The sequence below is a fragment of the Mobula hypostoma genome, chromosome 4 (genome assembly GCF_963921235.1).
Source record: "Mobula hypostoma chromosome 4, sMobHyp1.1, whole genome shotgun sequence".
NCBI classification, from domain to species: domain Eukaryota; kingdom Metazoa; phylum Chordata; class Chondrichthyes; order Myliobatiformes; family Myliobatidae; genus Mobula; species Mobula hypostoma.
The window spans coordinates 23,019,374-23,091,462 of NC_086100.1; the positions used below are offsets into that span (position 1 = coordinate 23,019,374).

At 41.4% G+C, this 72,089-nt stretch overlaps 1 protein-coding gene across 1 annotated transcript; it reads left to right on the forward strand.

Moving 5' to 3' along the window:
- Nucleotides 1-20,146: 20,146 nt before the first annotated feature.
- On the forward strand, nt 20,147-50,018 carry LOC134345076 (phospholipid scramblase 2-like). Its single transcript, XM_063045209.1, has 5 exons — nt 20,147-20,264; nt 21,159-21,379; nt 40,167-40,328; nt 47,407-47,568; nt 49,986-50,018. The coding sequence occupies exons 1-5, from the start codon at nt 20,147-20,149 to the stop codon at nt 50,016-50,018; spliced, it is 696 nt and encodes a 231-aa protein (XP_062901279.1).
- Nucleotides 50,019-72,089: the final 22,071 nt, after the last annotated feature.

Below are 72,089 nucleotides of genomic sequence, written 5' to 3' on the forward strand. Positions count from 1 at the left end.
ACAGGCTTAGCAGGTTCTGTAAAATTGTCCTTCACAACACAATATTATAATCACACACCCACACTGAGCATCCATTTGAGGTTTCAAAATCCATCTGATGCCTGTAGAAAAATAGACCACTTGTAATCTATCAAGAAGACATTTGCATTGAGTTTGTGCAACAGAGATAAACAAAATTGACTACCCCTTTAACATGTGACATGGATGAAGCAAGCCAAAGATTCTGTGCTGTGTGACTCTGACTCCATTTCTAGTGGAAGAGGTGGAATTGATGTCCTAGCACTCGTTATGGCTGGTAGTCTGTATTTAGTATATCAGTAATTTTTGAGTAATACTGTAAATGTCTTGTTTGATTGAGCATTCTTTGTTATTTTCATAAATCAATACAGGTTATATGTTAAAGTACATGAATGGCATACGCGCTTGCCTCACTAAAAGTAAAAACGTACATGAGTTATCCCTGGGCTCCAAGTGTTTTTCTTTTGATTAATTTTGGAGTAACAAAACATAACAGTGATGAAGAGGAAGTTTGAAATGAACGCAAAATGACTACCTGCCTGTTGAAGAGCAGTGAGACATTTGATTTTTTAAAAATGGTGCACCACATGCTTCTTTGGGAAGGGACAGAGAGTCGTTAAAAAAAAAACAAGGCAGACACTGAACAAAATTCACAGGTTCATAAAGAGTGAGTACGAGGTGATATTAATCAATAAAAAAAGTAGAACTGGTTGGCTACGTTTTTGACATGTTTGATTGCTCAGGAGATAACTGGATATTGTACACAGAACAAATTGAACAGTATTTTGAACCAAATTAAATAGCTAGTGAAAAGCAAATGCCAGTTTTGCTGAGTGCAATGGGTGGAAAGGCCTTCAGTTTGCTTAGAAGTTTAACTGCTCCAACCAAACCAGCTGAAATTAGCTTTGCTTATATCATGAAAGTGTTTCAAGGATATTTATAACCAAAACCATTGTTGATTGCAGAATGATTTAGGTTTCATAAACAGAGTCAAAAGGAGGGGCAACCACTTCAACTTGTGTGGCTGATTTGAAGAGATTGTTTGAGTATTGTCAGTTCGGTGATAGGCTTAATGATGCACTCAGAGATCATTTACTTTGTGGAATCTTACAAGAAAGCATTCAAAAGCGGCTCCAAACTGAAGCACAACTCACATTTAAAAGAGCAATTGAAATAGCTGTACCAATAGAAAAAGCAGTCAGAGATGCAATTAAGTTGCAGTCAGGAATGAAAGTGAGCTTAAACAAAATTGCAATGTCTAAACAGACACCTGCCTGGCCAAACAAATTATGTTACTGTTTAGTCATGGGCTCAAATACATCAGACCAATGAAGGTTTAAAATGGAAACTTGCAAAAAATACAACAAAGCAGCACACATACAAAAAGCATGTCAGGCAGACAAAAATAAACGGACTGCACAGGGATGAGCAAAAAATAAAAAGTCAAGTCACAGTTTCAAGAATAGCACTAATCAGCATGCTGCTGATGAAAAATTTGGTAATGATAGGAGTGACACAGGACTGATTAGCCTTGTGATTTATTATGTGAAAATTAACATGAGACAAGCAATGTGGCTTACACTAGAAATGAATGACAAATTAATTAGCAGCACACACAGAAAATACTGGAGGAACTCAGCAAGTCAGGCAGCATGTATAGAAATGAATAACCAGTCAACGTTTTGGGCTGAGACCCTTCTTCAGGACTGAAGGTGAAGACACCAGAATAAAAAGGTAGGGAGAGGGGAAGGAAGGTAATTAGAAGGTGATAGATGAAGCCAGGTAGGTGGGAAAGATAAAGGACTGGAGAGGAAGGAATCTGTTAGGAGAGGACAGTGGACCACAGGAGAAAGAGAAGGAGGAGTGGACCCAAGGGGAGCTGATAGGCAGGTGAGAAGAGGTAAGAGGTCAGAGAAGAGGAAAGAGGGAGGAGTCCTTTTTTTAGCAGAATGAGAAATTGATATTTATGCCATCAAGTTGGACGTTAGTGAGACGGAATATAAGGTGCTGCTCCTCCACCCTGAGGGTGGCCTCACCTTGGCACAAGAGGAGGCGATGGAATGTGAATCTGAATTAAGATGTTTTGCCACCAGGAAGTTCAACTTTTGGTGAATGGAGCAGTACCCTGACTTACAACGGGTCTCACCAACGTAGGGGTGGCCAAATTACGGCGCAGCGAACACATTAGCCAACCCCAGCAGATTCACAGGTGAAGCATTGCCTCACATGGAAGGATTATTGGGGCCCTAAACGGAGGTGATGGAGGAAGTGAGTGGGCAGGTGTAGCAGTTAGGCCGCTTTCAGGGAGAAGTGCCAGGAGGGAGATTAGTGGAAAGGGACAAATGGACAAGGGAATCATGGAGGGAGCGATCCCCATGTAAAGTGGAGAGAGGGGGGAGGTATAAAGATACGTTTAGTGGTAGGATCCCTTTGGAGATGGAGGAAGTTGCAAAGGATAATGCATCATTTGGGGTGGTAGGTAAGGACGAGAGGAACTCCATCACTGTTAAGGCAGCGGGAAGATGAGGTGAGTGTGGATGTTTGGGAAATGGAGGAGATGCGGGTGAGGGCAGGGAGATCCTGTTCTTTGAAGGAGGACAGCTTTGATGTTCTGGAAAGGAAAGGTGCAAACTGGGAACAGATGCTGCAGAGTGAAGGAACTGAGAAAAGGGAATGACATTTTTTATAGGTGTGACAAAACAGGTTTGCAATGCTAATTCTCCCACTAACCTTGCCCCTTTGCCTGGTTAGTCTCCTCCTTGTTCTGTCCCTGGTCTAATTTCCCCAGTAGTTCGCACACTTTTCCCTGGCGTTCTGCAGTTCTTGGGAGCTCACCATTTACCCACCCCAACAATTGCTAGCTTGGTTAATCAAAACAATCCCTCCAGTTAACATGCTCTCCTGGTTTATAACTCATAAAAATAAGAATTCTAAACACAAGCTTTCCAAACAGTTTCCATTTATTTTCACTCACACTGTTACATAGGATTGTCATCAGCAGAACAGTCCCAAAAGACCCAAGGGACAGTTTGGAGCATCCTAAGATAATGCCTGGGTTAGTGGGAGCAGGTGTACCACACCTTACGTAGGTAGATTTAAACCCTCAGATTAGCTTAGCTGAGATGTGTAAAGGTTGGTGATAGTTATATTGGAAAGTTAACAACAAAGTGTGTTGTAGAAAAGGCTTCTATATATTTATAAATTTTGTAAATGTTTGTTTTCATTTGTCTGTTTGTAAATACATTTTTTCTTCAACTTTTGGCAGCTTTTGCTCTTTTTTTCACCTGGCGCTAAATAAAGCCACTTGCACTAATGTGTTGTTGCAGCTTGCCATGAGTTTTTTTTTCCAACTGGTGGCCCTCGTTGGGCAGGCTTACCTACACGTGATAGCAAGGTATGGCAATAGGATATAGGGTGGGTAAAGGTATAGTCAAGACAACCGTGGGAGTCGGTAGGCAAATTAATCAAAATGGAATTCGACACAGGCTTGGCTGTTTCAGTCATTCCCCAAAATGGGTTTGAATGGCTTTTCAAAGATACTGAACTGAAGCCTGCAGATATCCAACTAAGGACTTAAAGTGGAGAAAAGATCATTCCTGTGGGAAAGGCATTTGTAACAGAGAAATACAGTAATCAACAAGCCACACAGAGCTTGCGTGTATTAAAATCAGGAAGGACGTGATTGGCTAGACAACTACAACTTGATTGGAGATTCATTTGCATGCCACATGCCCTGTAATAGAGTCAACTGAAAGTGAATTAAGGAAGATAATGGATAATGCTGCAGCAGTACTCAAGGATGGCATTGTAAAACTCAAACATATCAAGGGTAAAATAATGTTAAATGGAAATGCCGTACCCAAGTTTTACAAAGCTCGCCCAGTTCCTTATACCATTCATGATAATGTAGCCAGTGAGCTAGATCACATGAAGGTTAAATATATTCTTTCCCATTGGAGCCCATGGGCATACCAGTGGTGTCAGTAACCAAGAAGACAGGGTCAAGCACGATCTGTGGTGACTTTAAGGTCACCATCAACTCAGTACTGACAGTAGATCAATATATTTTGCCCAGGTTAGAAGATATCTTTGCAAACGTTTCTGCAGGGAGACACTTCAGCAAAGTAAATGTAGCAGTGGTGGATGCCCCAAGGCCAAAGGACTTGTCATAGTTGTAGTCATTTTTAGGATTTTTTCAATTACTATGACAGGTTCCTGCCAATCCTGGCTACTTTGCTCCACACCTTGAACTCATAACTACAGATTGGAAAGAAATGACAGTCGACAAAGCAGTGTGAGGTGACTTTCCAAAAGGTAAAGGAAATAGTGATGACAGACTGTCAGAAGGTTCAGTTTTCCCAAGTGTGGAGTGAGAGACACTGAAGTGGGTCGACATTTAACAGGGTTTATTGCAAATAGTGTTAAAGGGAAAAGACTCCTGATTTTTCACATCTTTTGAATTCGTGTTAAGTTTCAACTTTGGATTAAGTACCAACTATGGCTAAGTCCACAGTAGACCAGATAAATCCGTAACCAAAACGTTTTCTCTTCGTTTTGACCCTCCATCCACACTGAAACGGCATTCTCCTCCCCCAAAAACAGAGATTTTTCAAAACGCACTTCGGAGTGTGTAAATTTGAAAACGCTGATTGTGCAGAGCAGTGTGGACGGGGTAAACGGATATTTTTAAAAACGCTGTCATGACGCGCCAGAACAGATGGCGGCAGTGTGGCATTACATTGTTTTCTTGAACGCAACCCCCCCACACAACCTAACAATTTCAGAACAGATAGCAACGAGACCGGTGCCAGAAGAGTTAAAAACGTACTCACCGAATACTTTGACCCATAGCTTACTGGATAAATAAGTATACTCACTTTGCCCTGTTTTCTGTCCTTGCTTTTATGTAGGTGGTTCACCTATTTATGCAAGTACTTCTCTGACAATAGATGCGTAACAGCCTAATGTAACATTGTATGGAAATACAAGATAACACTGATGCAGACGTGTTTTATACATTTAACAAGGCGCTTTATTTGTCATGGACCCTTCTGGCAATCCCACACCTTACTATTTACCTCAGGAATTGGGCTTCAATCCCCTCATTTAATTTCCAATCATTCCCAGGTTTCACTAACTACACACACCTGCTTTCCATCAGAAAATGCCGGATAAAAGACCCTGTGATCACAACAAGGAGCTGCCAGTTTGTTGGCTGACTCTGGTGTGAGTAACCTCATTTCATGATTCTTAGGGCTGTTAGTTCTAAGTCCAGCATCGCTCCTGGATTCTCTCCAAACCCAAGACTTCAGGTAAAAACCCTCCTGGAAACTGATTCTACGCTTGCTACGGTGATAACGCCTCCCAACTTTGCCCCCATGCATGTGTTCTGCACTTGGGTTCATCCACTGCCGCGCTCGTGTAACATTATTAATGTATTGCTTGTGCAAATATTCAATAGATGCAATTGTTGCTTTTGCCCAGTAACTTGTTCTATTGCACATGTTAAATATGGCAAAATAATATACAAAGACATGGCAAAAGTAAAGGCAAACAAATGAGGTAACAGCAAAATTTTACATTTGCCCAGTAACAAGCCTTACTGTATTTAGTTGTAGCTGTTGTTCCTTTCATCGGTGAAGAGACTATGGCTGTAAGAAATATTTCTGGACAACCGCGCACCAAGTCTTTTGTTTGGCAATTTCCTTTTAAGTTTTTCTAGTCTAGATAAACGCACACCAAGTATACTGTTTCCTCTTCGCTTGTTTTCTGTGTGTGCTGTGCATGTCCAGTAGGAGGAGATTTGCCCAAATATCCATTCTAATGTGGACAGAGCTATTTTGAAAAATGCCTAGTGTAGACGCCTATCGTTTTTACGCAAAGCTGGCGTTTTCAAAATTATCCGGTCTAGTGTGGACATAGCCTATGTCTGTAACTGCAGTATGTTTGAATAATGTCTCACAACTGCTTCTTTGAGTGAAAATGAGGATTATAAACTTGCAAAACCCACAAGAAAACATCTCCTAGTTTTCACACATTTAGGTTTTGACAAAAGGTGGAGATAAAGCAGGGCATTCCTTAAATTGCTTTCTTAATTTTGGTTGAGTCTCTTATCTAAATTAAGTTCTGCTCTATTTGAGTAGCCAGAATGTCTGTTGATCTGACTGTTCTTTTGTATTGAGATATCAAAGGATCAATCTGTCCTGCAATCATGTACGTGCTGAGGGTCCAGGCAAGGACGCGCAGGATGTGAAAAATAATTATACTCTGTTCTCTGTTTACCTCTGCCTGATGTGATTAAGTATTCTTTGTCAAGTACGCTTACCGCTGTTTTAGGCAATTAAGTGGCCTTTGTCTCGGACTATCACTGTTGCTAGGCTTTCGGGACAAGGATGATATATAAAAAAAACTGTATCTCTGTGTTTCGACAGAGAGACTTCTGTGGCCGACTCTTGTGAGTGTAGACGGAATGTTCTCTCTCGTAGCTTGCTACTAATAAAGGTGGAAAAGAATCAACTGTGGTACTTGCTTCATTACATAGGGTTGATCACTGTTGACATTGCAACTAGATAGCTGACTCTTCATTCACAGACCACAATCAGTGAGGAGGAGTAAAATCTCCTCACTGATCTTCAACACAGGTCCATCTCAAGGTTGAATGAATGCTTGGGCTCTGTTCTTCGCTCCATACACACATGAATCTGTAGCTAAGCACTGCTGCAATGCCATCTTCAAATTTATACGTTGATGACACCACTGCTGTTGAACAGATCACAGGTGGCAATGAGTCAGCATTTTGGAATGAAATAGGTCACCTGCTTGAGTGGTTCTGCAACAACAAACTTGTGCTCAACATCAACAGAACTAAATAGTTGATTGTTGCTTATGTGCGAATGCTGTTCTTGGACTATAGTTCAGCATTCAACACCATAATTCCCTCCAGGCTCGACAAGAAGCTCAGAGACCTCAGCCTTCACCCAGCCTTGTGTAGCAGGATCCTGGACTTCCTGTCAGATTTCCAGCAGGTAGTAAGAGTGGGTTCCCTCACCTCTGTCCCTCTGACCCTCAACACAGGTGCCCCTCAGGGCTGTGTACTAAGTCCCATCCTTTACTCTGTGTACACTCATGACTGTGTCACCACCCACAGCTCCAATCTGCTAATTAAAGTTGCTGATGATACTACACTGATTGTCCTTGTCTCAAATAATAATGAGGCAGTCTACAGAGAAGTTATCACCCTGACACAGTAGTGTCAAGAAAACAACCTCTCCCTCAATGTCACAAAAATAAAGGAGCTGGTTGTGGACTACAGGAGGAATGGAGGCAGGCTAGCCCCTATAGACATCAATGGAGCTGGGGTTGAGAGGGTGAACAGCTTTAAGTTCCTTGGCATTAACATCACTGAGGATCTCACATGGTCTGTATATATTGGCTGTGTGATGAAAAAGGCACAACAGTGCCTCTTTCAGCTCAGACAGTTGAAGAAGTTTGGTATGGGTCCCCAAATCCTAAGAATTTCCTATAGGGGCAAAAGTGGGAGCATCCTGACTAGCTGCATCACTGTCTGGTATAGAAACTGTATTTCCCTCAATCGCAGGACCCTGCAAAGAGTGGTGCGGACAGCCCAGCGCATCTGTAGATGTGAACTTCCAACTATTCAGGACATTTACAAAGACAGGTGTGTAAAAAGGGCCTGAAGGGTCACTGGGGACCCGAGTCACCCCAAGCACAAACTACTCCAGCTGCTACCATCCGGGAAATGGTACCACAGCATAAAAGTCAGGACCAACAGGCACCAGGACAGTTTCTTCCACCAGGCCATCAGACTGATTAGTTCATGTTGACACAACTGTAGTTCTATGTTATATAGTTGTACATACAATTTATTATAAATTACTATAAATTGCACATTTAGACAGAGAAGTAACGTAAAGATTTTTTCTCCTCCTGTATATGAAGGACGTAAGCAATAAAGTCAAGTCAATTCAATTCAGTTGACTTCAGGAAGGAATGAGTGAGAACTGGTGCTAGACTACACTGGGGGATCAGTAGTGGAGAGAGTTAGCAGCTTTTGAATTCCTGAATGTTAATATATTGGATTCAGCACACTGGTGCAATCATAGGGAAAGCACGTCAGCATTTCACTTTCTTAGGAGTTTAGGGAGGTTTGGCTTGTCAATGAACACTCAATTGATGTACTGTTGGAAGAACCCTGACTGGTTTCATCATGATCTGGAGAAGGATGTGACTATGCTGTATTGGACTCAGTCCAATACTTCCTACGACTTGACTATGCAGGAATGTAAAAAGCTGCAGAAAGTATTGGACTTAGTCCAATACATCATGGTCATATCTATCCACACCATTGGTTGTATCTACAGGAAATGCTGCTCAAAAAGGCAGCATCTATCATCAATAATCCCCACCATCTGGGCCATGCTAGCTTTACACATCTATCAGCAGGCAAGAGGCACAGAACAACACACTCAAAATGCTGGAGGAACTTAACAGGCCAGGAAGCGTCTATGGAAAAGAGTAAATGATCAAGGTTTCAGGCCAAAACAGTTCATCAGGACTGGCAGATTTTCTCATATTTAAGAGATACCAAAGTCTGAAGTGTCGCACCACCAAGTTCAAGAACAGTTAGCTCCCTGCAATCATCTGGTTCTTGAAACAACCAGTAAAACCATAACCACCATGGTTTAGCAATACGATGACCACTTTGACCAGCTTGCACTAAAATGAATGTTTCTTTTGTTTGTGCTTCCTTGCAAATATTGTCTATAATTTATAATTAATTTATGTTTATTTTCTGGTGAATGTTGCTTATATCATGCGATGTGCCTGTGATGCTGTTGTAAGTAGGTTTCTCATCACACCTGTGCATATATGTACAACAGTGGAAAGGGTGAGTAGTTTCAAGTTCCTGGGTATCAACATCTCTGAGGACTTATTCTGGGCCCAACATATTGATGCAATTACAATGAATGTATAACAGCAGCTATATTTCATTAGGAGTTTGAGGAGATTTGGAACATCATCAAAGACTGTAAGAAATGTCTCCAGGTGTACCATGAAGCGCATTCTAACAGCTTGCATCACCGTCTGGTACAGAGGGGCCACAACGCAGAATCAGAAATCAGTTGCAAACTCAGCCAACTCCATTATGGTTACTAGCTTTCCTAGCATCGAAGACATCTTCAAAAGGTGATATCTCAAAAAGGTATCATCCATCATTAAGGACCCCTATCTCCCAGGACATGCCCTCTTCTCATTGCTACCATCAAGGAGGAGGTACAGGAGCCTGAAGACACACACTCAATATTTTAACAGCAACTTCCTCCCCTCCCCACCATCAGATTTCTGAACATACAGTGACGCGATGTACAATGCATCAGTATTTTTTTTTCTCTTTTTTGCACTACTTATTAATTTAAATAAATATATATTTAACCCGGATCTGGGCCGTATCATCCAAATATCCGGACCTGCCTCTCAGTTCTTTTGCACTACCTTACTTTCCATTTTTCTATTTTCTACTTATGATTTATTATTTAAATTTTTAATATTTACTAATTTTTACTATTTTTAATGTTTAATATTTGTAATCCAGAGAGCGGGAAGTGCAGAATCAAATATCGCTGTGATGATTGTACGTTCTAGTATCAATTGTTTGGCGACCATAAAGTATAAGTATATACACATGTATATTTATAGTTTATATATAATTTATAATTTATATATAATCTATATATATATATATATATATATATATATATATATATATATATATAATAGTTTTATAGTTGTATTGCAATCTACCTCTGCCGCAAAACAACAAATTTCACGACGTGTACCAGTGATACTGAACCCGATTCTGATTCTGACGTGTGTATGACAATAAACTTAACTTCAAATTTGACTTTGGAACTCAATCAATTGTTAAAGATGAAAAGAGAGTAGGAAGGAAGTAAAGAGAGAAAGCTACAGTGCTTGAAGCTGATACGCTCTACAGAAGACATACAGTTAATCTCACCCCGTAAATAAAGTTATTTTTTGTGATGTCTAGCTCCTAGTGCAGAACCACTTTCACAATAAGCATTGCTGAAAAAATCATGGCCAAGGGGCATTCCACTTTGGCAGGGTTTTCCCAGTGGGAGTGTGGATTTCCTACTCAATCACATGAGAGCCATTCTTCTCTTACAAGAGAGAAGAAAACGAGGTCAAGCAAAGAATGGAGGTACAGGTATATAACGTGACCCCCACTGTTACAGAACCCAGGCAAGATGCTGGTATTTTATCATATTGTCATAGCTTTGGTAACTCAGGAGCATTAGTGTATTTAACTGCCTTTGTTCCTGAACATGTCATTTTCAGTCCAGCTTATGTCCTGTGATAGTTTCTCTGGATTTGGAGACTTTTCTGATGACTGTCTGTGGTAACATTTAATCTCTGTAATAATTAATTGTAAATTTTGTCATTCAGGAATTCCGATTAAAAACAAGTTCATCTGGTTTCCTGATCTTCCATCTGAGGATGACTGATTTCTCACTGGGTACAGGAAACTTCCCACCAGGCCTAAAGGATCTTCTGCAGGTTGTATAGGCACTTAAATGATTACTCATTTCAATTTTGCCATTGGCACCAAGAGGCAATATCTGATTAGCCTTCCATAGCACAATGCTCCTGAATTTTCTTCAATAGAAAATAAATTGAGGCAAGTAAAAGCTGATTAACCTGAAATAATAATTCAGTTTTGCCTTTCATTACTGGTGCCTCTTTTGGTTTTTTTTGCAGCTTTTGCTGATGTTACTTTTGAATCCCACCACTTACATGTTGATTAGGTTGATAGAGGAATTGACTGCTGTAAATTGGCAGTACCATGCTGGTGTGTGTTAGGATCTGGGGGGCTTTTATAGGAAGATGAGAATACAGGCAAATTTGGTGGAGGGGCTGGATTGGTCTGTGAACTGGCATAGATTCAAAGGGCAGAAAGGCCTCCTTCCATACTGTTAGAAATATCTTTAAAAAACTTACAATACACAAAGTGTTACCATCCAAGTCAAATGCACAAACTCAGTGGTTTACTATTAAATAGCTCAATTGTTCAGAAGAATGTTGCACAAACACAGCCCTTTGTTGAATTCTATAAATCTAGTGTACAGAACACAAATCCCAGATGGAATTGGGACACATCAAAAGGACATAGGCTTAATGAAGATCCTATTTTGAGCAAGAAATTAAATCCTCAATGGGCAGAAGCTTAGAGAGACCAAATGTACATGGATCAGTAGAAGGCATAAATGGTGTGAATTCTGACAGGTCCATAAAGGTACAAATTTAACACCGAGAAGATGAAGTCAGATGTATCAGTATTACAATGGAATAAAGGGAATTGCAGAGGCATAAGAACTATGTGGGCCAAAGTTGATTGGGGGCACTAGCAGGCATGAGGTCAGCAAATTAATGGCTGGAGTTTCTAGGGGCAATTTGGAAGGCACAGGATAAATGAAGAAGTATTCGAAAGGGAGGATAAGGTGACTGTGGTTGACAAGGGAAGTCAAGGACAGCATAAATGGAACAGAGAGGTTATATAATAGAGCAAAAATTAGTGGGAAATAGAGGATTGGGAAGCTTTAAAATACCAACAGAAGGCAAATAAAGAAGTCATAGGAAGAAAAAAGATGAAATATGAAGGGAAGCTAGCTAATAATATAAAAGGCGATGCCAGAAGTTTTTTTCAGAAATATAAAGAGTAAAACAGGTAAGAATGGATATTGGACTGCTGGAAAATAACACTGGAGAGGTAATAGTGGGGGACAAAGTAACAGTGGAGGAACTTAATAAGTATTTTGATTCAGTTTTTACTGTGGAAGACTCTAGCAGAATGCCAGAAATTCGAGAGTGTAAAGAGGCAGAATGAGTGTAGTTGCTATTACTAAAGAGAAGGTGCTTGGGAAGCTGAAGGTATGAAGGTAATCAGTCACCTGGACTACATCAGAGTTTTGAAATCTTGGTACATATTGACACCGATGACTTTGGTAGAAAAGGTGAGGTGGTCCTAAAGAAAGATTTTAGGGAACTAGGTAGAAAGCTGAAAAACAGGACCTCCAGGGTGGTAATTTTCTGGATTGCTGCCTGTACCACATGCCAGTGGGGGAAAGAGTCGGATGATTTTGGCAAGTGAATGTATAGCAAAGGAATTGGTGCATGGGACATGGGTTCAGATTTATGGATCATTAGAATCTCTTCTGAGGAAGCTACAACCTGTACAAGAGGGATAGGTTATACCTGAATCCAAGGGAGAGCAATAACCTTGCAGACAGGTTTGCTAGAGTTGTTGAGGAAGGAGAGAGCAAGAAAAGGCTCATAATCAGACAAAATTACAATCTACACAATGAACTTCAATGTAAAAGGTGGACTAAATCGAAAATGGTGAATACAGGACTGAAGGTGTTATATTTGAATGCACTCAGTATATGGAATAAGGTAGATGTACTTGTAATATAGTTACAGATTGGAATATATGATGTTGTAGGCATCACTGAATCATGGCTGAAAGAAGATAATACTGGGAGCTTAATGTCCAGGAACAGGAAAGCGTACAGAGGAGATTTACCAGGATGCTGCCTGGTTTAGAGTGTATGGATTATGATCAGAGATTAAGGGAGCTAGGGCTTTACTCTTTGGAGAGAAGGAGGATGAGAGGAGACATGATAGAGGTATACATGATATTAAGAGGAATAGATAGAGTGGATAGCCAGCGCCCCTTCCCCAGGGCACCACTGCTCAATACAAGAGGACATGGCTTTGAGGTAAGGGGTGGGAAGTTCAAGGGGGATATTAGAGGAAGGTTTTTTACTCAGAGTGGTTGGTGCATGGAATGCATTGCCTGAGTCAGTGGTGGAGGCAGATACACCAGAGAAGTTTAAGAGACTACTAGACAGGTATATGGAGGAATTTAAGGTGGGGGCTTATATGGGAGGAAGGGTCTGAGGGTCAGCACAACATTGTGGGCCGAAGGGCCTGTACTGTGCTGTACTATTCTATGTTCTATGTTATGTTCTGTGTATCAAAAGGACAGGCAGGAAAGCAGAGGGTGTGGCACGGCTCTGTTGGTAAAAAATGAAATCAAATCATTAGAAAGAGATGACAGAGAGTCAGAAGGGTTGAATCTTTCTCAGTAGAGTTAAATAACTGTAAGGGTAAAAAGACCCTGATGGGAGCTACATATAAACTCCCAAACAGTAGGAAGGATGTGTTCTACAAATTAAAACAGGAGATAGAAAATGCATGCCTAAAGGGCAATGTTACAAAAGTCATGGGGGATTTCAATTTGTAGGTAGATTGGGAAAATCAGGTTAGTGCCGGATCCCAAGAGGGGAAGTTTCTAGAATGTTTATGAGATGTCTTTTTACAGAAGCTCATGGTTGAGCCCACTAGGGGGATCAACTATTCTGGATTGAATGTCATGCAATGAATTGGAATTGATTAGAGAGCTTATGGTAAAAGAATGCTGAAAGGTAAGTGATCATAATATTATCGAATTCACCCTGAAATTTGAGGAGGAGCAGCTAAAGTCAGATGTATCAATATACAGTAGAGTAAAGAGAATTACAGAAGCATGAGAAAGTATCTGGCCAAAATTGGTTGAAAAAGGACACCAGCAGGGATGATGACACAGCAATTTCTGGAAGCAATTCAAAAGGCACAGGATATCTATATCCCAAAGTAGAAGAAGTATTCTAAAGGCAAGATGACATGACGGTGGCTAACAAGAGAACTGAAAGCCAACATAAAAGCTAAAGAGTGGGAAGTTAGAGGAGTGGGAAGTTAGAGGAGTGGGAAGCTTTTAAAAACCAACAAAAGGCAACTAAAAAAGTCATTAAGAAAGAAAAGATTTAATAACACAGTAAGCCAGCCAATAATATTAAAGAGGGTACAAAATGGCCTTAATTCTGCTTCTATTTCAGACAAGACTGAAATAGATTGGACAAGTATTTCTGAAAGTCATTGCAGGTTATTTCACTAAAACTCATAGGCAGATGGATTATAACCTTGAATGCATTGAATTTTGCAAATTTGTAAATATGTGATAAATCTGTGTGAGTAGTGGGAGGTTGTCCTCAATGGATTGAAAGCCAGAGGCTGTACAGCTGCTGCACTTGAACCAGCAGTCTCTCCAGAGCTGCCCCACAAGGGAGGCAGCAGATCAGAACCTGAACCAGGATAGGAGGAAAATGGAAAGGAAAGGACTTGAGTATGATTACTGGTGAATTGCTGGCAGCTTTCAAGCTTATTGGGAGTATCTTTGATTCAAGATGAAGTAGATGATACCTACACCTTTTACCAGTAGGGACCATTTGGTTGATCAGCTGGAACACCATGAAATCACATTTTTGTATGGACCAGTGCTCAATAGAAACATTAGCCAAGAACTAAATGTTGTACTTTGTGATTGGATGACATTTAAAACATTATATGTAGAACAGTAGAGGACAGGAATAGAGTTTTCAACACACACTCTCTATACTTAATTCAAACTAACCCCATGTCCTCCAAGTCTCCATCCCTCCATTCCTTTCTGCTCAAGTGCCTGTCTAACTGCCCCTAAATATTGTAATACTTACTTCCAGTACTTTCCCCGGCATCATAAACCAGGTACCTACCAATCTTTATGTTAAAACTTTGCCTCAGAAATCTGTAAGACCATAAGAGATAGGAGAAGAATTAGGCCATTTGGTCCAGTAAGTCTGCTCCACCATTTCATCATTGCTGATCTATTTTCCAGTCTCCTGCCTTCTCCCCATATCCCCTCATATCCTGACTAATCAAGAAGTTATCAACCTCTCCCGTAAATATGTCCAATGGCTTGACCTCCACAACTGCCTCTGACAAAGAATTCCACAGTTTCACCACTCTCTGGCTAAACTTATTCCTTCTCATCTCCATTCTAAAAGGACATCCCTCTATTCTGAGGCTGTGTTCCCCGGACTTAGACTCCCCCACTGTAGGAAACATCCTCTTCACATCCACTCTATCAAAGTCTTTCAACATTCAATAGGTTTCAATTAGATCACCCCCTCATTCTTCTGAATTCTAATGAGTAGAGGCCCAGAGCCATCCAACGCTCCTTACATGACAAACTTTTCAACATTGGAATCATTTTCCTGAACCTCTTTTGAACCATCTCCAATGTTAGCATATCCTTTTTCAGATCTTCTTTAAACTCCCCCCCACCCGCCCCCCAGGCCCCACCATCACCACATATTAGACTGAACTTGTGTGTAGATAGACTTTTAATGATGAGAATTTGTCTTAAGAAAATCATTTGATAACTTGGCCAAACAGTATGCTCTTTGCCACAAAATATTGCTTGGAGTCAATATGATGCAGCCAGCTAGGTTATTCATCAACTATTGAGGCTTTGTGAAAGAGAACTCCAGATGCAGAAATGAGAGACATAGAACACTATGAACTGGCAAAGTTTCAAATTGTTAAGATGCTATCCCACAAAAGTAATAATCAGGTTAATTTTGTGTACCATATGAAAACAAATGAAAGCTAATGACTTTGTTGTTTTACAGGTAGATAAGCTAATGATATTTCAGAAGTTTGAAGCAATAGAAAGTAAGTGACTCTGGGGCAGAAGTTTGTTTCATAGACTTGTAATCATGACCCATGGAGAGAGGAATTACTGGTGTAAACCATTCTCTTTCTCAGATCCTTTCAGTGCTCTTTATGGCAGCATTTCTGATCACATTCCATCTGTACAATAGGATGGATTTGCATGTTTAGTTATTGTTATCAACTTTTCTTCTGCTGTAAAAAAAAAAGTAGCACTATCACACCAAATCCTTGTCCTCCCCCACACCTGGGCCAATGATAGAGTCCATGAACATAAATACTGAGAGCATTTCAAGAAATTGCCTTGGTCTGAAAAACAATGATGACCCAAATGATTAATGAGCTAACCACTGCTCTTCAAATGTTGAGCAGCGATTGGCATTTATGAACTATAATAGGACAAAAATGCCACAGAGTTTAATCATGCACCAACTCCTCAATCATCTGACTCTGGTGTCTCTGTGATAGATTTCCACAGCTTCCATTTGGAAGTGGTTAAGGTAATAACTGACTGGGAACTCGGGAAGCCACAGCGTTACCTTTTCATGCATGGAATCTTAGATATTTCCAACAATGTCGGAAGAAGTCGTACTCAAGGAGCAAGCTGGGCATTTGAGGAGAGCTGACAAGGTCATGGTGGTGCATTGATGGAAGAACGGGAATGAATATTTTGAGTCTCATTCGGGGAATAGATGACCAGGGTTTCCACTAAAACACTTACCTTCAAGGTTTACCCTGTTGGATGGGGGAGGGGGTTGAATTTCTGAATCCAGGGCTAGCAGCCTACTAAAAAGGGTCAAGGATCAAGGGATCAAATTTATTTGCAATTTACGTTTACATGTATTAAGAAATGAATGTAGTGAATTGTTGCCACATGAAACAAAAATAAGACAACATTCAAAAATTATACAGAATAAAGAATTATATAAAAATAAAGCTGGAAGTACGGATATGGAATAACATGTGCATAAATACATAAATACCAGAATGTATTTGCAATGTACAAAGAGTGGATTAAAGTATTCACAATGCAGTTGTAGTTTTATGCAAATAAAACGAAGTGAGGCATTTTAAGTTTAACTAAACCTGTAATACATTTTGTTGGACTCCAAAACCTACACCACAAAAGTGCACTCAAAACCTTTAACATAATAACGTCATCACATCAGATCGGTCTCTTAAAGCAAAACCCCAGCTCAATGTCAGTGGTAGTGAATTATGTACATTCCTCCCAATTATGTTACTCTACACTGCCACCCCACCCCCAGAGTTTACTGAAACTGGCATTGTGAGCCTGCCTGGAGTTTGGACAAGCCACCCAGCTCAGGTCCTGTCTTCCAGGGGAAGGAATACTCCAAATCCTGGTGGACCAGTTTAAGGAAATCTACCAGAATACGTTCAGGTTTACCCCTCTTAGCTATCATAAAAGTCTTTTCTCCCTATTCCAAAATGTGGAACAGGCCATCATAAGGGGGCCTAATGGGATGATAGTGTGTGTCATAGCGGATGAAAACAAATGAAGTGGGATGTTGGTCAATAGGAGCCCAAGAGTGCTGTGCTCCATGATGGAATAGGTGCAAAGGAATTGAATTGACTGAGGAGCGTGGAACGCTGTTGAGAGGCCGACAAGGAATGATGGCTGCCCGTATACCAACTCAGCCGTGGACAACTGTGTGTCCTCCTTCGGAGCAGTTCTGAGCCCCAGCAGGACCCATGGGAGGCGATCATGCCCACACTCAGCAGTCAGGGAAGCCCTCGGAGCAGCACTTAAGGAGCAGGGAAACCAGTCGCATAGGCCATCGGACTGCGGGGGATATGCCGTGGCTGTCAGAGCTCTGAAAAGAATTGGGGACAGCAGTCAGAGGAAATATCAGATGGGGTGAGAAACCCAGATGCTGATGAACACCCAAGCCACATCTGCGGCTGTTGTCAATGCTAGAGGGACGACTATTGGCCACCTGGTGGTACGGTCCACCATGGTTAGGAGACGTGTGAAACTGTGGAAGAGGGGAGGTGGACCAACAAGTTCCACATTGGCATGGTCAAACCGTTGCTCGGGAACCTCAAAAGGTGCCAATGGTGCCTGAACATGACGGTTAATTTTTGCCTTCTGGCACTCCACACAGGCTGCAGTCCAATCACGTATGTCCGTTCCGAGGCTGTGCCAAGCAAACTTTAGTGAAAATGGTTTCCGTGAGGCCTTCCAGAACGAATGCGAGAGGCCATGTATGGAGTCGAAAACAGTCCGTCTCCACTTTGTGGGCATGTTGGGGCGAGGGCAACTGGTTGAGACATTGCAGAAGAGAGAAACCCCAGCTTCTTCCAACTTAATGCCAGCCAGCTGCAGGCCCAAGGCTGCTGTTCGGTAACACTGGACCCCGGGGTCAGTAACTTGGTCGGCTGCCACACCGGGATAATGAACCCTTATGTGTACGGCCTCAACGGCAGGCCGTGAGGGGCAGCTGGACACAGCGTTATTTCTCCTCTTGATATGCTGTACATCCTTTGTGAACTCGGCTACGTAGGCCAGGTGGCAATGCTGACATGCAGACCAAGTGACATCGCATGCACAGGGGGTTTGTGGCCAACAAATGCTGTAAAGTGGTGACTCTCTAGAAGAAAAGAAAAATGGTGGCCGGCTAGATAGAGACCAAGAAGCTCATGGTCAAACGTATGTACTTCCTTTCATGGGGATAGAGCTGCTGACTGAAGAAGACGAACAGCTGCCACGTGCCTCTGACCAACTGTCTGAGCACAGCACCCACAGCATAGTCTGAGTCATCAGTTGTAATGGCTATGGATGCATTGGGGGCGAGTGTGCCAGAAGAGTCGTTTTAGAAAGAGCTCATTTGGTATCATCAAAAGCCCTGGTCACATCTGCTGACCAGTCAAACCCTTGATTACGGGTATTGCCTTTAAGCTCACTATACAGGTGAAGCACAACTTCAGCAGCTCGCGGAAAGAAATGGTGATAGAAATTCACCATACCTAAAAACTCCTGTAGATTTTCAGTAGTGCAGGGTGATGGGAAATCCATAATAGCGTCTACCTTTGGTGGGAAGGATCTTGCACCTTATGTGGAGCTGCAATGTCTGAGAAAGTCAATGGCCAACAACACACTTAGCAGGGTTAATAATCAACCCGTGTTGGTTTAAGTGGTCAAAAAGTGTGTAGAGCAGAGAAATGTTTTCGGATTGGGATGCACTGGCAACAAGTATGTTTTTCAAGATAAAAAGAAAATCTCAGTCTTTTAATACAGAGTCCATCAGCCATTGAAAAGCCTGTGCTACATTTTTCAGTCCAAATGGCAAGGGCAGAAACTCAAAAAGGACAAACAGGGTTATCACAGCTGGTTTTTGGGAATATCCTCCAAGCACACAGGCACCTGATGGTAGCCCCTAACTAGGATAACTTTGGAAAAAATTAACTTTCTGGCTAAACATGATAAAAAGTCTTGAATTTGTAGAGTCGGGTAACGCTTGGGGCTGGTGGCCTCGTTAAGACATCAGTAATCCCCAGATGGGCAGCAACCAATATCGGACTTGGGGACCGTATGAAAGGATGAAGCCCAGAGGCTATTTGAAGAGCATAAAGTGCCAAGTCTTTCCATGTTGGGAAACAACCTTTGCAGTTGTCAGCTTTTCTGGGTCCAGTCTACACGCGCAAGCATGGATTGTCAGGCCAGTTGTGGGAATTTGGTGCTCAAACCCATGGTTTGCAACTGTAGTGCAGAATATGGGCTTAGTGAGGTTTGGGAATTCACCCAGCAGTCAAGTAAACTCAAGTGTGGTGGTGCATGCACTTGACAGAGTTGTTGTGCAGAACTTACAGGGGGAGCAGGGTAATGACCCAAAGTCCTTGACATCCACAAGTCTGCAGTTCTGAAGATCGACCAACAGTCCTTGGGCACACAGGGAGTCTTCACCGGGCAGAGGATGAAGCCACTTTAGCCAGGACGAAGTCTCATGTGCAATGTCACCCACTGAAGTAAGTCTGGATCCTGCTGCCGCTGGTGCCCTCCAGTGAGGTTTCATCATTCTTTGGCTTCTCATCAATAGGCAATCCTGGGAGCACACTCACTTGAGCACCCATGTCACACAGGAGGTGCCTCACTGAAAGGGTGTCCGTAATGAGCAGCTGATGACCCTGGCAGCGGGAACCCACAGTGTTCATGGACCTCTGATGTCCTGAAGCACTGGAACTGTCGAAGCTGCAAGGTGGTCCGTACTTTCTAGCGTTCATACCAAAGCGAGCATGGTAAAAGCACAGACCCCAGCATCATCTATTTCACAGCTGCAGATGTCCTTATACTGGGGGCCTTACTGACCGGGCTTATTGAGGTAAAGAAAGGAGAAGGAATGGCGGACTGCTGCCTGGCTGAGTGTAGACTATCAGACATTCTAACAAGCTCCCTATAGTCCACCACAGGTGTATTAGCAAAGGCAATGTGGACTTGATCAGGCATTTGCTGCATGAAGAGTTCTTCAAAAATAAAACAAGGATGGTGATTTCTAGGAGAGACAGCTTGTGGTCCATTAGCTCTGGCGGCTTAGCGTCGCTGAGGCCGGGCAAGGAGAGCAATTGTTTGGCGAGCTCAGACTCCAATAGTCCAAAAGTCTGTAAAAGGTGAATTTTCAGCAATCTGTATTTATCACGTTCAGGCGTGTGTTTGAATCAATCCGACACTCTTGCCCCCATGGAACTGCTGAGAGACACTGCCACGATGCGGAGATTTTTCCCAGACTGAATTGGGCCTCTGCTTGTACGAACCAAGCATTGGGATTTTACACCCAAAACTCCAGCAGTGTCGAAACGACTGCATTGGCCGACATGTTTACCAACTCCGGAATCGTCAAAACTGTAGCTTTACGCAAATAAAACAAAGTGAGGCGTTTCATGTTTAACTAAACCTGTAACAAATTTTATCGAACTCCAAAACCTGCACCACAAAAGCGCACTCAAAACCTTATATATAATAACTTCATCACATCAGACCAGCCTCTTAAAGTGAAACCCCAACCTAATTTCAGTGGTTGTGAATTACATACATTTTCCCCAATTACGTGGCTGATGTAATACAGTGTGTGGGGGGAGGGGTGTCTAACTGAAATGGTTAATAAGATTCTGGGGGAAGAAACTTTTAAGATAGCTTGAGGTTTCGATTTAATAGCCCCATCTCACTTCCCTGAAGGGATCTTTTAGAGAAGGGGACAGTAACATGAAGTAATTAAGTTATCTCTTTCTAGAAATGAGGAATGTAAGGGAAGCAAGTGAAAAGCATTTGTATGCTTTTTACTGCTTGAGTGAAGGCCTCAGAGAGCAGAACCAGAAAACCCACCTCTTATAAAATAATTAAAATATTGTTTTGCTGTCATTCGTGAATGCATCCCTCATGACTTGCAGACCATCCAACTCATAGAAGGGTTCCAAATGCCACAAAACTGTTTTAATAGTCTTATGTTTCATCTGCAACTGATAATAGTGGGCGTTGTATCCATCTTCACGTATTTCAGTCAGGTTTCGGACGCAGATCGTCAACAAGTATGAAGTGAAAAACAGCACTGGCCAGCAGATATACTCTGCCGTTGCAAAGAGTAACTTATGCTACCGAATCATCTGTGGGAATCAGCGTCCATTCAAAGTTTGCGTTCAGGACAATATGGGCATTGACGCTGTGTACTTCAAGCGGCCTTTCCGATGTTCCTGGTTCTGCTCTCCATGTTGCCTAGAGAAGGTTAGTGACTAATTGAAATGATTTTTGAGGCTTGCCTATTTTTCTTGCATGTTTACAGTAGACGATTGCTTCCCTTCTCCCATCAATCCCCAGAAGCCCCTTCCCACCCAATGCCCAGACAGATCCCTTTGTTTTGTGCTCGGTTGTGTCTCACTCCTAGCTAGAAGTGGTTCAAACCCTGCTTTAGAGCTGAACACAAGATGCAGGTTGGCTGACCACTGAACTGCTGATGGCATCTTACATTACTAAGATTCCAGGAGCATGCGTAGCACCGTAGCGGAGCAGCTACCCTGATGCTTTACAGATACAGCGACCCAGGTTCGATCCTGCCACTGTCTGTATGGTATGAGCCAGTTCTTCCCCATGAACGTCTGGGTACCCTGTGTTGTAATGTGAGCATTATTAAAAGTAAGTTAATGCTAATTAGGAATGGGGGGTGGGGGTTTACTTCCGTTCTTTTTACTTCCGATGTGCTTTTGTATATAGTGTTCCTGCCATGCCATACGGGCTGTGAAAGCCTCTGTATATACATAACGGTTTTGTCGTTTGATATAAAGTTGTTTCTTTGGGCATGAAGTTGTCGAGTATGCCTTTTTCAGAGTAGAAGTTACCACATATTTTTGGCGACGAGGTGAACTGGTTTTGTGGATGTGTCGGCACGTTTCGAACGGGAGCAACAGCGCCAATAAGAGGCCTCACGTTCAGATAGCTACATTTGGGACTATCGGTGAATTTGTGGAGTTAATGGAGGACTGGCCAGAGTATAAGGAAAGGTTGGGACACTTTTTCTGTGCTAATGGAATTACTGAGGAGGCTAAGAAGCGCTCTATTCTCCTGAGTGTGCGTGGGGCAAAGACTTACAAGATAATAAGGAATTTAGCCACACCGCGGAAACCGGGGGACATTCCATATGACGAACTGGTCAAGCTCGTGGGGAACCACTACAATCCGAAACCTTCTGTGATAGTCCAATGGTGTAAGTTTCACAGCCGTTTCAGGAAGCCAGATCAGTCTGTGGCCAATTTTGTGGCCGAGCTTCGGCAGCTGTCGGAGCATTGTGATTTCGGAGCGGTGCTGGAAGACATGCTCTGTGGTAGATTGGTATGCGACATTAATAATGATGGCATACAACACCGCCTGTTAGGGGAAACCCCACCACTGACTTTCAAGAAAGCCTTAGAGATTGCCCAAGGCATGGAGATGGCTGCTAATAATGTCAAGGATATCCAGAAAGGACATGGGGGGTCGCAGTCGGCGGCAGTGCACCAAGTCAGGAGGGAGACTGTAAACAGGCAAAGCGGGTGGAATGTTTCCGGTGTGGAGGGACGCACTACGCAAGTGATTGCAAATTCAAAGACACTGTCTGCCATGCTTGTAGCAAAAAGGGACATTTAGCTAAAAAGTGCAGAAGTTCAAAGGGTAAGATTAAGCCTGGGCAGGGGAAAGCTCTACAGGCTCAGGCAGCCACACACCATCTAGAAGAAGCAGATGAAAAGGCAGCGTGTGCCTACAACATGTTTGCAGTGGAAACAGATGAGGAGCCACCTGAACCATATTATGCCACAGTCACTGTCAGGGGAAAGGACATTGAGTCTGAGATGGATTCAGGGGCTACTGCATCGGTCATTAGTGAGGAGACCTACAGGAGGACATGGGGGTCCAACCCGCCTCCCATTAGACCGTCAAAGCTCAAACTTAGGACCTATACGGGGCAGCCCATACCTCATTTAGGGGTTTTATATGTGGACATTTCAGCCGGGGGTCAGGAGGCTGAAGCCAGGCTAGTGATAGCTAAGGGCAGGGGGCCCAGTCTTTTAGGTTGCGATTGGCTTCGCAAAGTCTGGCTAAACTGGCATGAAAATAAGTATGTACACACGACGGAGGGCATTCTGCAGTGGTACAGTGATGTTTTCAGGGATGAGCTAGGAACAGTGAAGGGTGTGACAGTGAAACTCCATGTCGACCCTGAGGCTACACCACATTTTTTTAAGCCCAGGTCGGTGCCCTATGCCATGAAAGGTAAAGTCGAGGAGGAGCTGGAACGTTTACAGAGGCTGGGCATTATTGAGCCTGTCCAGTTTTCAAGGTGGGCGGCTCCCATTGTTCCAGTTTTGAAGGCAGACAAAACGGTGAGGGTATGTGGGGATAATAAGCTTATGGTGAATCAGGTCTCTAAACTGGAGGAGTACCCATTGCCATGGGTGGATGACCCATTTGCGACCCTGTCAGAGGTAAGCTGTTCACAAAGCTGGACATGAGCCACGCCTACCAACAGCTAACAACAGGAATTCTGCAGATGCTGGAAATTCAAGCAACACACATCAAAGTTGCTGGTGAACGCAGGAAGCCAGGCAGCATCTCTAGGCAGAGGTACGGTCGACGTTTCAGGCCGAGACCCTTCGTCAGGACTAACTGAAGGAAGAGTTAGTAGGAGATTTGAAAGTGGGAGGGGGAGGGGGAGATCCAAAATGATAGGAGAACACAGGAGGGGGAGGGATGGAGCCAAGAGCTGGACAGATGATTGGCAAAGGGGATATGAGAGGATCATGGGACAGGAGGTCCGGGGAGAAAGACGGGGGCGGGGGGGGGAACCCAGAGGATGGGCAAGGGGTATAGTCAGAGGGACAGAGGGAGAAAAAGGAGAGTGAGAGAAAGAATGTGTGCATAAAAATAGATAACGGATGGGGTACGAGGGGGAGGTGGGGCATTAGTGGAAGTTAGAGAAGTCGATGTTCATGCCATCCGGTTGGAGGCTACCCAGATGGAATATAAGGTGTTGTTCCTCCAACCTGAGTGTGGCTTCATCTTTACAGTAGAGGAGGCCGTGGATAGATATGTCAGAATGGGAATGGGATGTGGAATTAAAATGTGTGGCCACTGGGAGATCCTGCTTTCTCTGGCGGACAGAGAGTAGGTGTTCAGCAAAGCGGTCTCCCAGTCTGCGTCGGGTCTCACCAATATATAAAAGGCCACATCGGGAGCACCGGACGCAGTATATCACCCCAGTCGACTCACAGGTGAAGTGATGCCTCACCTGGAAGGACTGTTTGGGGCCCTGAATGGTGGTAAGGGAGGAAGTGTAAGGGCATGTGTAGCACTTGTTCCACTTACAACGATAAGTGCCAGGAGGGAGATCAGTGGGGAGGGATGGGGGGACGAATGGACAAGGGAGTCACGTAGGGAGCGATCCCTGCAGAAAGAGACAGCAGGGAGGGAATGATGTGCTTAGTGGTGGGATCCCGTTGGAGGTGGCGGAAGTTACGGAGAATAATATGTTGGACCCGGAGGCTGGTGGGGTGGTAGGTGAGGACCAGGGGAACCCTATTCCTAGTGGGGTGGCGGGAGGATGGAGTGAGAGCAGATGTACGTGAAATGGGGGAGATGCGTTTAAGAGCAGAGTTGATAGTGGAGGAAGGGAAGACCCTTTCTTTAAAAAAGGAGGACATCTCCCTCGTCCTGGAATGAAAAGCCTCATCCTGAGAGCAGATGCGGTGGAGACGGAGGAATTGCGAGAAGGGGATGGCACTTTTGCAAGAGACAGGGTGAGAAGAGGAATAGTCCAGATAGCTGTGAGAGTCAGTAGGCTTATAGTAGACATCAGTGGATAAGCTGTCTCCAGAGACAGAGACAGAAAGATCTAGAAAAGGGAGGGAGGTGTCAGAAATGGACCAGGTAAACTTGAGGGCAGGGTGAAAGTTGGAGGCAAAGTTATTAAAGTCAATGAGCTCAGCATGCATGCAGGAAGCAGCGCCAATGCAGTCGTCGATGTAGCAAAGGAAAAGTGGGGGACAGATACCAGAATAAGCACGGAACATAGATTGTTCCACAAACCCAACAAAAAGGCAGACATAGCTAGGACCCATACAAGTGCCCATAGCTACACCTTTAGTTTGGAGGAAGTGGGAGGAGCCAAAGGAGAAATTATTAAGAGTAAGGACTAATTCCGCTAGACGGAGCAAAGTGGTGGTAGAGGGGAACTGATTAGGTCTGGAATCCAAAAAGAAGCGTAGAGCTTTGAGCTTTCCAACCAACAGCTGCTGCTTGACGAGGATTCAAAGGAGTACGTCACAATTAATACGCACACGGGATTATGCAAGCACAATCGTCTGGTGTTTGGAGTGGTGTCTAGCCCTGCCATTTTCCAAAAAACAATGGACACTTTGCTGCAGGGGATTCTGCACGTAGCAGTGTACCTTGATGATATTTTGATCATGAGGGCTATGGACGTGGAGCATCTGGCTAATTTAGAACAGGTGCTGAAGAGGCTCTCAGACGCAGGGCTGCGGTTGAAACGCGGAAAATGTGTGATCCTGGCATCGAGTGTGACTTACCTGGGATACAAGATCGCAGTTGAGGGGCTTTGCCTTGTGGAGGACAAAGTGAGAGCTATTAAAGAGGCCCCAAGCCCTAGGACCGTCACAGAACTCAGATCACTTTTGGGCATGGTGAATTATTATGGCAAGTTTCTTCCTGACCTCTCAAGGGTTTTGACCCCACTGTATAAGCTGCTTCACAATGACACTAAGTGGCAGTGGGGTGAAGAGCAGGAGAAAGCTTTCAAGGAAGTGAAAGAACTCCTCCACTCAGCGAAGCTGCTTGTTCACTATGACCCAGACAAGGAGATCACCCTTTCATGCGATGTCTCGCCCTGTGGAGTCGGGGCAGTTCTCTCACATGTAATGGAGGACCGTTCAGAGAAGCCTATTGGTTTTGCTTCACGTACCCTGACAGCTGCTGAGAAAGGATATTCACAGCTAGACAAAAAAGGTCTGGCATTGTTTTTGTGGTCAAACGCTTTCATCAGTACATTTATGGACGCGTATTTACAATTTATACAGACCATAAACCACTGATGAGCCTGTTCAGTGAGACTAGAGGCATCCCACCACTAGCCTCAGCCAGGATACAGTGTTGGGCTCTTACATTGTCAGCCTACCGGTACACTATAGTGTACAGAGCGGTGTGGGGATAATGCAAATGCCAATGCACTGAGTTGACTACCTTTACCTGAGACACCTGTTACTACATATGTGCCTCCAGAGACTGTGTTTTCATTGGAGAGGCTGTCAGAGACACCTGTAAAGGCAACCCAGATCAAGCAGTGGACAGAGAGGGACCCAGGCCTGTCCCAAGTCAAGACCTTTCTTTTACAAGTTTGGCCCAGAGTCTTGGAAGGAGAGGAACTGGGGCCTTATGCCAAATGCAAGACCGAACTCAGTCTGCAGGATGGCTGCATTTTCTGGGGGGCGAGGGTCATTGTGCCTCCCCCTGGCCATTCACAGATTGTGGAGGAAATTCATGAGACTCATCCAGGGGTGTCTCAAATGAAAAGCCTTGCAAGATCCTACGTTTGGTGACCTAGAATGGATCAGGATCTGGAGAAAAAGGTAAAATCATACACACAATGTCAGACTAATTAGAATATGCCACCACCAGCTCCTTCGCACCCATGGAAGTGGCCAGACCACCGCTAGTCTAGGCTACATTTGGACTTTGCTGGCCCTTTTATGGGGCAGATGTTTCTTGTAATGGTAAATGCGCATTCTAAATGGATCGAAGCTCACATCATGAACAACATCACAGCCCCCTCAACCATAGACAAACTCAGGCAAGTGTTTGCAGTCCACGGGCTGCCTGACTCTCTGGTCACTGATAATGGCCCGACGTTCACCAGTGAGCTGTTCAGTGAGTTCATGCAGCAGAATGACATTCATCACATTCGGACGGCCCCTTTCCACCCAGCCTCCAATGGTTTAACTGAGCAGGCTGTTCAGACGGTGAAGGAAGGCCTGAAGTGGATGACAGGGGACTCTCTTAGCATACGGCTTTCACGTTTCCTGTTTAAATTCTGCCTCACGCCACAGACTAAGACTGCCCGCACTCCAGCAGAGATGCTGGTGGAGCATAGGCTTAAGTCAAGATTAGACCTGCTGCGCCCAGACATGAAGGCAAAAGTGGAGAGAAAGCAGGAAAAGCAGAAGGAGGGACATGATCAACATGTGCGAGAGAGACAGTTAAAACCGGATGACAATGTCTGTGTGAGAAACAATCAGCAATGGCTGCCTGGGGTTATTCTTAAGCAGAGTGGTCCCGTCTCCTATGTTGTTAAGCTGACTGATGGGCGTGTTTTCCGCAGACATCAGGACCATGGGCACCTGCGTCATGATACCGGCTCAGAGGCGGACATTTCCATGGAGTTTCCACTTGTGAGACAGACTATGGTGGAAGCATGTCCACCAGTGACTTTGCCAGAGGGCGAGATGCTGGCAGAGGGGTCGGGGTCCCCTGAAGAGGAGGGACATTCGCACGCAGACACACAGACCCCTCTCATGCCCCCAACACCAGACCCACCCAAAACACCATCACCAGCGGTGCCTGCAGGGTCACCAGGGGTAGTGCACAGATGACAGTGCACTCGTAAACCTCCTGAGAGACTAAATCTTTGACGAGATGGTTTTTTTTTTGTTTTTGTTAGATTGAATGTCGAGTCTCCATTTGGCAGCGTATGGAGTAAGACGTCTTTTTGTCTCAGCTCCATCTTTTATAACTTACTTTCCACTTCTAGATCTGTTTTATGTTTGAAGATTTATTATATTTGCTGAAAGATTTTACAGTTTAAATACGATGGCTGGAACTGAATTACATAGTGGCAAAACTTCCTGGGCTGCAACAAGCAGAGAAATCAGAGGAAGTTATTACTTTAGAAAAAATGTTCTCTTTAATGGAAACTATGAGTACGAAGATCAGTACGTTGGATACCAAGATGGATAAATTGACGAAAGCTAATGAATTGTTTGAAAAAACCACCATTGCTATTCAAGAGTCTTTGAAGAGTTTAGAAGATCAATATCAGATGCTTAAGCAGAATACTCACAGAATTGAAATAGATTTTGAATTAATGGATCAATCTTTCAAGGAATAGGATTTGAAGATGTCTTTTTAATGGATAAGAAAATTAATGAGAATACTTCGGAACTATCAAGGATTAAGAAGAAAACGATTGATTTGGAAAGCAGAAATCGCAGGACGAATTTACGTATACTGGGTTTGCCTGAAAATATGGAAATCGGTGAGCCATTTAAGTTTTTCTCAAACATGTTATATTCACTTTTTGGTGACATTCTCGAAGCTTGTCCAATATTGGACAGAGCCCACCGAATTCGACGTTTTAAACCAGTCGAAATTAAACCACGTCCTGTAATTCTCTGTTTGCATTGTTTTTCAACCAAAGAAGCTATTCTTTGGAATGCAAGGAAAAGGGATAAGTTAATCTACAAAGCGTATAATGAATTTCAGATTCGTAAAGTGGAAGATTTTGCCCCAGAGATCTACGCCGAAAGAATTAAATATTAGAAAGTGATGGTGGAATTTTTAAAAATGAATTGTCGTCCGTCGTTGCGTTATCCAGCACGTTTGATGATTACTCCACCAAATGCTCGTCTAAGACGAATTGACTCCCCAGAAGATCGTTGGAAATTTATAAAAGAGTTTAAGTCCACTTTGCAAGCAATTTGAAAGGTTGATCCTTAGCTGGGAGTGGTTTGTAATGCTGTTGATAAAAGTCCGCTTCTCCTGTTATCAATGTTCAGATACAGACTTGGTTAACTTACTTAGATCTGTTGTTTGCTTTAACAGATAATGTAGTTCTGAATTTAATACATATATATTTACTTATTTTTTCCTTGATTTGTAAATCTTTAATATTAGTTGTAGTATATATTAGTATTTATCTTTCTTTTTTGAATACATGGCTGTGTATTTTAAATGGATTTAAGATGGCCGTCATTAACTCAGTCTTAATTACTGTTAGACATAATATGAAAATATTTGGAATTTGTTTACTTCTCTATGTGTTCTTTGTTATGTCTTTTTGGTGGTGGTAATTTTTTTACTTTGTAAATGGAGCTGCCATCTGGAGACAGGGGTTAAGGGTCACTAGTTTAGCATGTCGTTCGACTATTGGACGATTTCTGGGCTTTTGGGGGGAGATGGGTGGGACTATTAGGTTAGTTTTTTTTCAACTGGGCAGTCCTGAGGGGTCTCTTTTTGTCAATCATTTTGCTGTTCTTTCTGATCGAGTCAAACCGACTTTTCTTCCGATGTAGGCTGCGCCTGCGCGTTAGATTGCTTCATATAATTTTAGAATTAAATTTTAAATATGGATCTCAAGAAAATCAATATAATATCTTGGAATTTAAATGGTGTGAACCAACCTATTAAGCGTAGAATGATTTTTAAGAAATTTAAAACACTTCATGCAGATATTATTTTTGAGCAGGAGACACATATTCGTAAAGTCGCTTTTTTGAATTTTGGAAGGGACCCTTATTTCATTCTTTATCAGTAAATAAAATAAGAGGGGTATCTATTTTTATTAATTCTAAAATCCCTTTTGCTCATTTTAATACTGTTACTGATTTAATTGGAAGATATTTAATTGTGACTGGTTTGTTGTGTGGTCAAAAGGTGGCTTTAGTTTGTGTATATGCACCTAATACAGACAGCCCCGATTTTTTTTAAGAAGCAATTTTCTGTATTGCCAAATTTAAATGAATATAAGCTGATTATGGGCAGTGACTTTAACTGTTGTCTTAACTCGTTGATTGACAGATCGTCCACCAATCCGTCACTTCCTAATAAAGCTGTGACTTGTATTAATTCTTTTTTATTAGAATACGGTTTAGTCGATGTTTGGAGATTTAAATTTCCTAAAGAAAAAGACTTTTTTTTCACATTTTTATCAGAAATATTCAAGAATTGACAATTTTTCTTGGATACGCGATTGGTGCCCTCTGTTGTTGAGTGTACGTATGATGTGATTGCGTTGTCAGATCTCGCACCTATGAAACTAACTTTAGAATTTTTTGATAATATTTACAGACCTCAGTGGAGATTTAGTATTTCATTGTTGCAAGATTCAACTTTTGTAAATTTTATTAAAGAACAAATTTCTCTATTTTTTGTATTGAATACAACTGAGGGAATGTCAGATTTGGTTATTTGGGATACGATGAAATCTTTTCTTAGGGGACAGATAATTTCATATTCAGTAGATTCAAGAAAGAAAACTAAGGCGGAACTTTTGCTGATCACTAATAGGATTAAAGAAATAGATAAACTTTATTCAGTAATGCCTAGTGAAGATCTCTTTAAGGAAAGGGTGGAGCTCCAAGCACAACATGATTTGCTTTTGACCTTTCCTATTGAACAGCAACTTTTTAAATCCAAAAGCCAATTTTATATACATGGAGACAAATCAGGCAAATTATTAGCTGGTCAGTTAAAAGCAAATATGGCTAGAAGACAGATCCTGAAAGTAAGAAGACCTGACAGAACTACAACGGTAGATCCTCATGAAATTAATAAGACATTTATGGATTTCTACTCTAATCTTTGAGTCTGAATTTTCAGATAATATTACTTTTATGAATAGTTTTTTGCAAAAAGTGAATATACCTAAAATTCCTGTTCAAGATATGAATACATTAGATGCACCTATTAAACAAGAGGAAATACCAAGGCCTATATCCTCTCTTCAATCAGCTAAAGCTCTGGAACCAGATGGAAATACAGTGGAATTTTATAAGACTTTTACTGATATACTTACACCTTATTTATGTCAATTTTCACTGACTCTATATCCTCTGGGACTCTCCCGAAAACTTTTTATGAAGCTTCAATATCTTTAATTCCAAAAAAAGATAAAGATTTATCTGAATGCACCTCTTATAGACCAACTTCTCTACTGAATGTGGATTTTAAAATTCTCTCTAAGACTTTGGCTAATAGACAAGAATATTTTACCTACTGTTATTTCCAATGACCAAACTGGATTTATTAAAAATAGATATTCACATTTTAATATTCAATTATTAAATATTATTCACTCTTCACCATCTTAAGAATCTGAATGTGTTGTTTCTCTTGATTCAGAGAAAGCTTTTGATAGGGTGGAGTGGTTTTACTTATTTGAGGTTTTGGAAAGATTTAATCCTGGCCCGGGATTTATTTTCTGGATCAAATTGATCTATCATGCTCCCATGGCTGCTGTTGTAACTGATAATCAAAAATCTCCCTATTTTAGATTATATAGGGGTACTCGACAGGGATGTCCTCTTAGTCCTTTATTATTTAACTTGGCTTTAGAACTCCTTGCTATTGCTCTTAGAGATTCTAACACTGTTCAGGGTATTAAGAGAGGGGACAACGTACACAAGGTTTCGTTATATGCAGATGACCTGTTAATTTATATTTCAGATCCTAGGAGATCTATTCCTTCCATGTTATCTATACTTTCTGAATTTAGTAGTTTTTCTGGCTATAAATTAAATTTACATAAAAGTGAGTTATTTCCTATTAATAATTACTTGGATCCAAATCATCAAATAGCTTTTACTATTGCTAAAAATTACTATATCTATCTTGGTATTAAAATTACTAAAAATTTTAAGGATCTATATACATATATTTTTTTTCCATTAATTGGCTACACAAAACAAATGCTCTTTAAATAGTCACCTATGACATTATCATTAACAGGTCAAAATAATGCTATTAAAATGATAGTTCTACCGAAATTTTTATATATATTTCAGGCAGTTCCCTCTTTTGTTCCTAAAAAGTTCTTTGACAGAATAGATTCTATAATTTCATCGTGTGTTTGGAACAATAAAAATCCTAGATTGAGTAAACCCTTATTGCAGAAATTAAAAGAGGATGGTGGTATGGCTTTGCCTAATTTTAGAATGTACTATTGGGCAATTAATATTCGATATATTGCTTTTTGGATTCACTATTCAGATATACATGGATGTCCTTCATTCAGAGGTAAACTCGGTGAAAGGTTTCTCTTTGGCCTCTTTACTGGTAGTTCCTCTTCCCTTTTCATTTTCCAACATTAGCAGACAAGAACTTAATCCCGTTATTAAACATACATTAAGAATTTGGTTCCAGTTTCATAGATTTTTTGAGTTTAATAATTTTATTCTTTCTAGTAATATTTATCTTAATTATTTTTTTTAAACCATCGATTTTGGATAAGGCCTTTTTAAATTGGAAAAACAAGGGAATAATAACTTTTTCAGATTTGTTTTTAGGGGACAGTTTAATGTCTTTTTCTCAGTTAGCAGATAAATATGATTTATCTAATGTACACTTTTTAAAATAATTACAAATTAGGAATTTTTTACGTGGTTTGTTACCAAATTACCCTTATCCACCTAATATGATAGATGTTCTCTTTCAGTTTAAACCATTTCAAGAAGGGTTGATAGCTATAATCTATAAACGGTTATTGAGTTTATGAATGATATCTAACGATAAAATTAAACGCGCTTGGGAATTGGAACTTCAAGAGTCATTTTCAGATAATCAATGGAGTAAAATTTTTCATTTGGTTAACAACTCTTCTACTTGTGCCCGCCATTCCTTGATACAGTTCAAGGTAGTGCACCGGGCCTATATGTCAAAGGATAAACTAGCACGTATTTTCTCTATTATTCATCCTATTTGTGACAGATGTAATACTGAGTTGGCCACTTTAACTCATATGTATTGGTCTTGTATAAAGCTAGATAACTTTTGGAGAGATGTTTTTACAACACTATCAAGAGTTTTGGATTTGGATCTACAACCTCACTTGCTTACAGCAATTTTTGGGATTATCCCATTGAAAGCAGGAAATATTCCTGTTTCTGCTCAACGTATGATAGGCTTTTCAACTTTACTGACTAGGAGAGCCATTTAATTGAAGTGGAAGGATTCTAATCCACCTACAGTCTTTTATTTGCTCTCCCCTATCATGTTCTGTTTAAGTTTAGAAAAAATAAGAAGTCAGGCATTTGATACATCCTTTAAATTTGAACAAATATGGCGGCCTGTTATCCAATATTTTCATTTAATTTGATTTATTACTCTTTCAAGTTTTTTTTCAAGGTTTTAGATTTGATCAGAAAGTTTTTGTCTCCTCTTTTTTTGGTTGTATCCTCAAAATGGATGGCCCAGTCCCTTTCTTTTGTTTTGTTCTTTTTTTTATAGTGTAGTGGGTTTTTTTTCCTCTCTATTTTAAACCCTTTTTTTTTCCTTTCTCCTTTTAACAGCTAAGAGAAGAATAGTTATTTTCTTTTTTTATTGTATATTTTATACTAGTTTAAAATATATAAAGCTGTATGGGTCCTAATGCCCTTCGCTTGGACAACATTGGTGTCATGGAGATGGGAGACTTGCAGCATGGGCAACTGCTGGTCTTCCATACAACCTTGCCCAGGCCTGCGCCCTGGAGAGCGAAAACCTTCCAGGCGCAGATCCATGGTCTTGCAAGACAAACGGATGTCTTTACTTTAACTAGTTTAACAATATCTATGATTTTGACAGTGTCTATTTTAATTTTGGTTACTGATATATATATATTGAACTAATTCTCCTCTTGATTGTATTGGATTGTATCTATGTTTTTTTTTAAATCAATAAAAAGCTTAATAAAGAAAAAAAGATTATATGTTGAATCTGTTATGTTTTCCGGATAAACTGTTGCTGAAATACTAGAATAAGTTTTCAGGGCTACACAAGTTAATAACACCACTGTTTTTATTTCCTAGTTTTTTACAATTGGGGAATGATGGATTTTAAAGGGGGAGAAGTGTTGTAATGTGAGCATTATTAAAAGTAAGTTAATACTAATTAGGAATGGGGGGGGGGGGTTTACTTCCATTCTTTTTACTTCCGGTGTGCTTTTGTGTATAGTGTGCCTGCCATGCTGTACGGATTGTGAAAGCCTCTATATATACATAACGGTTTTGACGTTCGAGATAAAGTTGTTTCTTTGTGCATGAAGTTGTCGAGTGTGCCTTTTTCAGAGTAGAAGTTACCACACTCGGTCCCTTCCACATTCCAAAGCTGTACAGGTTAGGTTCAAAGGCTTAAAGGTTCAAAGGTACAACTTAATGTCAGAGAAGTGTATACAATATACATCCTGAAATGCTTTTCCTTCACAACCATCCACGAAAACAGGAGAGTGCCCCAAAAAATGAATGACAGTTAAACGTTAGAACTCCAAATCCACCCCCCCCCCAGCTCCCCTCCCTCCCCGTGCGTAAGGGACAGCAAACAACAATACCCCTCCTCCCCCCCCACCAACAAAAAAAGCATCAGCACCTGCTACCGAGCACTCAAGTGTGAGCAAAGCAATAGCGAAGACACAGGCTTGCAGTTACCCCAAAAACCTCACGTTTCTCCCGGTATACGACATACCGCAGGCTCTCTCTCTGGAGGAGGAGGTGTCTCCGTTTTCCCAGCGAGTGGGGAGACATAACTAACAACTCTGCTCCGCCTCCAGGTTTAGTAAGTTGTGGGCATGCTATGTTGGTGCTGGAAGCATGGTGGCATTTGCGTGCTACCTCTAGCATGTCCTCAGACTGTGTTGGTCATTGACGCAAATGATGCCTTTTACTGTGTTTCAACGTTTCAATGTACATGTAACAAATAAAGCTAATCTTTAATCTTTACCTCTGTGAAGATGCAATATTTCAGATAAAGACTCTGCTTGTTCTGTCAGAAATCCCACGCCATGGATTTCCTGAGCCAGTATTTCTTCCCAACCCGCATCTGAGTGGCAGGACACTGATTACCAGAATTCAATCCCGTTCTCCAGTACCAATTATGTTGGAATCCTCACATTCTCTGTGTGATCACGTGGGCTTAAACTGGGTGCTCATGTTTCCTCGCACACCCCAAAGTTGGGTAGTTTGATAGCAGTAATTGAGTGCAGTAATTGATTGCTAGTGAAGTGGGTGGTGAGACAATCTGGGACAGGGGTAGTTGATGGACATCTGACAGAGAAAGCTGAAACAAGATATAGAATAGGATTGTTGGGATTGCTCCAAGGACCGGCAGAGGCTTAATTAGTTGAATAACACCAGCTATATTGCAAGAAAGTATGAAAAAAGCACACTGTAATCACCATGTTGTTTTTTTTTATGAGAGATACCTCTCAATGTAGCTGCTGTGGTGCATATTTGACATTATTCTATTGGTAACATTTCAGAGATATTTCATTTGCTGCGAAATAATTTAAGATAAACTGAAGCTTTTAGATCCAAGATTCTTTTTTCAGACTTCATCTCCCCCAGCACAATTCATCCACTTTGAGTTCTTCCCCCATTTCCTTTACAAACTATCCCATTTACCTCCATAATATGTGACACTCCAATCCTTCTCAGACAAAAATATTTATAGCAAATAGAATTGGACAGTGGGATCTTAGCACAGTGGTTAGAACAACACTTTACAGTACCAGCGACCCGGGTTCATTTCCCGCCAGAGGCTGTAAGGAGTTTATATGTTCTCCATGTGATTGTGTAGATTTCCTCCAGGTGCTCCGGTTTCCTCCCACAGGCCAAAGATGTACCAGTTGGTAGATAAATTGTCCCATAATTAGTCTAGGATTAGGATTATATCAGGAGTTGTTGGGCAACACAGCTCAAATGGCCAAAAGGGCTTATTCTGTGCCACAAGTCAATAATAAAAAAAATTTTAATCATCCAATCTACTTACATCTTAATGTCAGTTATCTTATACAGTGGATGATATTTTCCTCAGTTTCTTGTTATCAGGGTATCTCTGCATGTGCCTGTGGTACTCTACAATATTATTTTCCATTATTCAGTGATCTAAAGAATGAAATCCTTATTGCGTAAAGCAGGTAATCCCAAATTATACCACAAATAAATGGAATATTCACATTACCTGTCTTATCCTTCCACAGAAAATTGTAAAGCTTTCTGAATCCACTCACAAGTCATCATGGCCTAAATTCCCTGTACAATCATGCTTAGCTCTGAATTGGTGGTGTATCTCCTTGGGCTGTGCAACTGTTAACCATGACCACTCACAGACCATTTCCAATGTTGTGTGAGGTGGAAGACAATGGCAGGTGAAGGGGTGGTACCGGAGTTGTCAGATAGGGGTAGGGGGGTTTGCTGTTTGTAATTCAATGAAAGGTCATTAGAGTCCACGTAGAGTGATTTCCCTACCTGCCACGTTGCAATTTTGAGTCAGTCTAAAATTCAAAGTAAATTTATTATCAAAATATAAATTTACTTCCTTACTTACTGCTCATTACGCTGCTGGCATTTAGGGCAGCTATGAAGCTCCTCCATCTCTGCTAGTGTTCTGGGCTTCCTTCATCATATTAGTAGCTTCCTCTCGGTTTTCACTTCTGTCAGTCATGCAAGTCGCAGGTGGAGTCTCAGGGATACAATCGCACTTAGATGTAGAAGGACCCTTCATTGCCTTTTCCATAGCAATTTTGACTTACCGGTCAGGGTTAGTAGCCCTGAGCTGAACCCCTGAACCTGGTGGACCTGTGGACCACCCTTAGTCCGGCCTCTACCCTTTGACCTGTTTGGCATGGGTGACCCTACCAAGTGCCAAAGTGTAAAACACTGACTCCATGCAACATTGCTCTCCAGGTCATTGAGGTACGCAAGCCTCCAAACCCTACAACAGGTTGTAGTGCTCTTGGAGGAAAATATGGATGTGTCACCAAATACATCCTTGAGATAAATTTTCTTGCAGGCATTCACAGTTTAACAAAGAAATACAATAGAATCACCAAGAGACAAATTGTGCAAATACAAAAATAAACAGTAATAATAATAATAATAAATAAATATTGTAAATAATATTGAGATATGCACTGTAGAGTCCTTGAAAGTGACTTGAAAATCAGTCCGTAAGACCATAAGATATAGAAACAGAATTAGGTCATTTGGCCCATTGAGTCTGCTCCGCCATTTCATCGTGGCTGATCAAATTTTCCTCTCAGCCCCAGTCTCCTGCTTCCTCCCTATATCCCTTCATGCCTTGACCTCTCAAGAATCTATCAACCTCTGCCTTAAATATACATAAAGACTTGGCCTCCACAGTTGCCAGTGGCAAAGAATTCCACAGATTCACCACTCTCTGGCTAAAGAAATTCCTCCTCATCTCCGTTCTAAAAGGACGCCCTTCTATTCTGAAGCTAGGCCCTCTGGTCTTTGACTTTCCCACCATAGGAACCATCCTCTTCCACATCCACTCTGTCAAGGCCTTTCACTATTCGATAGGTTTCAATGAGGTCACACCTCATTCTTCTGTACTCTAATGAATACAGGCCCAGAGCCATCAGATGCTCTTCATATGGCAATCTAGTTAATCTTGGAGTATTTTTTGTGACCTTCCTTTGAACCCTCACCAGTTTCAGCATATCCTTTCTAAGGGTCCAAAACCTGCTCACAGTGCTCCAATTGAGGTCTCACCAGTGCTTTATAAAGTTTCAACATTACATCCTTCCTTTTATATTGTAGTCCTCGTGAAATGAATGCTAACATTGCATTTGCCTTCCTCACCACAGAGTTAACCTTAAAGGAATCCTGCGCAGACTCCCAAGGACTTCCAAGTCCCTTTGCATCTCAGATTTTTCGTATTTTCTCTCCATTTAGAAAATAGTCAACCCTTTCATTTCTTCTCCCAAAATACATGAATATACACTTCCCGACAGTATTCCATCTGCCATTTCTTTGCTCATTTTCCTAATGTCAAAGTCCTTCCCCAGCATCTCTACCTGCCCCTCTAGCTATCTTCATATTGTCTGCAAACTTTGCAACAAAGCCATCAATTCCATCATCCAAATCATTGACATTTAATGTAAAAAAAATCAATCCCAACACATACCCCTGTGGAATACCACTAGTCACCGGCAGCCAGTAAGAAAAGCTCTCTTTATTCCCACTCTTTGCCTCCTGCTAATCAACCACAGCTTTATCCATGTTAGAATCTTTCCTTCCTTGAAAGTCATTGAAAACCAGGATGACTATATTAGCTAGTAGTCAACATTGTTTCAAAAGATATATTGAACATGGATATTCTTCAAAGAGATCCAGGCAGAAAACATGAGCAAATAACTTTATACATCTTTCACAACAAGCTAGAGGTAAAAATGTCAACTCTAGAATTAAAACATAAAAACAAATTGTTGTAGGAACCCCTGCCAGTGAGTCATGACCTATGTTATAATGTCAGGCCACCATGTAGCATGCAATGAATAATTTTGATAATTAAGATCTAAATCTGTCCTTAAGCTTCCGTATCTCTTCAATACCAAAAGTTATATGTGCTGAAAAGAACTTAATTCCATGCAAAAGCAGTATAGATTAATCAGAGTTTAATGATGTTTTAATTGTACATAAACTTTGATGCTCCAAGCATGCCAGAACACCAAATGGGTTCTGATCTGCTCCTTTGGATTTAAGTGGGGAGAGAAAGGTGTTATATTAAGAAAAGTGAATGGGTGTGTGATTGTTACTATGTACTAGGTGAAAGTTGGGTGGGGTCTAATTGCTGTTGAAGAGTTTTAGAAAGTCATTGCTTGAAGTGGTAATCTGATTAAAGAAGGGCCAGAAGCTAATAAACTAACAGTTATACATTTCAGAGGACTTGATTGGGAATGATCTTTTGCATTTAGACTGTGTAAAGAAAGTGAAATATGCGAAATTTTAAAAAATGGATGGAATTGATAGAATAGCAAGACAGGCAGCATCATTGGTTTATCCCAATGTTAATCATCTTCAGCCGCTCAAGTTGAAAGTGCTGATGCTTGCTGATGTTTAATTCTATTCATAACCTTTCAGCAAACAAAACAGTGGATGCTTTCATTCTGTAAGAACTACAGAATATTCAATCATACACCAACAAGTGGAAAGTAGCATTCCATCTACAAACATTCCAGTCATTCCAGCGAGCAAGTCTAAATGCTTATCTTTAATATTTATTGTATTAGCATTAGTGAATCTCCCACCATTAATGTCCTTGGAGTCACCACAGGGCAGCTATATTCATGTTGTGGGTGAGAGGCTGGCCAGCCGGTCGCATACAATTCACCTGCCAAATGCCCAAAGCCTTTCCGCCATCAACAACAGTTAAGTCCAAAGGGCAAAGGATTCCATCTTCTTGGATGAGTGTAGCTGTAGCACACAAGAAGATCAATACTATTTATTTAAAAATAAACAGGCCTCTTGGCTGACCTTCCATTCACCACCGTAAGCATTGCATTCTCGCACACGGGAGCTGCAGTAATCACCACCTACAAAATGCTGCTTACGAGTGCTAGTCTAACGCTTCTTTCCAACCCCTTTAAATCTGTTAGGAAGACTAGTATGCCATTAAAAAACACACTTATGCTTCATACAAGAAAGTTGAATGTTTTCAGTGTATTTTGCAAATACCAGTAGTTTTCAAAAGTATAATAGATTTTGGAGATTATGCTAGATAAAGCTGCTGTTACTGATTCATTGCACAAGGAATCAGTGACAACTGCAATGTTTTTCTCTGTTGCACTGTAAATATGTATATTCCTGAAGTGGTTGACCGATTAGAGTATGAGACACAGTTACATAGCAGGGAAACCCAGTTCTCCTTGCTGATCAAAATGTGTATCCGACCTAATTCCATTTGCCCATATCACTCTAAACCATTTCTATTCAGGTACCTGTTACATGTCTTTTAGAAATTGTAAGTGTATCCACTTCTACAGCATCCTCTGGACGATTCATGCAGTAAATGTACTGATAGCTTTATCTTCATTATAGCTGTTGTCTTTAAACTATTACTGAAGGACAAATGTGACTGTCTATTTATGACCAGGTCTCAGTTATACAGTTTTACTCTGAAAATAGAATTACTTACTCAAGAAGCTGCAGTACCCATTTCAATTGTCTTTCTGTTCCATAATTTTGATGTATTTCTTTTACAGTTAGAAGTTCAAGCTCCAACTGGTGAACCAATAGGATATGTTATCCAAAAATGGCATGCATGTTTGCCAAAGTTTATTATTCAAAATAAAAACAGAGAAACTGTTCTAAGGATCCGTGGTCCATTTTCGTTTTATGGCTGCTGTAATGCTTACAAATTTAAGGTACACATTTTTCTATATATCCTAAGTAGAACAAATGATGCAATGCACCACTTAAGATTAAAATATTCCCAGTGCTTTCATTTCATAGAGGGATGCTTAATCGGCATTATGCTTCAGTTTTTCAGAATTAGGTTTAACATCACTGGTGTATGTCGTGTAATTGGTTGTTATGCAGCAGCAGTGCGTTGAAAGATATAATAATAAAATCTGTGAATTACAGTAAAAAGTATAAAAGTTAAATTAAATAAATAGTGCACAAAAAAAGTAGTGAGGTATTGTTCATGGTTTCAATGTCCATTCAGAAATCTGATGGCAAAGGGGAAAGAGCCATTCCTGAACATTGAGTGTGTATCTTTAAGCTTCTTTACCTCCTCCTTGATGGTAGCAATGAGAAGAGGGCACGTCCTGGGTGATGGGCGTCCTTAGTGATGGATGCCGCCTTTTTGAGGCATCGCTCCTTGAAGATGCACTGGATGCTGGGGAGGCTGGTGCCTATGATAGAGCTGACTGAGTTTACAACTTTTTGCAGCTTATATTGATGCTATGCAGTTCCCCCTCCCATACCAGACAGTGATGCAGACAGGTAGAATGCTCTCCACGGTACATCTGTACAAAGTTGCGAGTGTCTTTGGTAGCATACCAAATCTCGTCAAACTCCAAATGAAATTTTGAATCAGAGGCAATAATGAAGAATGGCAAGACGAGCCTTCTCCATTTACTTTATTTCTGATGGTGTTTGCTTAATATGGGAGAAAAATGCAGTCCTTTGTGTCTCTGTTATAATTAGGTTATTCCCATTTCAGTTTCATTCACACTGAAAGAAAGGATCCATTTAGAGTTGGGCATGAGAAGGACAACAGGTTACAGGGATACTGTGTACATACATCTATTGATGCTTCTGGACACATCTTCAGTGATGTTCCTGGAATCATCGGGTGTTTCGGGTCTTTCAACATCATACAACCTCCTCCAGGTGACCCAGCCGGGGCTGATCAGACCCCAGCTTGTGTCCAGATGGCTAGCTACTTATGACTCCATAGCTCCCCTCTTTTGAGCCACAGCCGTCTTGAGGCCCTCTCTGCCGCATCGGTGGTACTGTGGATGGCTCTCCTCTTCCTCTCTCCCTCGATGCCCAAAATGCTGAAGGCTCTATCTAAAGAACGGGCTACGAATCCCCTACAACCAGCCTCCACTGGGACTAACAATAATTGTTGTCATGGCTTGCAGCTTCCTGTCAACCCCTCCCTTTGCCGTTGCCTCCAGAATTTGGTTAACATCTTCATCAAACTGCTTCCACAGTGAAGTCATGTTAGCTGCAGGCCATTTGATCCACCTCCTGTTAGACTTCATGTTCGAGGGATTAGTTTGCAACACTTGGAGGATCCGGGCACTATGGGGTGACTCTGGGCCTGGTCCCTCCTTCATCTCACCAGGTTGGACACTTGCGCGTTGTGCTGCTCCTGCTCCCGCCAAACACTGCACCCTCGCTATAAGTGTTGAAAAGGGATTGATCTGAGAGCTAGCCTAGAATTGATGGGTCTTGGGGCAAGTCTTTATGTCAAAATAAAATGTGAGAATGCAGGAAAATATTACATTGAGCCTCAGACAATCTCAGCACATCCGGAACCACTTTACAGCCTGTGCCATTAATTAGAGTGTCATCAGTGTCATGAGGTTGGGAAACACAGCAGCAAAGTTATGCATAGTAATGATCCACGAACACATTTGAGGTAAATGGGCAAACATCAGCTACTCTGCATAATTAGCTTTAGTTAAATCATAAAATGTCAAGCCAAACTCAGTTTGAGCAGAAAAAGATTGCACAATCAGGATGGCTCCTGTTTACCATAGGCATTTGGATAGATCAGGTAACACACACAAAATGCTGGAGGAACTTAGCAGGCCAGGCAGCACCTATGGAAAAGAGTAGTCAAGATTTTGGGCCAAGATCCTTCAGCAGGGCTGAAAAAAGATGAGAGGTCAAAGGGAGGGGAGGAAGAAGTACAGTTGGTGGGTGACAGGTGAAACCACTTGCCAAGTTATAGCACATCTACCTCTCTTCAACAATTCAGATCCTGAACGAACTGGCAAAACCCCTATTATCACTACATTGCGACCAGTCTGATCACTTTTCACCAAATTAGACCTTGTTTTTTAAAAATTCTAATTGTGCCTTTTTGTAAAAGGTTGTGTATAATTTATGTTTTTCTCGTGAAAGCTGCTTATATGATGTTATGTGCCTCTGCTGCCATTACAAGTAAGTTTTGCCATTGCAACATATGTTGTGTACACATATGTATAAGCACATGCATACATGTACTTATACATATGACAGGGTACATGTATCCAAAGCCGTCCATGCCTAAGTAATTTAAGTGCTCATCTAGACACTTCTAAAATGCTGTCACTGACCTAGCTTCAACCATTCTCGCAGACAGTGCATTCTACATGATTAACCACTCTCTGGGTGAAGAAGGTCCTCTTCATTTCCCCTCTAAATTTCTTCCCCTCCTCGTCTTACCCAAAGATTATGTCCTTAGTTTTTTTCTACCTCTGATAAAGGGGCAAGTTTCCTGCAAGCTACTCCTCATAATTTTAAATGTCTCAGTTATGTCCTTGCCAACCAACTCTGCGAAGAAAGGATAGATTTAGCTCTACCGAAGCAACATCCTGATAAATCTCCTGTGCACCCTCTGCAGCACTGCCACATCCCTCCTGTAGCATGGTATATAAACTGCACATTGTACTCTTGATGAGGTCTGACCAAGGTTTTATAAAATTAGAGCGTAACCTCACTAATTCTACATTTAATATCCTGGGTAATGAAGGTCAGTGTGCCATATGCCTTCTTAACCAATTTATCTACCACAAGGGATATATGGAGATGTATTCTGAAGTCCCTCTGTAAATCAGTTTGTCCTTCCAGTCATAGTTTATGTCCTAGATGCGTTTGTACTCACAAAGTGTCAGGAAATGTACAGGAGGCTTGATCCAAATACAGAGCAGCAGCAGAGACAATTTAATGGTATGCAATAACTTTGATAACAAACTGCAAAATAACAAGGTACAAGTGGCCACAAAACAGGAGAGAACAGGTACTTAACACGACAAGGTAGCTGAAGGCTAGGAGGAATTGGTTGACGCCTGCTGGTGCATTGAGAGAACAAGGACTGCGGATGAGAGCTGGGTTTAAACAGGCTGCACATGAGTGGCAGGTGACTCGTGTTAGTTGGGTGGAGACTGGAGGAGCCTGCCTGTGCAGCCCTGACAGAACAGCAAACCCTCCCCCCACCCCCCCCACCCCCCCAAGCTGACGGACTGGATGATCTGGACGGTTCCGGTGGATCTCGTAAATGCCGATGGATCTCGATTGCACCTAAAACCTCAGGCTGTACCCTTCCCAGTTGACCAGGTATTGCACACCCCATCCATGACTACATGAATCCATCAACCGGTGAACTGTGTACACTGGACCACCTTCCACCAACTTAGGGTCCATGAGTCGGTCCATGGACAATGAGCTTGAGGCAGAACTAGTGGAAGATAGGTGTGATCCTGAGGGACGGTGGTAGGTGGAGGTGGTAAAGTGACTGGATTAATACGATGGATAACCTTGAAGGGGCCAATGAATCAGGGTGAGAGATTGCAGTATTCTGTGTGCAGGTGAACAGCCAGACACAGGCCCAGACGATTGGATCAAGGATGTTGGAGAATGGAACAATGGTCTGGAGATAAATCTCTGTTTCAGCTGGTTTGAACTGTCATGACAGGGCATCCACCTTAGTATTCTTGGAGCCAGGCTGGTAGGAGATGGTAAACTTGAGTTACTCAAAGAAGAGGGCCCAGCGAGACTGACATGAATTGGGTTAGTGGGTCTGTTGTATGAATATGAGGCACTGGTGGCCAGTCCAGATCAGGAAGGGCTCAGTGTTTCCCATCAGCTAATGTCTCCATTCCTCCAAGGCCCATTTGATGGCTTGTCCCCCAGTTTCTTACTCCATAAAGCATTGTGTAGATTTTTGAACTTGCGTGAGAAGAAGACACAGTGGTGTGTCTTCTCATCCAGTCCTTGCAGGGAGAGGATGGCCCAGCACCCACATCAAATGCATCCACCTCTCTCAAGAAAGGACCAGAAGGGTTCAGATGCTGGAGAATTCCAAAGGTGGTGAAGTGTCTCTTGAGCTCCTTGAAAGGGTGGTCCACGGCAGTAGGCCATGAGGTAGGTGACTTGGTGAGAGAGGTGACAGGAGCAGTGATTTGTCTGTAGTTTCTGATGAACCAGCAGTGGAAGTTGGAGATTCCCAGCAAACGAGGTAGCTACCTCCTGTACCTAATAAAGTGGCCACATATTGTATGTTCATGGTCTTCTGATGCCCGAGCCCATCCACTTTAAGGTATGATGTGTTATTTGTCCGGGGATACATTTTTGCACACCATGGCTATAACACGTTTTTATTTGAGATACTATTTGAACCAGTCTGGCCATTCTCCTCCAACACTGTCATTAATAAGGCATTTTCACCTGCAGAACTGCTGTTCAATGGATGTCTTTTTTTGTTTTTTTGCACCATTCTTTGTAAATTCTCGAGGCTTATGCATGAAAATTCCAGAAAATCAGCAGTTTCTGAAATATTTAAATCACACCTTCTGGCACCAGCAATCATTCCATGGTCAAAGTCACTTAGATCACACCTCTTCCCCATTCTTCTTTTATGCATTGTGTTGCTGCCACATGATTGGTTCATTAGATATTTGCATTAATAAGCAGGTCTACAAGTGTATCTAATAAAGTGGCCTCTGATGGTAGATCACAAATAACTGGTTGCTGTTTTTTTTCCATGTATTTCACCAGGGAAGTCACTTGAAAAGTAAATAATTCACTGTAAATTCCATTCAGACACCCTAGATCTGTGAAAGATAACTTGCTTACTATTTTAATTCTAAGCAAATGTTCAAATGACCAGCAGAATAAGGAACCTGCTCGAAATATAAAATAAATACCTTCAGAAAGGTACAAAGATAATAATCTGCCTGGTTGTCCCAATGACGAAAAAGTTATATTCGCTTGCTCCTTAAATAATTATCTAATAATTCTTTCAATTTTTTTCACTCTAATGACCTCTGGGCAGACTTTTTTTTGTTTTCATCACCCTCCAGGTAAAATAATTCATTTTAGAACGTGCACCTCCCTTCTCTGATCTAAGACATCTGGTATAAACACGTAATTCTGTGGTCCCCAACCACCGGGCCGCAAAGCATGTGCTACCGGGCCGCGAGGAAACAATATGATTTGGCCATGTGAAACGATATGAGTCAGCTGCACCTTTCCTTATTCTCTGTCACGCACTGTTGAACTTGAACACCCAACCCCCCCCCCCCCCCACCATCGGCCGGTCCGCAAGAATATTGTCAATATTAAACTGGTCCACGGTGCAAAAAAGGTTGGGGACCCCTGACCTAACTAATGTGAGGTCATGTCTACTCTGCCTTAGCAACATGGAGTAACTCAGGCAGAAAACTCTCTGCAGGCATTTACATATAAATATAATCGACAAGTGAATACCATTTAGTAAACAAGGAAGAGAAATATATGAAACCAAAGTCCATTCACATATCCAATAGTCTCACTATTTTCCCAACAGCAAAGTTAAACTATACCTGAATAGACTAGGTACGTATATGTAATGACCACATATGTTTGAAATGAAGTCTGCTACTCAACTTTTAGTTCAAAAAATCTGATCCCCAAATAAAACTAATTGAAACTCTCAGATTTCAAGTAAGGGACCTCTCTTTAAAACTGAGATGAGGAGGAATTTCGCCTGTAGAATTTATTGCCTCAGAATGCTGTGGAGGCCAAGTCACTGGGTGTATTTAAAACAAGATTGATAGGTTCTTGACTGGTCAAAGGGGTTAAGGGCTAGGGAGAGGCAGGAGAATGAGATTGAAAAACAACAAAGCATCCATGACTCAATGGCAGAACAGCCTTTATGGGCTGAATGGCCCAGTTTTGCTCCTATATGTTACGGTCTTTCCTGCACTCACATTGAACCTAATTAAAGTCACGAGATTCTTGACCATGTGCAAGGAAAGAGTTGAGATGGTTTCCATTGCTTTCCTCGTCATTTTATCTTCAGGGTACTTCCTGCTTTGGGGTTGCCATGGCAGCCCTACAATGAGATAGGAGAGGAAGTTGGTTCACACTGTCTTTTTCCAGGATTTGGTCCATAATTTAAGAGGAATGTTTTCATCTCAGTTAACTAGGCCTACCTTATGAAAACTCTGAACCTAGCTTTTCAAGGTCAGACGTAAGTACTCCCATTAAGCCTTTGGTTATCCATTTTCATAGATACTTCTCAATATACTGATCTTTATCACTTTTTTCACTCTCCATTCCCATAATCAATTTTCTGTACCTGTTGGCTCAGAGGTATAATACGACCTCCAAACCAAAGCCTTATTCTCCTCAGTCTGATGAACTAGTTATATATCACATTAGTTGTGGGGGCTTGTTATGGTCTGATTCATCTTCATATTGAGTACAGGGAAATGGTTATAAAGTATTTTGATACATTGTGAATATTTTATAGGTCACAGTTCCTTCCTTCTTCCATTCACCCCTCCCCATTCCTCCTTCCCTCCTCCTTTCCATTCTCCATCCTACCCCATCTTCCTTCCTTGATCTCCTTCACTTCCTTCTTACCACCTTCCTTCCTTTCTGCTCTCTCTCCATGAAATGGTATTGCCTGCCACTGGTATCAAGACCATTTCTGAAGTAAAAATAAACCTTAATCTGACCCTTGCAATAAATAACGTAATTCCATTGGTCAAAATGAGAATTAAACACCAGCTAAGTACATCTGAAGCTCTCAAATGCCTCAAATTTACTTCTTTACTTTCTGAAGCAAATCATGTTTACCTGTATAAAAAATAAGCTGGGCTTGATCGGACCTGAACTCAAATGCTTTATTAGAAAAAAAACACCTGACCCTACCCAAAACCAAATGCCATGGGGCTCACATCTGGTAACTGGGCACTACTATTTTCCATTGTTATCTTCTCTTCCACTTTTTAACAGATAAAAACTCCTCATTCAAATGAAGAAATAGGAAGAATCACAAGGATCTGGGGTAGACTCGCGACTGAAGTTTCCACAGAGGATGACAAATTTGAGATCAGCTTTCCAATGAATTTGGACGTTAATATTAAAGCAGTTTTGATGGGGGCCTGTATTTTAATGGTAAGTATAGAGGTATTCACACAACAATTACAGAACAAGGGAGAGTCTGAGTTACAAAGGAAGATCAAAGCAATCCTCTCAAACTAACAAGCTTGAGAGAAGATTTCTTATGTGATTAAATTGTTTCTTTAAAGAAAATAAACATATTGATATTCGCAGTACAGTACTACATATTCCAGTTGTGCACTGGGTTTATACAACGACAGTAAAAGAAATGATCAGTTATCAGTATGTCTAGCATGGACACAGCACAGGGAAACTTTGAATTATATTCCAGCAAGAGTCAGTAGACTTAAGGATTGTGAAAACCCAGGAATTATATCCCAGTGGGAGTCATAACCACACAGCCTATGAAACCTCAAGTAAGCACAACAAAATCAGTAAGGTCAGGAGCTGGGAAACCACAGAGATAACATCCAAGCATGAGTCAGTAAGCTCAGTGCTGTGAATAAAGAGAATTGTATTCTCGAACCAATCATTAACATCAGGTTCAAAGTTCAAAGTAAACTTAGTCATAGTCATACTTTATTGATCCCGGGGGAAATTGGTTTTCATTACAGTTGCACCATAAATAAAAAAATAATAATAAAACCATAAATAGTTAAATAGTAATATGTAAATTATGCCAGGAAATAAGTCCAGGACCAGCCTATTGGCTCAGGGTGTCTGACCCTCCAAGGGAGGAGTTGTAAAGTTTGATGGCCACAGGCAGGAATGACTTCCTATGACGCTCAGTGCTGCATCTCGGTGGAATGAGTCTCTGGCTGAATGTTCTCCTGTGCCCACCCAGTACATTATGTAGTGGATGGGAGACATTGTCCAAGGTGGCATGCAACTTGGACAGCCTCCTCTTTTCAGACACCACCGTCAGAGAGTCCAGTTCCATCCCCACAACATCACTGGCCTTACGAATGAGTTTGTTGATTCTGTTGGTGTCTGCTACCCTCAGCCTGCTGCCCCAGCACACAACAGCAAACATGATAGCAATGGCCACCACAGACTTGTAGAACATCCTCAGCATTGTGCGGCAGATGTTTAAGGACCTCAGTCTCCTCAGGAAATAGAGACGGCTCTGACCCTTCTTGTAGACAGCCTCAGTGTTCTTTGACCAGTCCAGTTTATTGTCAATTCGTATCCCCAGGTATTTGTCAAAATATTATCAAAGTATATGTCATCATATACTACCCTGAGATTCATTTTCTTGCAGGCATTCACAGTGTATGGAAAGTAAATAATTACTTTGATGAATTGAAGTTACAATGTGGAGCATCTTTCCATAAATTATTCTGTTTATTATTTTCACATGAAGCTTCAAATGGTATATTTTAATTGATTTTGGCAAGGTAATAACTCCACAGTATGCTCTGGTGGGCAGTATTTTTAAAACTGGAAATTGCTAATCTGTGACAGAAATTCAGATGAGGCAATAGGATAAAATATGTATCACTAGAGTTGAACTCAGCAAACTGAGTTTGGCTCTATTATGAACAATGAACTGAATGCTGAAAACGCAGGTTGCAAGGGCTGCTGATCTGATGACAGCCAAGAGGTTTCCTACTTCACAGTCTAATGCAATGATAACAATCCCCTCTGTTGTTTTAAAATCCTACTGCTCACTCCAAATGTGATTAATTGTTCACTTATCACTAAATAATGCTCTTTAGTCTGTTCTGATCCCCATCCATTTCTACTAAGATTTAAATGGTCCACTTTGAATCAAATTTGAAACTAAACTTTTTCAATCACTTGACTTCGGTTTGCCGCATGGCTGAACTTCTGACCCAAATCCTCTTTATCACAATCACCTAAGCATTCCTCATTTTTGAGGGTCGTCATTTAACCCATCTGGCACTGAAGTCTTCATCAGAACCTCTGTCACATCCAAAGCTGGCTACTGGAACTCCCACAGTCTCAGTCACCCAGTAAATTCATGTCCGAAGCCACCCAGTGTCTGAGAGTCAAAACCTTCATTGTAATTTGCAAATCCCTTCATCGCCTGACAATCTCTTCCTATATTTGACCTTCTTATGACTTTGCCTTTGGATCCTGTGCTACAGTAAAATTCTGGCCTCATGCACACTTCAATGTCCCTCTTCTCTGCCAATGTTAACTGTGCCTTCATCTAGCAAATATTCCCTCCTTTGTCTTCTTTGAGCCCAAACCTGCACCTCTTTAAGTACACTATTTAATACCTGACTGTTTAACAAGCATTTTAGTTAATCTTCCTGCTTATGTGGTAGATTGTTAAAGTTTCTGTGTAATTGTGTCATATAACTTTTTTTGTTCAATCAGTCAACAGTAATTATACTTCTAAAGTAGCCATTAGCTGTACTTTTCTGGTTCACCATAGGGTAGTGCATGTACTTTAAAAATGGAAATCTTTCTTTTAAATAAATGTGGTTTCTTTAATTTTTCAGGATTATATGTATTTTGAGCAACAGACATTTTGAAAGGAAACAATAATGACAAAATAAGTAAGCATATTAACATAACACACAATATGATCAGTATTAAGCCTCAGTACCTGTGGTATAATTGCTAATAAAAACCCCATTGATTTTCTGTTTCAATGTACGGGTATTTACACTTCAGAGCTATTTCCAGACTTTTTCCCACTACTTTGGGGCCTGCCTTTCCTGGAGGATGTTATTGATCGAAAAATAATTGGTTTGGATTCAGGTAAACTAAAGTGCAATTACTTTTAAATACTGTGCATGGGCAGGAGGAAACATAAGAAAGGATAGAGGGAGTGAAGAGCAGGGTATTGGAAGAAGTGTGCATGCAATGAACAGGCAACCCTGCATTACAGAAAGTCTTGCCTTTTTCGAAGATAGTCCCTATAGCAATTTTCTGTAAAATGAAGACAATTTATCTCCACATGCATCAAGAACATGAGTTGTAGTGAACATAAATGTTCATGTTTATTTGTTTACTTTTCTAAATAAATTCCATGAGGGCAAACTTCCTAAGGTAGAAAGAGATGAATTATTAACTTCAAACTTTCTGCATAATCACTCAAAGAGTTCAACTGCACTTGCATGTAACGAGAGCTGTATAACTCATCTCCTTCTACCTTAGGCCACGAACTTATCAATCACCCCTGCTGTGGACCACTTATTGGAGGTCCAAGACGCTGACTTCTACAAAGAAGGAATCCGTATGCTCCATAACCACTGGACTAAGTGTGCAAATATAGAAGGGGACTATGTTGAAAAATAAATGTGCCAGGTTTTCTAAAATTGACTCCTTCTATCTTAGGCCACTAACTTATCAATCACCCCTCATATATGGGTGAATTTTCCTTATCTGAATGGTCATAATGGAGGGGTCACTTGCATATCATTCAAAGTTCACAGACAAAAGTCATTAATATTACATCAATTAATATTTTAACTCCAATTTTAAATAAAATCAGAAAATTCTGTGCATGCTTAATATACCAGTCAAGGGAGAGAGAAACAGAGAAGTTTTGGGAAAGTAAACTTTCAGTCAAACTGGTTAGATGACTACTTTTGAAGATTTTTTAGAGCAGCAGGGAAAGGATACAAGTCCAAAGGTTCAGTAATGGGACAAGTAGAGACTCAAAAGAAGAGTCTTGAGGAATTGAAAATTGCAAAAGTGATCTCATCATCAATGGCTGTCTGAAAAAAAAATGAAAGAAGGAGTATATATGTGTTTTTTATGCTTGCTATTTTAAATGTGCTGTGTATGTTTTGCACCATGGCCCCAGAGAAATGCTGTTTTGTCTGGCTGTATTCACATATGGTTGAATGATAATTAAACTTGAATTTTAAAACACAAACAACAGGAATTCTGCAGATGCTGGAAATTCAAGCAACACACATCAAAGTTGCTGGTGAACGCAGCAGGCCAGGCAGCATCTCTAGGAAGAGGTGCAGTCGACGTTTCAGGCCGAGAGCCTTCGTCAGGACTAACTGAAGGAAGAGTTAGTGTTCCTTCAGTTAGTCCTGACGAAGGGTCTCAGCCTGAAACGTCGACTGTACCTCTTCCTAGAGATGCTGCCTGGCCTGCTGCGTTCACCAGCAATTTTGATGTGTGTTGCTTAAACTTGAATTTGATTAGATTTGATTTGATTTGAGTTCGGATCCAAATTTGGTTTACTCCTTGGAGCCACAAGAGTCTGGAGATACAGGAATCTGGAGCAACAAACAATCCTCTGGAGGAACTCAGTGGGTCAAGTAGCATTCTGGAAAGAAAAGAATTGTTGACATTTCATATCCAGACCCGGCGTCATGTCCTGATGCAGGGACCTGATGCAATGTCTGGATCTGAAACATCGACAATTCCTTTCCTCACACATTTGGCACTCAACCCGCTGAGTTCCTCCAGGAGATTGTTTGGTCTTTGTTAAACTCAGTAATGAGCTTGATAAATGTATTCCAAATAAATTCTGTTAATTCCTTCGCTGTCCTATTTTAAATGCTGTTTTATCTTTTAGAAATTCTGGAAGAGGAAATTCCATATCCAGGAACCAAGAGATTTGATATTTTTGTTCTGTTTTATTGCCAAACTGTTAAAAGCTAGAAGTGGCATAGCTACTGATCAGTGTTGAATTTTGCAAATTGGAACAGATTCAATGTTGAATTTTGAAAATTGGAACAGATTCTTCTTTTGGGATGATTGCAGAGCTGCAGGAAGAATTGTCTCTTCATTGGCAGACTTCCTTGTGTTATGTTCCAAGCAAGCAGACGGTAGAGTGTGATAGAGCACTGGCCTTTAGCATCTTGGCTTAAATTCTAGTTTAGAAAGTCATCCGTCTGTGACGCATTTTAATGGAGTACTTCCAGATAGGTCAATGCCTGCAACATAGAGGCTCAGTAATAATCTGAGCTTTAAGTTTAACTTAAGTCAAAAAGGTTATTGGATTTGCCAGCTGAAGAAGAAATTCTGTTGGTTTCATTTCTGATTGAAGTATATTGATACAGGTCTGTTGTTGAGCTGTTTCCTGCTTGGCTGGAATTGCCTGTTTGATAGGCTGGGGGTAAGAAATTGAATTTGCTACTCTCCAACTTGTTCCTACATGTGCCAAAGACAGGCCAATAACTTATCGGCCAAAATGTTCAAAGGCAGGCCGATAATTAGAAGAAGAAAAAAAAACTTAAAGAAAAAAAGTTTTTATTATAGTTGAAAAATAGTAGTTTTAAACAATTATATAACAAGTTTATTTAAGATCTGATGAGGTGCGCTATTACATGGAGTTCTGATCTGCCAGGGCTGGATGGATAAATCACCCACATTTCCAGAAGCAAGAGATACGCTGGGAGGGAAGAACAGTGAGGCCAATGAAAAAGCCAGCAACACATGTCACCTTATTATCACCAACATTTACCTGAGGATAAAAGCATCATGTGATTTTTTCATGATTGATTCTAACGGAATGGTTTAAGAAAGATTCTTGTTTGTTCTAACACCTTAAAATAATTTCAATAGTGATGACTCTGATGTAAACATATTGCCAATTTTGCATAACAGTCAATGCTAAACTTTCAATTACTGCTGGGCTTGTTTTATTCTAAAGCTAATACTGTAACTTAATTACACTAGATTGGGATGCTGGGTGGTTTCTTCATTAAAAAATAGAGTTCTAAATAATCTGGATGGTCCAACCCGTACTTTTACAAACAGCTTACTGTCCTAAAACAAGGAGTGCTGAGTTTAGTAACTGTGTTCACAGAGCCAAAAATAAATGAACCTGGATTCTACTTGTCTGTGTAAATTATTGTTGATTTTGAAGTTTTCTTTATTAAATAAATGACAAAGGCTCCAAGAGAATTTTATATTTGTGGACACCCAGTTTTAATGGATTGGTTATATTAATCTCTGATGAGTCGTGATAAAGGGTCTCAGCCCAAAATATTCACTCTTTATTCCTGTCCATAGATGCTGCCTGACCTGCTGTGTTTCTCCGGCATTTTCAGTCTGTTGCTTTGGATTTCCAAATTCTGCAAATTCTCTTGTGTCTACATTTCTCTCTGTTGGTTGTATGGGAGCATCTGCTGACTTCTGCAGGATTCTGCTGGAATGGGCACGAAGCATGCTGGGAGCTGAACACACTGGATTCTGGATGGGAGCTGGGTTTCCTATGATCTTGTTTGGGGGTAAGACGTCCTTGCACCACAGATCCAGATCCTGTCTTTGTAGGGCAGCTGGACTTTGCTGCTCATTATTGTGCCAGCCATTCGGTGGGATTCAGACTGGAAGCTCTGTCCTGGGGTGCTGGGGAGAAAAAAGGAGTGGGGGATTTTTAGAACAGAGAGCTTTGTGTCAGGTTTGACATCTTGATCTTCAAATCTATTTTTTGATGTGAAGGGGTGGGGGGGTGGAGAGGAAGGAGTACAAGCTAAAAGGAGATAGGTGAAGCCAGGTGCGTGGGGGAGGGCAGATGAAGTGAGAGGTTGGGAGGTGATAAGTGAAAGAGGGGAGTGAACCATGGCAGAAAGGGAAGGAGGAAGGGCATCAGGGGGAGGTGATAGGCAAGTGAGGAAAAGAGAAGAGGTAAGATGGGAGCCAGAGTGGGGAATGGAAGAAGAGGAAAGGGGGAGGGGAAAATTACCAGAATGGAATTCTTCAATTCCCTGCTCTGGCTCCTCTGCCTTCCCTCCTTTTCCATTCCCCACTCTAGCTCTCCTCTTACCTCTTCTCTTCTCCTCAGCTGCCTATCACCTCCCTCCTTCCCTTTCTCCCAAAATTCACTCTCCCCTTCTACCTGATTCTTTCTTCTCCAAACCTTTACCTCCCAGCTGCTCACGCCATTCCCCTTCTCTCATCCAGCTAGCTTCACCTTTCGCCTTCTAGCGTGTACTCCTTCCCCTCCCCCCACCGTCTTATTCTGGCTTCTTCCCTCTTTCTTTCCAGTCCTGATAAAACCTGGACTGTTTATTCCTTTCCATAGATGCTGCCTGACCTGCTGAGTTCATCCAGCATTTTATATGTGTTACTCTGGATTTCCAACACCTACAGACTCTGTTGTGATAACGATGGGAGGCACATGTGAATACTGGTACCTGCAGTTGTACGTGCCTTGATGTTCTTTCATCATTATTGGGGTGACACCCCAGACCTCCAAGCGCTGTGTTTTCACCATCGAGTCTTCAACAGATCAGAATTGCGGCTCTTCAACATCTTTGCAAGGACAATCAAGGATGCTCAATAAAGGCTGGACTCACTGATGATGAATAGTCATAGTCATATTCATAGTCACACTTTATTGATCCCAGCGGAAATTGGTTTTTATTACAGTTGCACCATAAATAATAAATAGTAATAAAACCATAAATAGTTAAATAGCAATATGTAAACTATGCCAGGAAATAAGTCCAGGACCAGCCTATTGGCTCAGGGTGTCTGACCCTCCAAGGGAGGAGTTGTAAAGTTTGATGGCCACAGGCAGGAATGACTTCCTATGACGCTCAGTGTTGCATCTCAGAGGAATGAGTCTCTGGCTGAATGTACTCCTGTGCCCAACCAGTACATTATGTAGTGGATAGGAGACATTGTCCAAGATGGCATGCAACTTGGACAGCCTCCTCTTTGCAGACACCATCGTCAGAGAGTCCAGTTCCATCCCCACAACATCACTGGCCTTACGAATGAGAGAGAGCACTCTGGGATGATGCATATTTGACTGACACATGGGATGGTGCCTGAATCTGAACACATCTTACCCATTTTCCTTCACAATGGGGAGGGATCAAAAGAGTAAGAGGGTGGTGATCATCAAACATATTAACAGAAAAGAGTAACTTAAGGCTGGAAAAAATGGGGTCAGCCACTTTCAACATTTTCTCACAGTTGCACCAACGGCAGTTGTTCAAGCTCATTTGGGTAACTGAGTAATCCAGGCTCCTGAGCTCAAGGTTCACGCAGACTGTTAACTCTGCCTGCACTCTTTCAGCTTGTGATTTCATGAACATCTTTTGGAGAGGAAGTTAATTATTTGAGTTGTGTCGTGACATTCTTCAGCAGGTGGGGTCACTAGGAGGTGACATTCCAATTTACACAATGTCCTTAGAATCAAGCATGCAATGTGCGCATCAGCTGTGATATTAGCTCATTCTGGTCTTTTTTAGTCCCCTTTATCTATCTTTTGTTTTCATTCTGGGAGCTGCTAGTCTTGTCCTCCTGCTCTCCATTTTACAGCACCCACATTCTTTAGTATTTCGACCATAAGATGGAGGAGAAGAATTAGGCCATTCGCCAAAAGTCTGCTCCACCCTTCAAACATAACTGGTCTATTGATCTATTTTTGCTCTCAACCCCATTTGTTCTTTCCTTTTCTATCCCCAAGCTCACACTATCAAAGATATCCTCTCACCAACACTCCCTGCAGCAGCACAAGCTTCTTTCATCTCCGTTCCCAACTTGACAAAATGTCTCTGGCCTGAACTAAGATATAAACTCTTTGTCTCCTCCCACCGATGCAGTCCGATCTGCTGAGTATTTCCAGAATTTCCTGTTCAGAATCAGAATCAGAATCAGGTTCAATATCTCTGACAAACAGTTTAGACATACTATGAGTGGTAGGGCATAAGGTGTGTGATGGAACAAAGGCACTGAAAATTACAAGTCTACAGTTCATTGAAAGCGGTGTCACAGGAAAACAGAATGGTGAAAAAACCTGTTTAAGATGTTGGCCTTCATCTGCTTCTGTTCATCACTGAGTATAAGAGGAGGGACATTATGTTGCAATTGTATAAGTTGATGTATAAGGGGCTGCACATTGAGTACTGAGAACAGTTTTGGACACCTTGTTGTAGGAAAACAATGATTAAACTAGAAAGAACACAGAAACAGAGAAAACCTACAGCACAATACAGGCCTTTTGGCCCACAATGCTGTGCCAAACATGTACTTGCTTTAGAAATTACCTAGGGTTACCCATAGCCCTCTATTTTTTGAAGCTCCAAATACCTATCCAGGAGTCTCTTAAAAGACCCTATCATATCTGCCTCCACCACCATCGCTTGCAGCCCATTCCATGCACTCACCACTCTCTATGTAAAAACCTACCCCTAACAGCTCCTCTGTACTTAACTTCCAAGCACCTTAAAACTGTGCCCTCTCCTGTTAGCCACTTCAGCCCTAGGAAAAAGCCTCTGACTATCCACACGATCTATGCCTGTCATCATCTTATACACCTCTATCAGGTCATCTCTCATCCTCTGCCGCTCTAAGAAGAAAAGGCAAAGTTCACTCAACCTATTCTCCTAAAGCATGCTCCCCAATCCAGGCAACATCTTTTTAAACCTTCTCTGCACCTTTTCTATAGTTTCCACATCCTTCCTGTAGTGAGGTGGCTAGAACTGAGTGCAGTACTCCAAGTGGGGTCTGACCAGGGTCCTCTATAGCTGTAACATTACCTCATAGCTCTTAAACTCGATTCCACGGTTGATGAAGGCCAATGTACCGTATACCTTCTTAACTACAGAGTCAACCTGTGCAGCAGCTTTGAGTGTCCTATGAAATCTTACCCCAAGATCCCTCTGATCCTCCACACTGCCAAGAGTCTTACCATTAATACTATATTCTGCCATCATATTTGACCTACCAAAATGAACCACCTCACAATTATCTGGGTTGAACTCCATCTGCCACTTCTCAGCCCAGTTTAACACCCTATCGATGTCTCGCTGTAACCTCTGACAGCCCTCCACACTATCCACATCACCCCCAACCTTTGTGTCATCAGCAAATTTACTAACCCATCCCTCCACTTCCTCATCCAGGTCATTTATAAAAATCATGAAGAGAAGGGGTCCCAGAAAAGATCCCTGAGGCCACCACTGCTCACAGACCTCCATGCAGAATATGACCTGTCTACAATCACTTTTTGCCTTCTGTGGGCAAGCCAGTTCTGGATCCACAAAGCAAGGTCCCGTTGGATCCCATGCTTCCTTGCTTTCTCAATAAGACTTGCATAGGGAAACGTATCAAATGCCTTGTTGAAATCCATATACACTACATCTATTGTTCTACCTTCATCAATATGTTTAGTCACATCCTCAAAAAATTCAATCAGGCTTGTAAGGCATGACCTGCCTTTGATAAAGCCGTGCTGACTATTCCTAATCATATTATGCCTCTCCAAATGTTCATAAATCCTCACTCTCAGGAACTTTTCCATCAACTTACCAACCATTGAAGTAAGACTCGCTGGTCTATAATTTCCTGGGCTATCACTACTCCCTTTCTTGAATAAGGGAACAACATCTGCAACCCTGTAATCCTCTGGAACCTCTCCCATCCCCATTGATGATGAAAAGATCATTGCCAAAGGCTCAGCCTCCCACAGTAGCCTGGGGTACATCTCATCCAGTCCCAGAGACTTATCCAACTTGATGCTTTCCAAAAGCTCCAGCACATCCTCTTTCCTAATGTCTATATGCTCAAGCTTTTCAATCCACTATAAACAGTCCCTACAATCACCAAGATCCTTTTCCGTAGTGTATACCAAAGCAAAATATTCATTAAGTACCTCCGCTATCTCCTCCAGTTCCAAATACACTTTTCAACTGGCACATTTGATTGGTCCTATTATCTCCTGTCTTATCCTTTTGCTCTTCACATATGCTTTTGGGTTTTCTTTAATCCTGCTTGCCAAGGCCTTCTCATGGCCCCTTCTGGCTCTCCCAATTTCATTCTTAAGCTCCTTCCTGCTAGCCTTATAATCTTCTAGATCTCTATTATTACCGAGTTTTTTGAACTTTTCTTAAGATTTTCTTTTCTTCTGGACTAGATTTTCAACAGCCTTTGTACACCACGGTTCCTGTACCCTACCATCCTTCCCCTGTCTCATTGGAACGTACCCTATGTAGACTGCGACGCAAATATCCCCTGAACATTTGCCACATTTCTGCCTTACATTTCCCTGAAAATATCTGTTCCCAATTTATGCTTTCAAGTTCCTGCCCGATAGCTTCATATTTCCCCTTACTCCAATTAAATGCTTTCCTAACTTGTCTGTTCCCATCACTATCCAATGCTATGGCAAAGAAAATAGAATTGCGATCACTATCTCCAAAATGCTCTCCTGAGAGACCTGACACTTGACCAGGTTCATTTCCCAATACCGGATCAAGTACAGTCTCTCCTCTTATAGGCTTATCTACATATTATGTCAATAAATCTTCCTGAACACACTTAACAAACTCCACCCCATCTAAACATTTGCTCTAGGAAGATGCTAATCAATATTTGGTAAATTAAAATCTTCTACCATGACAACCCTGTTATTATCACCCCTTTCTGGAATCTGTCTCCCTATCTGCTCCTTGATGTCTGTGGTACATAAAAAACACCCAGTAGAGTTATTGACCCCTGTCTGTTTCTAACTTCCACCCACAGAGACTCAGTAGACAATCCCTTCATATCTTCCTCCTTTTCTGCATCCATGACACTATCTCTGATCAGCAGTGCAAAGCCCCCACCTCTTTTGCCTCCCTCCCTGTTCGTTCTGAAACACCTAAAGCCTGGCACTTTAAGTAACCATTCCTGCCCCTGAGCCATCCAAGTCTCTGTAATGGCCACAACATCATAGCTCCAAGTACTGATTCATGCTCTACGCTCATGGGCTTTGTTCATGATGCTTCTCGCGTTGAAATAGACACATCTCAAACTATCAGTCTGAGCGATTCCCTTCTCTATCACCTGCCTATCTTCCCTCTCACACTGTCTCCAAGCTTCTATATTTGTAAGCCAACCACCCCTTCCTCCCTTTCTTCAGTTTGGCTCCCACCCCACAGAAATTCTAGTTTAAAATCTCCCCAATAGCCTCAGCAAACCTCTCTGCCAGAATATTGGCCCCTCTCGGGTTTAAGTGCAGCCCGTCCTTTTTGTACAGGTCACGCCTGTCCCAAAAGAGTTCCCAATGATCCAAAAATCTGAATCCCTGCCCCTTGCTCTAATCCCTCAGTCACGCATTTATCCTCTGCCTCACTCTATTCCTATACTCACTGTCACGTGGCACAGGCAGTAATCCCAAGATTACTACCTTTGAGGTCCTGCTTCTCAACTTTTTTCCTAACTCCCCGTAGTTTGTTTTCAGGACCTCCTCCCTTTTCCTACCTACGTCGTTGGTACCAATATGTACCACGACCTCTGGCTGTTCATCTTTCCACTTCAGGATATCGTGGACACGATCAGAAACATCCTGGACCCTGGCACCTGAGAGGCAAACTACCATCCGTGTTTCTTTCCTGCGTCCACAGAATCGCCTCTCCGACCCCCTAACTACAGAGTCCCCTATCACTGCTGCATCCTCTTCCTTTCCCTACCCTTCTGAGCCATAGGGTCAGACTCTGTGCCAGAGAACCGGCCATGGTTGCTTTGCCCAGGTAGGCCATCTCCCCCCCACCCCCAATAAGCAGGAGTACTTATTGTCAAGATGAACAGCCACAGGAGTGCTCTCTAGCCTCTGACTCCTGCCCTTCCCTCTCCTGACTGTTACCCACTTACCAGTCTCCTGAGGCCCCAATGTGACTGCTTGCCTATAGTTCCTCTCTATCACCTGCTCACTTTCCCTGACCAGACGAAGGTTATCGAGCTGCATCTCCAGTTCCCTAATGCTAAGGAGCTGCAGCTTGACGCACCTGGGGCAGATGTGTCCGACCGGAAGGCTGGGATTCTCCCAGACATCTCACATCTGACACCCAGTACAGATCACCGGCCTCACAGACATACTTCCTGTTTTTATTCCTCACAGGTAACTTACCTCACCTCGAAACATTATTGCTGAAGCCTGAATGAGCCAAAGCCCTACTACTCTGCCACAGATCACTCCGTCGATGACCGCTCCGTCGATGACCGCTCCTTTGATGACCGCTCCGCTAGGCAGTGTCTCCCTTTTAAGAGTACAGAAAGATTTATAAGGGCATAACCAGGCTTGGTCTTTAAACCTTGAAACATATAAGAATGAGGTGCAACCTAACAAGAATGTTTATAATTATGAGAGGCATGGATAACGTAGATGTGACCCTAGAGTAGTGAAGACCGAAATTAGGGGGCATGGTTTTGGGGTGAGAGAGGCAACCTTTTCACACAGAGGGTGGTGAGTATGTCTAGTGATCTGCCAGAAGTGGTTGAGGCAGCTACAACAATATCATTTAAGCAGCACTTGGATGGGTGCATGGTGGGACAGGATTTAGAGGGATATGGACTGAATACTGAATGTAGGAGATTGGGACAAGCTGGGTGGGCACTGTGGTCAGCATGGACTGGTTGGGTAGAAGGGCCTGTATCTGTGTTGTATTTCTCTATAACCCTTTAGTTCTAATACTAGCCTTCAGAAATTTATGTCAGGTGCACCAACGCACGTAGCTGCCCATCTCATTGCTTTGCTGAAGAAATGTGAAGACTAATCACAGAAGAGAAGGAAAATCTAAGCGAAATCTCAGCTTTGTTAACAAAGTGACCAAGAATTTGTTCAAGAATGTAAATAATATGGAACAGGTTGATGTCAAATAATATTTGTGAGGTACAGGAAAGGACAAAGCAATATTAACTGGAAGTTTCTCCCATAAACCAGTGTTTCTGCCATTTGGCTGGAAGCCCAACATAATAACCTGGGTTTGGGAAGTACAATATGATTGAAGCCAAGGTTTAGTTAAACAAAGGCAGCATGTAGTCTGTCTCAAGTCAGGCAACGTACATGTTGTGTAATGTTACGCAACTGCACCTTTAGAAACACACTATACTTTTTTAAGTCTTTGAAATGTTATTGTACCAAACACTACTGTTTAGTCAATAATTACTCCATAAGTAAAAGATATTCTGTTTATAACTTAATCTCTGTTTGTTAGTTGGCTGCAGTGGCCGCAAATCCAGGAAACACGCAGGCAATTCCCATGATTGAACCATGGGTCAGAGTGGAATCATAGTGTTATTAACAATTGGGCAGGGGTAGGAAAATGAATCTGAGAACATTAGAGCACTTCCTGTTTTTGTGAATCAGGAACAAATCTGAAAAGTGGATCAAGGACTTTGTTATTGGCAGTGATACAGCACTGTATGTTCAGGGAGTGATAGTGTCTACTGTTCCTGAAGCTAACTAGAGGTGATCAGATGTGGAATCTGGAACATCCTCAATAACTCTCTCCTGTTTTTATAGATGAACCATAGAAAATATCATAGCCAGATGCAACTGTTCCGTCCGAGGCCACAAGAAATTGCCGAGAGCCGTGAAGACAGTACAATCCATCATGAGAAACAGCCTCCCCTCCAGCTACTCTGTCTGCACTTCCCGCTGTCTTGGACAAGCAGTCATCATAACCAAGAATCCCTCCGATCCCACTCACCCTCCGTTCTCCCCTTTCCCATCAAACAGAATATAGAGAAGTTTAAGAGCACTGGACTCGAGAATGAATTCTATCTAACTGCTGTTAGACTCCTGAATGGACCTCTCACACACTAAAGGACAAACATTCATCTTCCAGTCATCATAGCCCTTGCACTTTATTTGTCTGCCTGCACTGCATTTTCTGTACAACAGCAGTATAATCTGAAATCATGTTCTTTTTACCACTTCAATGATTTCATGATTTGTCTGGTCAGCATTATTCAAACAAAAGCTTTTCATAAACAAGAGAAATTCTGCAGATGCTGGAAATCCAAGACAACACACACAAAATGCTGGAGGAACTCAGCAGGTCAGGCACTATTTAAGGAAATAATAAACAGTTGATGTTTCAGGCCGAAACTCTTCTTCAGGACTGGAAAAGAAGGAGGAGGGGAAGGTGGATAACTATAAGATGATAGTTGAAGCCAGGTGGGTGTGAAGGATAAACGGCCGGAGAGGAAGGAGTCTAGTAGGAAAGAAGAGTGGACCACAGGAGAAAGGGAAGGAGGAGGGGAACAAGGGAGAGGTAATAGGCAAGATAGAGGTAAGAGCCAGAGTGGGGAATAGAAGGATGGGAAGGGGAGGAAATTAATTTTTCATCATTCAATTATATAGTTATACAATCGATTGATAAGTATATAAAGGCAAGTATTTGGAGGACACGCCAAAAGCAACAGTGCATTAATGATGTCTCCTCACATGATGACGAAACATTTGCAAGTAAATTGTCAAGATCAGAGAACAACTCAACCAAATTTATCTTTATCTCCCTGAAGAATGTTGCCGAGGCTGTTGAGTGTTTCCACCATTTCCTGTTTCACGCTAAGTTTTGCAGGCCGTGCCCAGTTTCTGTTTGGAGATGGTAAATCTATGAGAGGCTCCCCTGACTTAAATAGTGCAAAGAACATATTTCATAATTATTGACTTTGTCGAGAGCAACTATCACTTTTAAAATCTGTGTGGACAATTTGCGTTCAAAATTGTCTTGTCTTAAAAATATTTTTGTGGTAAAAATTTATTTGCTCTGGAGACCTGTTTTTATTAATGTAATCACTGCAGCTTATTAATTTGTTTCTTGTTTTGTACATGCTATTAACATTAAAGCTGAGAACTAGGTGGGTGAACGAAAGAAGCAACAACACCTGAGTGGTCAGTGTTTCTGCTGGTACTACACCAAATTTACTTACATATGGTGGCAAAAGTTGGATTTCTGAGAAGTGAGTGAAAAAGGCGCACCATTAATGTCTCACGATATTTTCACAAATTGTTTTATGGATGGAGAAATACTAAGTCACGCTAAGTGGTATTGCAGTTGTTTGAGGTAATAGCATTTCAACATTATTTGAATGCTACAACAACCTACAGAAAATTGTAAAATCTCATCAGGCAGGAATTTCTTCTATATTTGGCAGAGCTCCCAATGTACCTTTCAATAAAATTGCTTCAATAACATTGGCACGTGCTTGGCAAGAGAAACCTGTCTTATTACGGTTGCAGAAGCAAGGGAGCATGGGCAGAGGATCACTCTGTTTTGCTGGAACTCTTAAATACCCTCCGTGCTGGGATTCTGTCAAAAAAGTCGACTGTTTATTCCTCTCCACGGATGCTGCCAGACCTGCTGAGTTCCTCCAACATTTTGTGGTATCTTTTCCCTCTGGATTTCCAGCATCTGCAGAGTATCTTGTGTAAAAGAACAACAGTGTTATTTTGAATCTGAATGCCTCAGATTCCTCTTCTGTATCCCTGAGTCTGAAGGTATAAACATTGAATAGTTGAGTTTTAGTTAGCAGGCACCCACCCGTATGTACCTTTACCTCTCCCACCTGTCCACTTAGGCTATCTCTCTCATGTTCACATTTTCAATCGTTCCTCCTCCTCCCCCTACCCCGCAGCACCAGATTAATTTAATTCCATTTCTTAATTTACTCCAAATATTTCCATTCTACCCATAACCTACTTGTAACATACACCTGTTAGGGTGCATTCTCCAGATACCTTATAAGGTAACCGTAGCCTTCAGCCAGGAGCAGATGTCATCATGTGGTTCCCAACCTTCACAGAGTATTTCGACCCTTAAGCACGACACTCTCCAGTTGGTGGATCGGCAGTGGTGGCCAAATCACTGCCCATCTGCTCCTGGCTTCCAGTTTCCCTCCTCTCGCCTACTCCAAATCCAACAAGAGGCTCGTTCTGCCTCTTCCCCCATCCTACGAGCTGCTTGTTTTTTGCTCCTTTCATCCAGGCCCAGAGCTGACAACAACCACCATGCTGATTTGGCTGGGAAACCTCTGCAGCCGATCTCCACAGGGAACAACCATGCCTGCCATCCCTTGTCTTTACACTCCTGCAGTAAGGGCAGGTACTTCAAGGCCTTTCTCTCGCGGGCCTCCTCCCATCCCTCCTCCCACAGTACCTTTCCAACTGGGATTCATTTCCCTGAGTTCACCTTTGTTATTCCCTCCCTCCCTGGATCTAATAACCCATCATCTCCCCCTTGTCTGGTTTCACCTTATTAGCCTCGTCTCAACACTCTCTCATCTCCATTCCCCACCCTGCCATCTGGCTCCATCTGTCTATCATGCCACACCTCATCTGGTTCCTTCTATCACTTAACTCTCATTTCTCCCTTTCACTTTTTATAGATTAGCTATCTTTCTCCCACACGCTCAGTCTTGATGGAGGGTTTTTGAATGTAAACATGATCCATCCCTTTGCCTACACAGTCGCTCTTTCGCTCACTGAATCCTTACTTAGTTTGGGTGTTTGTCCAGATTCCAGCAGCTGCATTCTCTTGTATATCAATAGATTTTATGTATGTATGTTGTCTGGATTGGGGAGCATGCCGTATGAAGACAGGTTGAGTGAACTCGGCCCTTTCTCCTTGGAGTGACCACCCACCAGGCCATGCCCTCTTCTCATTGCTACCACCAGGAAGGAGGTACAGAAGCTCAGGCTACAGGAGCTACAGACACTCACTCAATGATTCAGAAATAGCTTCTTCCTCTCTGCCATCAGATTTCTGAATGGGCATTGAACCTATGAACACTACTTCACAACTTTTCCTATTTTTTGCACTATTTGTTTAATTTAACTTCCCAGCATGTGAACACAGACTCCAGCGGATTAAGCTGACAAGACCAATGGAAGGTCCAACGGTCAAGAAGGCGGTCTCTGCAAGCGTCGTGGAACGTGTAGAGCAGGACAAGACACAGAAGACGTCCTGGTCATCTACTGCGCCTAGTCCCATCTCCAGCCGTCTAGACTCTGTCTCACCACTGGATCCAGATGGGAATTGGGAAGAGAGAGTGAGGGTGACGCTGCGCAACTCTCCCTCACTTAAATCCAAATCACGCGCTAGTCTCGACAGCATCAAATGCTGTCAAGGTCCTCATCGACGTCAACGATGGACGAACAACAACAACAACAACTAATATATATATACATATACTTACTGTAATTCACAGCTTTCTTTTTCTCTCTATCATTACGTATTGCATTGTACTGCTGCTGCCAAGTTAACAAATTTCACAACATATGCTGGTGATATTAAACCTCATTCTAATTCTGATTCTGATTCTGATTCTGAGAAGTGCCTTTAAATTGCAACAGAGAGCAAGAGAGCCAAGGGGTTACAGAAAGAATTTTAGAGCTGAGAGCCAATTTTCCCTCGAATTTTTAGTAGTCAGTGTGCACAAAAATTTTATGTTATTGCAAACTTTTTTCCTGTGACAAAAGTATGTGTGCACTAAATGTGCACATGGGACAGTTTATGTAGGTTTACAAAATATTTGACATAAGACTGCACAGAACAACAAAATAACATACATATTTAAGTCACACACACAAAAAATGCTGGTGAACACAGCAAGCCAGGCAGCATCTATAGGAAAAGGTACAGCCCACGTTCCAGGCCGAGACCCTTCGTCAGGACTAACTGAAGGAAGAGCTAGTAAGAGATTTGAAAGTGGGCGGGGGGGGGGGAGATCCGAATTGACAGGAGAAGACAGGTGGGGGAGAGGTGGAGCCAAGAGCTGGACAGGTTATTGGCAAAAGGTATACAAGGCTGGAGAAGGGATCATGGGATAGGAGGCCTAGGGAGAAAAGAAGGATAAGGGAATCCCAGAGTATGGGCAAGGAGTTATAGTGAGATGGACAGAGGGAGAAAAAAGAGAGAAAAAAAAGGGGAAAGAAAAAAATCATAATAATAATAATAATAATGAATAATAAATAAATAAGGGATGGGGTACAAAGGGGAGGAGGGGCATTAACGGAAGTTAGAGAAGTCAATGTTTATGCCATCAGGTTGGAGATGTTTAATTTTTATCATATTTAAGTCACTCAGTTATTTTTTCTCTCTCCTGTCTTTGGCATTTACCCATTCTTTGTAAACTCTATCTCGACTAGTAGAACTTCCATCCCATTGATAGCTTTTGATTCTTATTACCATATCCAAATGACATTTCATAACTGTCTTGGTGAAATGAAGTTTGAGAAGTTAGAGGCATAACGAGTGCAGGCAAGAAGGTAGTTCAGGCAGTAGAATGCTCCTCCTGTAAGATGTAGGATTTTAGGGTAGCTACCGGTCTCCCTGATGACTACATCTGCGGGAAGTGCACTCAACTTCAGATGCTGACTGACAACATCATGCATTTGGAGCTGGATGCTCTCAGAGAGTAGGAGGGTAACCACCAGGAAAAGTAAGCAGTCAGTGCATCTCAATGCATGAGATGCAGAGAAATAACTTTAGTCAGAGGGTGGTAAATCTGTGGAATTTGTTGCCACGAGCGACTATGGAGGCCAAGTCACTGGGTGTATTCAAGGCAGAGATAGATAGGTTCTTGATTAGCCAGGGCATCAAAGGGTAAGGGAGGAAAGCAGGGGAGTGGGGATGACTGGAAGAATTGGATCGGCCCATGATTGAATAGTGGCGAAGAATCAGTGGAATGGTGGAGAAGAGTCGATGGGCTGAATGGCCTACTTCTGCTCCTATATCATATGGCCTTATGGCATGACCGCCGGCTCTGAGGCTCATCAGGGAAGGGTAAAGTCAGGCGGAGCAATAGAATTAGGAAACTCAAAGGTTAAGGTGATGGACAGGAGATTCTGTGGGCACAAAGAGAAGTCCAAGATATCTCAGAGCCTCTGCAAAAGATTCTCAAGGCAGAGGGTGAGCAGCCAGAGGTCGTGGAGCACATTGGCACCAAGGACATCGGTACAAAGGGGGTAGAGGTCCTGCACAGTGATTACAGGGAGTTACAGAAGATACTGAGGGCTGGACCTTCAAGATAGTAATCTGTGGATTACACCTGGTAGCATGTGCTAGTCAGGGAAGAAATAGGATGATGGTACAGATCATTGAGTGTCCGAGGAAGTGGTACAGGGGGCAACATTTCTGGATTATTGGGGTCTCCTCTGGGGAAGGTATGACCTGTACATAAAGGACGGGTTATACCTGAACCTGGGGGTGGGGCATCAATACCTTTATAGGCAGGTTTGCTAGAGCTGTTGGGGAGGGTTTTGTGCTAATTTGGCAGTGGTATGGGAATTGGAGTGATAGGGCTGAGGACGGGGCGTTTAGTGTACAAGTTGATGCAGTGCGTAGTGAGACCATGAGGAAGGACAGGCAGATGATAGGGCAAAAGTGCCGTCAGTGGGATGAGTTGAGGTGTAACATGGGACCAGAGTCGAAAAGGGTGATGAACACAGGACTTACAGTGCAATATTAGAATGCACACAGTATACGGAATAAGGCAGATGAATTTGTAGCACATTTGGAGTTTGGCAGGTATGATGTTGTGGGCATCACTGAGCTGAGGCTGAAAGAACATTCTTGTACTTGCTTTGAGTCTGCCTGCACTAGAACCTCCGAAGTGTCCCAGATAAAGAGATGTCCTTCTCAGTCTTCCTGTACCAAGATCGGCGACAGTGGATCATGTCTTCGTACCGCCAGTTTGTTTCTGTAAAAGAGTTAAGAGCTTATGTCCTGTCTGGTTGACACGGTTCTTGGTGCAGTCTCCACAGGAGATCCTGTACACCATAGTCAGCATGTAACTCCAGGTCAGGGTCTTCAAAAGAACCCTGAAAGGGAAAAATAGAGATATTAAAGATGGAAATAGAGCTGCTTCCGAAGATGCAAGCAAAGGAGTTGCCGTTAGGCGCCACTGACTCTCCTAAACTGTAAAAGAGTTAAGAGTTTATGTCTTGTCTGGTTGACGCAGTTCTTGGTGCAGTCTCCACAGGAGATCCTGTACACCACATTGCTTTTGTCAGTTGTCTTTACTGGTACCTTGGTTCTTGACGTAAGTTTCCCTAAAGTCGCCATTGGTTTGTGAGTGATTGTGATGCCGTTGAGGTCGGAGCTGTCAACTGTCATTTCTGCAATATTCTTGATGTGAGCAAGGTCACACATTTCAACATGTGTTGAGTAAGGTCTGCGTGACTTTTTCTCCTTAGTAAGCATCTCCTGATGAAATTCTGTGGGTAACCACCTTCCTGGAGGACTTTAAATAAGTTCTTCTCTTCCCCGGCCCGAAGTTTGGTGGTGGTACAGTGTGTTTGTGCTCTCTTAAGTAAGGTTTGAATGAGTTTTTCTTGTGGCAGGCTGGGTGGTTGCTGTGGTAGTTCAATACTTGGTCTGTATGTGTACCCTTCCAGTAGACAGATGTCTCTAATGTCCTGTCTGTCCTTCTAGTGATAAGTACATCTCTTTTTTTTTAAATATTTAGGGGAGGGTTTAATTACTTATGTTATTATTAATTGGTATTTTTGGAAATTTAGTATGGTTTAACATGCTATTATTTTTTTCTGCTTTATTATAGCATCTTGTAATTGAATTTAAAGTTTTTTTAGAGACGTAATGTAAAATCTAAAAAATGGCGCTGGTTTTTCTTTTCAAGAGATAACATTAGTATGCTGGAATGTAAAAACTTTCCTTTGCTGAGACTTTATCATTCCTTTCACAAGGTCAGTCGGTTTATTTTTAACTGGGGGGAGGGAGAGATAATCCTTTAAAAAATGTTTCTCCTGAACAGACAGAGCAGTCCCTGGCTTTGTTTTCTATCTAGTCTGCTTGCCTTTTCGGGCTTTTGGGAGGGGGAGGGGTTACAGTTAGGATTATTTTCCCCCATTGGGAGGTTCCGAAGCATGCGTGTTTTTTATGTGGTTGTATTCTTCATCGCTGCCATTTTTGATCATCCCTTATTGGTATGTGCTCTGTGCATGTGTAAAGTAGAATAAAATTATAATATGGTATTTAAATGGATTAATGTAATAAATTGGAATGTACGTGGTTGGAATTATCCTATCAAACAAAAAAAGACTTTTACAATTATTAACCAATTCCAACCTGATATAATTTTTGCTCAAGAGACACATATCAGGGCGGGAGATCAAAATAGATTCTTTGGATGGTGGAAAGGTTTGCAGTTCCATTCCACTTCTAAAGGTGTGTCTATCTTTATTAAATCTAATATATTTACTCAAGAGGATATTGAGTCAGATTCTAATGGTAAATTTTTAATTGTTAAAGGGGCGATCTGTAACAGAAAAGTTGTTCTGGTTAATTTGTATGGTCCCAATTTAGATGATCCTTCTTTTTTTAAAAAAGACATTTACTTTACGCACGGTTTAAATGGATATATGTTGATAATGGGTGGGGATTTCAACTGTTGTTTAAATCCCTTGATCGATAAGAGCTTAATCAATCAGCGACTTCCAAATCATTCTGCGTCACTTATCAACTCCTTTTTGACCGATTTTGGATTGATTGAATTATGGAGGTATCTACACCCTGATAACAGAGAATATTCTTTCTTTTCACATGCTTATAAAAAATATTCGAGGATTGATTATATTATAATCAATCTCAGATTCTTGCCTAGTATTAAAAATTGCGAATATGATGCCATTGCTATATCTGATCATGCGCCTTTGAGTTTGTCTTTTGAATTTGATGATGTCATTCTGGTTCGCCCACCATGGCGCATGCCTCAGACATTATTGCAAGATTCTGACTTTGTCAGTTTTATAGAAAATCAGATAAAAGAATTTTTTCTTTTTAATGATATAGGGAGTATGTCTAAATTAATTATATGGGATACATTTAAAGCATTTTTACGCGGTCAGATCATTTCTTATTCAGCTAAGCTTAAAAAACAGACTGTAGAATTAGATAAAATTTCAAAACAAATTAAAGACTTAGATAATATTTATGCAGTTTCCCCTAATATAGATGTATTCAAACAAAGGGTGGAACTTCAATCACAATATAACCTATTACTAACTCATCATATTGAAGGCTATTTGCTTAAGTTAAAGAGCCAATTTTTATATGTTTGGAGATAAAAATAATAAACTGCTTGCATCTCAATTAAGAACAGCTAGATCCAAAAGGCAAATATTGAAAATTTGAAGGAAAGATGGTACTTTGGCTCAGGAATATGAAAAAATTAATAGGATTTTTCAAGACTTTTACACTGAACTTTATAAATCTCAATGTCCAGTAGATTCTTCTAAAATGGATGCTTTCTTACGGAAGATTGCTTTTCCCAAAATCTCTGTTGAAGATCAAAAAACTCTTGATGCCCAAATTACTGAAACCGAAATTCATAAAGCTATTTTTTCGATTCAGTCTGGTAAAGCCCCTGGACTTGATGGTTATCCTGTGGAATGTTATAAAAAACTCATAAAATTGCTTTCTCCATATATGTTGGAAACATTTAAGGATTCTTTTGTGAAAGGTGATTTACCTTCTACTTTTTCTGAGGCTTCTATCTCTTTAATTCTTAAAAAGGATAGAGATCCTACTGATTGTGCCTCATATAGACCTATTTCACTATTGAACGTTGATTCAGTCAAAGGTAATGGCCAATCGGTTGGAGAATATTTTGGGAAAAATTATTTTTAAAGATCTGACAGGTTTCATAAAGGGTCGTTATTCTTTTTCAAATGATCGAGTCGAATGGAAATATCTATTTAATGTTTTAGAGAAATTTGGCTTTGGTGTTAATTTTAATAATTCGATTAGAATGATATATAAAGCTCCTATTGCTACTGTTATTACTAATAACTGTAGGTCTCCTTTTCTCAGCTTTCACGGGGGACAAGACAAGGCTGTCCATTAAGTCCTTCGTTATTTAATTTAATATTAGAATCCCTTGCTATTGCTCTTTGTGAAGCTAAAAATATTTATGGGATTTCTGTGAATGAGATCATTCATAAGATTTCTCTTTAATGCAGATGGTTTATTGGTTTATATATCAAATCCTGAGGAATCTATTCCTGCCTTGTTAAAACTATTTAATGAATTTGGAGAGTTTTCAGGATATAAAATAAATTTTAGCAAAAGTGAATTGTTTCCTATAAATGAATCCGTTTCTATGTATGACAATACTCCTTTCAAAGTCACAGATTCTTTTAGTTATTTAGGTGTCACAATCACTAAAAAATATAAGGATCTTTATAAAGCCAATTTTGTTCCTTTGTTAGACTCTATGAAATATTTGTTTAGTAAATGGAGTCCACTTACATTTTCACTTGTTGGTCACATCCATACAGTCAAAATGATGATTCTACCAAAATTTTTATATCTATTTCAGCATATCCCTGTTTTTTTGACTAAGAAGTTTTTTGACTGGATTGATTCTATTATTTTATCTTTTACATGCAATAATAAAAGACCAAGAATTAGTAAATGTCATTTACAAAAGTTGAAAAAGGATGGAGGTCTTGTTTTGCCTAATTTAAGAATGTATTACTGGGCTGTTAATGTGCGATACATGTCCTTTTGGTTATATGGGTTGATAAGAAGCCTATCTGGGTAGATTTGGAATTGAAAACTGTGAAACAGTTTCATTTAACTTCATTATTGGGAGCTGCTTTGCCTATACAATTAGCTAAAGTTGCTAATTTAAACTTATACCCTGTGATTAAGCATTCTTTACAAACTTAGCTTCAGTTCCATAATTTTTTTAATCTTAAAAAATTTAAGCTTTGTAGTTTAATTTATCAAAACAACTTTTTTAAGCCTTCTTTGAGTGATCCAATGTTTTCACTTTGGAAAAATAAAGGTATTAATTCTTTTTTGGACTTACTTAAAGAAGGTAGACTGTAGTTCTTTGAACAATTAGTTGATAAATATTCTCTTTCACACTTACACTTTTTACAGTAT

Coding starts and splice junctions, on each gene's coding strand:
- LOC134345076 (XM_063045209.1), top strand. CDS start 20,147: ATGGTGATTTCTAGGAGAGACAGCTTGTGGTCCATTAGCTCTGGCGGC. Junction 20,265..21,158: donor CTCCAATAGTCCAAAAGTCT/GTAAAAGGTGAA, acceptor CACGTATTTCAG/TCAGGTTTCGGACGCAGATC. Junction 21,380..40,166: donor CTCCATGTTGCCTAGAGAAG/GTTAGTGACTAA, acceptor TTTCTTTTACAG/TTAGAAGTTCAAGCTCCAAC.